Raw genomic sequence first — 72,089 nt, 5'->3', positions numbered from 1 at the left:
AGAAGATTGTATCCATAAGCTACAAATTTGTCATATTTAAGGCGCACAAATATCGTCAATGAAAGAATGTCCAATGGTACGGAATAGCTTTAATGTAGCATGAAAACATGAAATATAAAAAAAAATACCACTATGTATTTTAGTTGAACAGTATTTAAAATGGCTTCCGTTGCTACTGAACTCTTTGCTGTTTATTTGAAAATCTATTTTTTATCTCAAGGATGATGTTTTCCTCCTGAAAGCTACATTTACACACATGTTCCCAGCAGACCCAATTAGAACGGACTGTGGAGGTCCGGTATTTACTTTTTTTGGTAGAAAATTTTGCAAGGTTTTTTTGGACATTGCCGTGGAAGCTGAATCGTGAAGGACCGACATTTTTTGTGTGGTTTTCCAAGCGTCAAATCAGATTGTGGTTGAGAATAAGTCAAAATAAACAAGCTAGGCTACAAATAAGCTAGCTTGAAACGAGTCGTACTAGGCTAATCTAGGATTTTGACGTAAAATAAGCGTCTTTCTAGATCGCATTAGGAGTTGATTTGTTACCTACACTGTGACACCATGACTTTTATTTTGTATTTATACTTTTTTAAAAAACTTTAAACATCTCCTTGAACACGCAATCGATCTCAACAATCTGCAAAGTTTGTCTATTTCGATACAATGACACCATTGCTGGAACACTGTAAATGTAGCATGAGAGGAAAGGAGCCTAACTGTACACAAATATATTTTTGTCAACTGGATCAAATGTTTGTTTTATTGATATAAAATGTTGGTTTCCACTGGTTGGCTCTTTTGGTCTTCCACAACCACACATCAACAGTTTAGAATGACTTTAATATCTATTTCAGAAGACAATATAAAAGCCTTTTGCGGGCAGAATAGCCACAAAATACTGTATTTTCATGACTTTAAGGCGCACCCTCAATAAGGCGCACTTAAAAGTCTTACATTTTCTCCAAAATAGATAGTGCGCCTTATAATCCAGTGCGCCTTATATATGGAAAAAAACAGAAAACCAAAAACGAAAAACCACAACTGTCGGATATTAAAAAAACACAAACGCCTGAATTGAATACTCAATCCTGTTAAATATGCAGATGCCATCTTAGTTTTTCCAAAATCTTCCATCATATAGCTCCTCCCCCAATGCAAGATTTGATACAAAAAAAATCCAAAACATCAACAATGGCTGGCTCTAGAGGTGACTGTGTAGTACCTGGAAGTCAATAGCAATTACCGTATTTTCACCACTATAAGGCGCACTTAAAAGTCTTAAATTTTCTCCAAAATAGACAGAGCGCCTTATAATCCAGTGTGCCTTATATATGGAAAAAAACTTAAATTGTCATTCATTGAAGGTGCGCCTTATAATGCAGTGTGCCTTATAGTCGTGAAAATACGGTAGTTTATTTCTAAGGGGAATAATTTAATTTGAGATACTAGTACTGTATTTTCACGACTATAAGGCGCACTTGAAAGTCTTACATTTTCTCCAAAATAGACAGTGCGCCTTACAATACAATGCACCTTATATATGGGAAAAATGTAATTCATTGAGGGTGCGCCTTATAATGCGGTGCGCCTTATAGTCGTGAAAATACGGTAGTTCATTTCTAAGGGGAATAATTTAATTTGAGATACTAGTACCGTATTTTCACCACAATAAGGCGCACTTGAAAGTTTGAAATTTTCTCCAAAATAGACAGTGCGCCTTATAATACAGTGCGCCTTATAATGCGATGCACCTTATAGTCGTGAAAATACGGTACTGTATCAATGTAAATTCGATTGACTTTCAAAGTGTGTGTGTGTGCTTTTGTGTGTGTGTGTTTGATGATGTTAGCGCCTGGTTACAGTCCCCCCGACTATAATGGTGATTGAGGTCTGATTCCCGTTGAGTCTTACAGGAACAAGCAATGGATTATTCATGTTATTGCCTGCACCACTTGCCCTCTCTATTGCTCAATAACGATTTTTAAAGCAAGGGCATAAATTAAAACATTCCCGAAGCAGACAGTGAACGTAAAAAAAAACCCTGCAAAGTTAGGAATAGCCAATGAGAAGGCGGCCTGAATGGGGGTAGACAAAGTCATCAATGGCGGCTTAGTCTAGTCCCTCTTAAGCTATTAAATGAAAATGCTAAATCACATGTTGAATTAAAATTGCTAGGGGATAAAATATAGTATCGACATATTTAGAATACAATAAACTGTAAAGCTACCCGAGCCTTTTCTTGACTCGGGTGAGCTATTCATTTGTTTTAATCGTTTTTTTTTCGAATGCTAGCATGAGTTTTAAAATAAACGTAAAGCTAATAACACTGGACTTGACGCCATTTGTGGAAATTGCACTTAAATGGAAGTTGTACTGTTTAAATTAATTATATTTGTAGGAATGTGTCACATTATACTACAGGTTGTCTACAATGTCTAGGTCATAAGTGGGAAAACTACGGCCCGCGGGCCACTAGCGGCCCGTTAGGTTTTTTAATCCGGCCCGCCGGCGTTGTTCAAATATTTTTTTCCCAAAGATGGCGCCGTCAGGCAGAAGAGAGTTTCAGTAGTTCTGTCCATCTTATTTGTTTTTGGTGTTTTACAGCCCTTCTATCTTTTTTAAAATGACAATATTTCTTAATACATTCCCTTTTACTTGATTTTGTACTTTATACTTTTGACTTTAATGATGATTGAAGAGTATGTTAATACTTTAGTCATTTTTTTCTGTTTATATTTCATATGTACTATTAACGGATGCACTTTTTTACATGTATCCTATCTTCTGCTAACCCGCTGCCCATCTGTCACATTTTTAAAGGTAATTTTAAGGGTACGGCTTATACGCGGAGGCGGCTTATATATGAGTAAATAGGGTAAGTACATATATGGAGCAACTGTGAGAAAATAAGGTATTTATTGATTATTTATCAATTTATTTATTGTTGTTATTTGTGCACTTCCCTACTTTCTGCGGTTTACTACTTTATTTATTTATGGATAATTTATTCACTAGTCATTATTTAGGGTTTGTTTATTTTTATGGGTGTTTATTGTTGTTATTGTGTACTTTTTCTTAAGATTTTCCCTTCAAAATAAGACATTAGTACTATCTTGTGCTGACCCCGCCCACCTGTCACATTTTTAAAGTCAATGTGGCCCCACTTGGGAGAAGAAAGATATCAAAATTTTTAAAAAATTGAGTTTAGTGTAAGGTTAGATTAAACTTATTTTTAAGTGTCTGCATCATAATCCAAATTCATTTAAATTTCTTAATGTTATGTTACGAGCACGTTGCCATGCAAAATTTTAATCAAGTAAATCAACATACGAGCTCAGTCCTGGATATAATTTAAGCTCGTATCTCAAGGTACCACTGTACATACCCAATATGTCGAATAATCAAACTTTACCCCCTAAAAACACATTTTTAAACTGATAAACCGTTTTCATTACAATAGCCAGGCAGGCAGTAAACTGCCTTATTTCCATTTTGTTGTTGCCTTCTATAATTTAGCACATATTGCATATTATCTTTATGATTCATATAGAAAGCTCCAAGTCACCACGGGGTAATTTGGAGCTAAAAAAAATATTTATGAGTCCAAGTTCATTACTTGCAAAATCCGCCCTAGTGGGTCTTATTATAACGTTAGCTTGTAGCTAATATTTATGTCGCATTGTTGTTGTTGTTGACAAAGCTGTGGGGATTCCAAAACAAGGATATTTAACTTAATATTTCATCCAAAAACACATTTTAAAACCCGGTAGGTGTGCGATATAAACCATAACAAATATCCTTAGCATTTTAATAACCTTTTAATGCCATTAGCTTATTTAAATACATGCTAACGAGACAGTGACGAATAGTAAACAAGTGTTAAATCCACTTTGTCCTTGGCCATATTATACGGCCCACTTTTTATAGCGTGGTGATCATTTTGATCAACATTACATTTTTTAATTGCGCCCCAACGTCAGCCCCGAAAGCAATTGGCGTAATTTAACGCCGCCAGGCCTGACCAGTCGAGACCGGATCCCTTCTGCGCCGTGCTGATAAAAGGGAATTTCTCACCGTAAGCCGAAACGTGGAAATATATATGAATATGCAAATATAAAAGCGTGGGTGGATGTCAATATCATCTCGTTGGTTGACAATGTCAGCCATTGTCAATGTTTAATCTTTTGTGATGACAGAATGCGGTTAGCTATACTTAAGCTAATGTCTTTCGAGTTATTTTTTTTTTTTTTATAAATGGATTAAACGAACTGGATTAAAAGTTCTGAATATTCAGGTTTTTATAGATGGAAAAGAATGTTTATTTTAGATTTTTTTTAATATGTTTTTAGATTTTACAAAATTATTTTTGAACTGAAAATACTGAAAAAAAATGATTTAAAAATGGTTATTATTGATTTAAAAGGGGGGAAATCAGGGAATTTAATCTACATCTAAACTCTATTTTATTTTGATCCTAAAACAGAAAGTCAACTCGATTTCACGTGGGTCGTACAATTTTAGATATCATATTTTTATTATTATTTTTATAAATGGATTAAAAAAACTGGATTAAAAACCCTGACTATTTTGCTTTTTATATGTCTAAAACAATGTTTATTTGAGCTTTTTTTTAAATTTATTTTTAGATTTTACAAAATTATTTTTGAACTAAAAACACTGAAAAAAATTTATTAAAAAATGACAATGATTGATTTAAAAGAGTGGAAATCAGGGAATTTAATATACATCATATTTAGATATTTTTTTCTAAATGGATTAAACAAACTGGATTAAAAACCCTGAATATTCTGTTTTTTAAAGATCAAAACAATGTTTATTTTAGATTTTTTTGTATATTTTTAGATTTTACAAAATGATTTTTTGACTAAAAACACAGAAAAAAATGATTAAAAAATTTGCAATGATTGATTTAAAAGGGCGTAAATAAGGAAATATAATATACATCTATATCAGGGTTGGGCAAATCTTTGGACCCGGGGGCCACATTGACTTTAAAAAAGTGAAAGATGGGCGGGGGTCAGCACAAGATAGGATACATATAAAAAAGTGCAACCGTTAACAGTACATATGAAACGTAAACAGAAAAAAAGGACTCAAGTATTTACATACTCATCACTCATCATTCAAGTCAAAAGTATAAAGTACAAAGTCAAGTAAGTAAAGGAATGTATTAAGAAATATGAAAATGTCATTTAAAAAAAGAATAGAGGAGCTACAACTTGCTTAATTTGTTAGCTGAACTATCCTGTCCACTTGTTTTGACCACCCAAGATGTTTGAATGACTTTGTAATTGCCGCCAAGTTGGCCAACTTTGTCAGTTGTTGAGTTTTCTTGTCGGCGTCTCCAGCGAGTCCTCAACCCCGGAGGTCATTTAATCGTCTTCCGCACGCATCCCTCCTCGGCTGGCATTTCCTAATGAATCTATCGCGGTCAGACACGCGCACCCCCGCGAGCGTGCGCACACACCAAAGCAGCAGCAGCAGTTTGCTTCATTGACTATCGGCGCCGAGCGAGCGAGCGAGCGACCTGCGCCAGGAGCTTTTAATTGTTTTTCTCCCTCAAGCCCGACAGCCCACGACACATGATGGATTTGCCTTAATGTTTATCGGTGACACACAAAAAGGGGCAATCTCCCCCAAAAACCTTGAAAAACATTCACGGTCAAACCAGAACTTCTACCAAAACACTTTAGCTTAGCCTAGGGTGCGGCTAACTCGACAATTTGAAAACAATTCATTCTCTCACCGGTCCGTGACCGGACGTTTGGTCGCCGGTCTTTTGGTGACAGAGAGTTTACTGTTGAAATCATTTTATACATTTTAATATCTGAGTACTGTTTAATATCCGAGTACTGTTTAATATCTAAGTACTGTTGAAACCAGCTCTCAAAATTATATTCATGAGATAGATTTTAATATCCAAGAGAGAAGTTTAATATCCGAAAGAGAAGTTTAATATCTAAGTAATTCTTTAATATCTAAGTACTGTTTAATATCAAAGTACTGTTTAATATCTAAATACTGTTTAATATCTAAGTACTGTTTAATATCTAAGTAAGGTTTAATATTAAAGTACTGTTTAATGTCGAAGTACTGTTTAATATCGAAGTACTGTTTAATACCCAAGTACTGTTTAATATCTAAGTACTACTTAATATCTAAGTACTTTTAATATCTACGTATTATTTAATATCTAAGTAATATTTAATCGCTAAGTACTATTTAATATCTAAGTACTGTTTAATATTAAGTACTGTTTAAGTACTTTTGAAACCAGCTCTCAAAATTATATTCATGAGAAAGAGTTTAATATCTAAGTACTGTTTTCAACAGTACTTAGATATTAAACAGTACTTAGATATTAAACAGTACTTAGATATTAAACAGTACTTAGATATTAAACAGTACTTAGATATTAAACAGTACTTAGATATTAAACAGTATTTAGATATTAAACAGTACTTAGATATTAAACTCATGAATATAATTTTGAGAGCTGGTTTCAACAGTACTTTGATATTAAACACTACTTAGATATCAAACAGTACTGAGATATTAAACAGTACTTAGATATTAAACACTCTCTCTCTCTCTGATGAATATAATTTTGAGAGCTGCTTTCAACAGTAAACTCTCTCTCTCACCCAAAGACCGAGCACCCTCTCGGCCTAGTAAACTTTTGGCTGAAACGTGGGAAAATGATTGGGGCCGAATGCAAATCCGTGGCCCTGGTGCGAAACTTATTATAAAAACCTCATCTGTAGAATTAATTCACCCGTTTGGAGGGCACCGGTCGTCCTGGGCGAGGTCGATTAATCAGACGGCGTTGTAGTCGCAACAGAGTAGCGTGAGGGTAGATTTGCACAATGGGCCGCAGAATTTGCTACAAATGGTTCCTAGAAAGTCATTTTTCAAGACCCCTTCATTACTACCAAAGGCACTTTGACCTAAATGGATCCTCATCAAAGTCATTAGCATAATTTATGCATTCCTCGAGTATTAAAGGTCCCTTTTTTAGGAGAGACCATTTGTAGGAAGGTTTTTATCAAATATTTCTTCCAAGCGGTCAAAACAAGGACCCAGAATGCCTTGCAGTGCTTCGTCGATTGCTAATGTTGTTATACTATCGGGATTATATGCGCCTTCCGCCATTTTCACTATTTAAATATAGCGCGTCAGCAAGCAATGTAGCCTGATAGTCAAGCTGGAATCTAAAGAATCTTGTTAGGGCCACTTTGGTTAAAATCTTGACTTTTAAGTGTGCCCTAAGTGAGTTTTTTAATTACTTCATAAGAAGAATTGCAAACATACGGGAAGCGATTGGCCGAGGTTTTATCACGATTTTTTTTATCAGTTTATCGATAATATCACGATTTATTTGCCAAAATTTTAATAAGAAAAGATATTACAAATTGTCCTTCAATGTGGACATTGGGTAAATGACATTTTCAATAAGGATACTATTTGCATAGGTATAAGGCATTAAAAATAAAAAATAAAAAAATGCATGGGAAAAATACATATACTTTTACTTTTACTACATAATACGTTTTAATGGGTCGGCTCGTTGTTTTCCTGCATCTCATAATTGCATATTTTGTCCATGTTATTGTCCTTTTGGCTTGATGCATTGAGTTAGCCTCTATTGGTAACATGCTAAAAACAAGTTTTCTCATCATTCCCTTCTTAACCGAGCATTCGTTCATTTTGCAACAGCGCCCCCATTCTCCGTGGTGGCCAAGTCATGTAATTGCATCTTACATTATCAAATTTTTAGCATTTTTTAAAAACTATTTATCTAAAAATTATTTCAATTATCCTTTTATCACCTAACTTTACTTCCGACTAAAATCCAGAAGTCCGTCTTTCCCTTTTATTATCTACGTAAACTCAAAAATGTCTACTAACCAAACCTGACTGTCATTTTCAGCAGATGCACATAAACAAGTTAATAATCATAAATCGCCTTTACGTCCAGATTGTGTCGCTTTAAGACAAGCTAGTTAGATGATTACACGCTACCGCCCACGTACCGCAAGCTGATCCTAGAAATCACGTAAAGTGCTCGCCGGCGGCCTGGATTTTAACTCCGCAAAGTCCAATTATTTCGCAAAAAACTGCCATTGCCAGAAGGAGCCATTGCCATTGAGCTTTTTTTTTGCGGCTTAAATCTTTTGCCCACGGCCAATCACAGTCTCGCTGGCGATTGAAACTTGTACGACATGACGTACAATCTCCAAGCGAAATGACTTCCCGTCCATAAAAGCGGAAATCATCAATGGCGGATGACTCCATGAAGGAGCAGCTGTCATGGTGTCACAACAGAAGGACATTAACCAGTACACGGATGGCCTTTGTCTGGGAACTTGGTTGGAGAATAGCTTGATTTCAATTAAAAGAAGGAGAAAATTCATTTACAGTCACGGGGACAATAGAGAGTAGCGCTTTTGTTGCCCCGGGCTGTCAGCGACTTGGCGCTTTCATTATGGGTCTAACGCATGAACGGATATGGCTATACCTTGGCGCCCCGCGGCTTTTCCACGTTTTGCATTCTCGGAGGTTTCGGAAGTAACCAAAAGTTTTGGATGTGGAAAATAAAAGCAAACTTTCTCGTAGTTTTTGGATTGTGTGATCATGCAATACCAGGGGTGGGCAAACTATGGCCCATGGGCCACGTTAGGCATTTCATCCCGACATTGTCCCAATTTTTTTTCTTCCCCAAGATGGCGCCGTCACGCGGAAGCTAGTGGCAGTAGCTGTGTCCACTCTTATTTACTCTTATATACTTTATACTTGACTTGACTTTGTACTTTATACTTTTGACTTGACTTTGTACTTTATACTTTGTATTTTATATTTTTGACTTGAATTTGTACTTTATACTTTGTACTTTACTTTGCACTTTATACTTTTGACTTGAATAATGAGTATGGCAATACTTTAGTATTTTTTTCTGTTTATGTTTCATATGTACTGTTAACGGATGCACTTTTTTACATGTTTCGTATCTTGTGCTGACTCCGCCCATCTGTCAATTTTTTTAAAGGCAACTTCAGGGGTACGGCTTATACGCAGAGACGGCTTATATGCAAGTAAATACGGTAAGTGCAAATATGGAGTTACTGTGAGAAAATATGGTATTTATTGATTATTTATCAATTTGTTTATTGTTGTTATTTGTGCACTTCCCTACTTTCTGCTGTTTACTACTCTACTTATTTATTTATGGATAATTTATTTACTAGTTATTATTTAGGTTTTGTTTATTTTTATGGGTGTTTATTGTTGTTATTGTGTACTTTTTCTTAAGATTTTCCCTTCAAAATAAGACATTAGTACTCCTTATTAAAACAATAAATATGTAAGTGAAAATCGTGAATCTAGATGCGGCTTATACTCGAGAAATTGTCAAATTCAACCATTTTAAGACAATTTTAAGGCTACAGCTTATACGCGTAGGTTGCTAATTTCCACAAAAATCCGTTAGTTGCTTCAACTACACACTTTACGATAATTCCCTTAATATATTAGAATTCCCAAGGAAAAATACTCCATTTCCTACCATAATAAATGCACGCCCTTTTTTGCCTGAGCCTTCCTCACCCTTAGCTATTTTCTTCATCAAGCTTCACAGGTATTCAAAAGCCCAGATAAGAAAAAATCAGTGTGCAATTGCCCGCTAGCCATATCATCTTAAAAACACAATACTACAAAATAAAAGAGGAATACATTAGGGACATTGAAGCCCGGATCGAAACTGCGACTAAAAACACACAAATAAGGAACAAATGATGTTAATCTTGACCCCCAACGGGGACATATTTCACAAAAAAAAAACGATAGGCTAATTGTCAACGTTAGCTTAGATACACATTGACGAAAGCTGGAGTGCAAACGGCCAATCAATTTGCTCCGTATTGTGAACACTAATTGCCGTCTTCTTCCTGCGATCCCCTTTGGGTGACCCCAGAGAGTTTCACTTGATTTGACATGCAACAGTTTCAGAGGTCGCCCCCAGGTCGCGCCATCATTGATTGGAAACACAATAGAGTGAAATTAGCTTGGGCGCCAGAGTAGCTTAAGCAACAAAAAGCAAATTCATTTACACGGAAGCAATAAATCAAAGAGTGGACAAGAGCGGATAGTAATTAAAAACCATTGCGCTCAACGCCTTAGAAGACAAAAACAAATACGTTCTACACTAGGCTACAACTTAAGCCATCCTCAACTAGCCCAGGGGTAGGGAACCTATGGCTTGAGAGCCACATGTGGCTCTTATGATGGGTGCAAATGGCTAAAATATGGAAACCAGTGGTGAGAGTCCTAAATCTACCAATAGGAATGTCTCATCATTGATTTCATTGATAGACATTGAACTTATTGGTATTCATTGATTAGCATTAGCGTAACAACGTTGTCAAAGGAATTCAGAGACTTTTTGGACTTTAAAAGTGATCAAATGACTGCAAAATTTCATGTATTTTGACTTTTAAGTAGTGAGTACTAAGTTTTAAGTAGTGAGTACTAATTTAGCATTATTTTTAAAGGGAACTACAGTCACCTCTAGAGCCAGCCATTGTTTATGCTTGGAATTTTTTGGTGCAAAATCTTGCAATTGAGGAAATTTGTTACGGAAGATTCGGTAAACTAAGGTTGCATTTGCATATTTAACATTGTTGCTAAAAGGTGCTTTGGCTAATTTAGCATTCTTTTTGAAGAGAACTACACAGTCACCTCTAGAGCCAGCCATTGTTGATGTTTTGGAATTTTTTTGGTGCAAAATCTTGCAATTGAGGAGCTTTGTTATGGAAGATTTTGTAAATTAGGATGGCATTTGCATATTTAACATAACTGCTAAAAGGTGCTTTGGCTAATTTAGCATTGTTTTTGAAGGGAACTACACAGTCACCTCTAGAGCCAGCCATTGTTGACATATTGGAATTTTTTGGTGCAAAATCTTGCAGTGGAGGAGGAGCTTTGTAATGGAACATTTTGGAAACTAAGGTAGCATTAGCATATTTAACATTATTGCTCAAAGGTCCTTTGGCTAATTTAGCACTCTTTTTTAAGGGAACTACACAGTCACCTCTAGAGCCAGCCATTGTTGACATATTGGATTTTTTTGTACACAATCTTGCAGTGGAGGAGGAGCTTTGTAAACTAAGGTAGCATTTGCATGTTTAACAGTATTTTTCCAGAAACTGAGAAAAACTAGAAGATTAAGAACAGAGCTCCATAGAAAATGTTCAATTACCTTGTCGTCATCGTCGGGACATCTTTTGTCACATGACAAGGTCCAGGAGTTATTGTCAGAGGACAAAATCGGATCATTCCGGACTGGATACATGGCCGATGAGCACGTCCATCCATGTTAGGCTAATTAGCACCCTTGGCACTGAAAAGCAGCTCTCATCATTGAACAAAGAAAGGCCCAAAGAAAGCCGTATTACCCCCCCCAAAAAAATTCTTCATTTGCATTTAGATTGTGTTTTCATAATAAAGCCCACGGATGAGTTTGTGGGAAAAACAGATAATGAAACCTTTGAGCATGGCTGAGTCTCACGGAGAAGAACCTCAAGCTGGGAAGATGGATGGAGCAGGTCTAAAGTTAGAGGGAGTGGATTTGCACTCTTAGTTCATGGCGTCCTGGTTAAGGTTAAATGTTTATCAACTTGTGAAATGTGGTTTACTATTTATTGAAGATCTGAGATGTCTATCCGTGAGCAAAGAGTTTTAGTTGAGTTTTCCGAAACCTGCCGGTATGTTTTTGGGTTTTGACAGATCCTAGATCAGGGCTACCCAACTCTGGTCCTCGAAGGTTCCCCATATTTTCCTCCTCCTAACACAGCTGAATCAAATGATCAATTCATCAGAATGCTGTCTGGAAGTTTGATACTGTTCCTGATGATTTGATTCAGGTGTGTTAATGGAGGGAGACCAGGAAAATAAGACTGGATGGGGGGCCCTCGAGGACTCTTTTAGATCAGTTCAATATTGCTTCCTGAAAACAGCAAAATATGACACGTCTTACCAGCATTTCCCAAAATGATACTGTAATAATAACAGCCAAGACAAACAAATCTAACAAGTACTATCACTTACTGCTGAACACTTTTGTCTTGTTGTACCTTCTTATTTAGTGAGCACTTATTCTAGTTGACTACTCATCTATGTTGACTACAACTTATCTATTATGTTGACTACTTAATTATTAATATTGACTACTTATGTTGACTACTTACTTATTAATATTGACTACTTATGTCGACTACTTAATTATTAAGGTCGACTACTTAATTATTAAGGTCGACTACTTAATTATTAAGGTTGACTATTTAATTATTAAGGTGGAATACTTCCATATTAAGGTGGACTACTTATATATTAAGGTGGACTACTTATATATTAGGGTGGACTACTTAATTATTAAGGTTGACTATTTAATTATTAAGGTTGACTACTTATATATTATGTTGACTAATTCTATATTATAATGACTACTTATTTATTATGTTGACTAATTATTTATTATGTTGACTACTTATTTATTATTATGACTACTTACTTATTATTATGACTACTTATTTATTATTTTGACTACTTATTTATTATTTTGACTACTTATTAATTGATTATCTGTCAATGTATTTGTTGTTATTGTGCACTTCCCTACATATTTAAATTTCAATATACTTGTATAATGAACTATAGAAGCATTCAATACAATTCAATTGAATTCAAAATGACAAAAACTTACTTTGGAGCACAGGTGGGCAAACTATTCCACTTTGGGCCGCATTGCTTCCAGGTTTTCATTCCCAATCACCAATCCGGCGTCCAATCAGTGGTTTTAAGTCATGTGCTCCTTGTTTCCTACAAAAAAAAATCACATTGCTGGATCATTTGCAACAAAAACTTGCACCCAAGCGGCCCTCAAAAACGACTTTTTCCAAACCTTAAGCTTTCAAACAGTTAAAATCCCAGTAAAACCGGAACAAGTTCGATAAAATACCTGGAATAACGCATGTGTGCTGATTCCACTTGGCCTATTCTTTCCTCAAAGTGGAAATATTTCTCCCGGGATTCCTTGTCCTCCAAACGATCTCCGTGTGATGTAAACACACCCGAAGCGTTATTGCCCGCCGTCTCATTTCGTGGCGATATTGGAGTAATATTTGGTCAAATCATAATCAAATCCCACCCACAATGCCTTTGTCTACCCCCCCTCCCCGCCTACACGTGTCCCGCCGCTATTTATACCGCCGAATATGTGAATATGAATAGACAGGTTGAATGAAATGATCATATCTACGCTCACACGGCGATACGAGACATTCCCAACGTATGAGCCATCAAAGAGGTTCATTATTCCCCGCCATTTGTGCGCCTTCATTATTTGTTCTGCTCTTTTTCATGTGGCCGCCTTCGATCTTTTCAAAACAGCGGCAGATATATTCAGCGCACCTCTTAATAACTCGCTTTCATTCGCCGACATTTCCGAGACACGCTAATGGGGTAATGGCGGCGGAATAACGCACTCGGCGCCATCCACGGGTCATTCTCATAGTTTGGAGATCTTCTGTGAAGTACATGTTATGGAGAGCATCCACCATAGGGGGCGCTGTTCTTAAAATTAGCCTTGCGGAGTGCAAATAAGTCATTTTCTGAACCATTTTATCCTCACAAGGCTCACAGGGGGTGCTGGAGCCTATCCCTGCTGACTTCAGGCAAGAGATACGGAGCTACCCTGAAATTAGTGGCCGGCCAATCACAGGGCAAGAGGAGAAAAATAGCCAATTACTCATAACAATAAACAATTTAACATCCTGTTAGCCTAGCATGATGTTTTTGGGTTATGAATAGAAACCAGAGTACCCTGTGAAAACCCATGCAGACCCAAGGGAAAACATGCAAATTCCACAAAGGTAGCCCAACCTGGATTTGAACCCAGAACCCCAAAACTGCGAGCCCGACACACTATCCACTTGGACACCTATCCGTCCCCGAATAAGTCCAAATTGCAAAAGTTGGTTAGTTAAAAGACAAAAGAGGAAATTTGACAATCTGTTATAAATTCAAACGCGGTGGAAAAGTGGTTAGTTCTTCCGCCTCACATTTCCATGGTCGTGGGTTCGATCCCAGGTCGGTCCTCAAGAAAGGACAATCAATTTATCCATTATAGACTTTTTCTGGGTAGTCCGCTTTCCTCCCACATCCCAAAATAAGCATGCTAAGCTAATGAAATGCTAAATTGCTAACCCCAATGTAGCCTCTATTTCTCATTAAACTGATCCCTAACTTTCTTGACAAACTCTACCCTCATTTTAACCCCATCATTTTCCACATGCTCCCGTATCCATCTTTAATCAGACACGGCACGGGGGGGTGCCGTGTCATGGATTCAATAATTAATGGCAAGACAACACAGTGCACGTCTTTGTTTGGAGACGCCAATTATTTCCTCTAATGAGCACTACAATCAGAAAAAACAACAACAAAGCCACTCTTCAAACTTACCCGCATAAGTGCAGCTCGGCGGTCCAGTGGTTGGCGACTCGGTATCACGATTCCTGGGAATCGGGGTTTGATCCCTGGTATGTCCTTTTTATGTGGAATTTGGATTTTCTCCCGGGCTTTTGTGGGTTTTCTCCGGGTAACTTGTTTTTCTACAACATCCCAAAAACATGCTAAGCTAATTGTAGGGTAACTAACTATTATGGGTTGCCCTTTGTCTCATCATACTCTGTGATTAGCTCACTGATTCAGGGTGTCTCCTGCCTGGTGCCTGTGGTTAGCTCCAGCACCCCCCGCGACCCTTGCTTGATATTTTTGGGGTTTTTTTTAAATTTTGTATTTTTTTTTGTCTTCTTTATTCTGGACCTGAAAAACTGAAAATTTAGTGGTTAAAAATGTGTTTTCAGAATTTATTTGTGAAAATGTACGGCATTCAAAGAGATAAATGTTTTTTTTTAAACATTTTTTTATATAGGAACGTATTGAGTACTTCATCTTGGAAGTATTGTGTAAGCACAGCATTTCCAAATAAAATAGGTCATGATAGACTTTGACTAATGTCCTTGTCAAGGTAACTGGCCTACTTGTAATAGTCATTGGCAAATAGAGCAGGATGATGTTGACAAATGGAACAAATACCTTTGTAAAAATAGATGCTATGAATATTAATAACATTCGAACAGACACATTTCAAACTGTTCTTGTTTCTGTCAGATAAATCAGGACTATTAGGATTATTTTAATGGTGTAAAGTTATCAAAATGATTCTAGTACACCCTATTTTAGCATTAAAGATAGAACAATCTGTATAATTTTTCATTAAATTGAATTATGACAGTATTTTTCACAGTAAAACCGGTACTCTTAGTCTCAATTGGCCATAATAAAACGTTTTACCAATTACTATTGACATATTCTTACAACATGCTAGCATCCTTCCCATAAAATCGCAATCTCATTCAAAAATAACAGCTATATTCCATTAGCATTACATTATAAAATCCTGTCATTTTACTGACATTAACTTTTGCGACATTCTTGTAAAATGCCTAAATACTATTTTTTTTCTGATAAAATCTTGACTATATACTTTTATGAGTCCACCTTTTGTCTTCCAACATTACAATAAAGCAATTTAACTCATTCTAATATAACATTTTGCACTACAATATGCCTTTTAACCTTTTTAATCCTGCTTTAAACTTGCTAAATGCTATTCGGAAAGGTCTGGATTTTATAAAAGAAGGTAAATTAACGCCATCTGGTGGCCAAAGCCATGTTTTACATCTCCCATTATACATAACAACCAGGATCCATGCATAACGCTTCAATTTTTTAGCACAAAAACACATTTTTTTTTACATTTTATACCCAAATAAATCAGTCACATACACAAGGCGAACCCTTGACTTCCTGCCCCAGTTTCCTCTCCTCCCCCCCCCGATAAAAAAAACCCACATAAAAGACACAAAACCACACCAAAAAAATCAAACGGCAAGGGGGTGAGGGGGGTACCCGGCTAGGCACGAGTCTGTGATGTCACATTAAAGCTGCAGAACGAGGCGGGGGAATCTCGAGGAGTGCCAAGTAGGACGCCCAACCAGGGGGTTAAAAAATAAAAAAATCAGCTTATAGTATTGCCTCATGGGGGGGGGGGGGGGGTTGAGAAGGTATATCTTCAAACAAACAGATGCCACACACACACACACACATGAAGATATGTTGACGCAAGGTAAGCCATTAGTGCAATGATAAGGATTCAGATGGCGTGTTTTCTGACAGGATCACATGACTTTTCGTTAAGGGGAGGAGGGGGGGGGGCATGGCGCATTGTCTTGATATGAAAAAAACAAGTAAATAATGACAAGTGTTGGCGGAGGATGTCATTTTTGGCTTGGTATGTAGCGACAATGCTAATAGAAGAAATGCATTAAAGGCACTGCAATGGCGACAAGTAACTGTGATAAAGACAGTCAAATGCAAGGGTGGCAGACTTGGGTTGGTTGCTGGGTCTATTTTAGATAGAATATTTAGATTTTTTTTCTATTTATAAATGGATTCAAAGCCCTGAATTTTCCGTTTTTTAGATAGATCTAAAACAATGTTTATTTTAGCTTTTTTAAAATATATTTTTAGATTTTACAAAATTATTTTTGAACTAAAAACACAGAAAAAAATGATTAAAAAGTTACAATTATTGATTTAAAAGGGCGAAAATTGGAAATTTAATATAGCTTTATACCAAGGGTGTCAGACTCGGGTTGGTTGGCGGGCCGCTTTAACGTCAACTTGATTTTATGTGGGTTGGACTATTTTAGTTTTAATATTTGATTTTTTTTTTTATAAATGGATTAAAAGAACTGGATTAAAAGCCCAGAATATTCAATTTTTTTTTGTAGATCTAAAACAATGTTTATTTGAGCTATTTTTTCTTAGTAAGGGAAAATTAAATCATTTGTTTTTCCTTGCGAAAGGAAACCATTTTTGCCTTGTTAGAGTGGAAAATAATTGTTTTAAATATATTTTTAGTGTTTACAAAATGATTTTTGAACTAAAAACAGAGCCCTGAATATTCCATTTTTTTTGTAGATCTAAAACAATGTTTATTTTTGCTTTTTTAAAATATATTTTTAGATTTTACAAAATATTTTTTGAACTAAAAACAGAGCCCTGAATATACCGTTTTTTGTAGATCTAAAACAATGTTTATTTTAGCTTTTTTTAAAATATATTTTTAGATTTTACTAAATTATTTTTGAACTAAAAACAGAGCCCTGAATATTCCGTTTTTTATAGATCTAAAACAATGTTTATTTTAGCTTTTTTTTAAATATATTTTGAGAGTTTACAAAATGATAAACAGAGCCCTGAATATTCCGTTTTTTGTGGATCTAAAACAATGTTTATTTTAGCTTTTTTTTAAATCATATTTTTAGATTTTACAAAATGATTTTTGAACTAAAAACAGAGCCCTGAATATTCCGTTTTTAATAGATCTAAAACAATGTTTATTCTAGCTTTTTTAAAATATATTTTTATTTTTTCTTTGTTATGTTACGAGCTCGCTGCCATGCAAAATACGCCACCCTCTTCTTCTCCCTTTAACGCTCACTTTACTCACTATTTTTTAAACCTATCTTCACTACACCCTCACAAAATACTTAAAAATTCTAAACTCTTTCCCAAATTCTGCTCTTAATTTTTTTTACATTCCCTATTCTTGAGATACATTTTTTTGTCTATCTAAGGGCTAATTAATTATTCGCATATTATTATTGCCTGCAGTTATGCCACCATCCATGTACACTCTGGGGGCGCCTATCTTTTATTTTGGAGGGGGTTTTGCGATGTCAAATGGCTGTAGGTTATATTCGAAGATATGTTTCTATACATGTTACATTATTTAGAGTAGATAACATGTTTCTATTCATCTTAGATTGCCCATGAAAAGAAAAACCTTGAAACCCTAGCGAAGATAAGTCCAATCCCCCTAAAGCAAGCTTGTACATTAATTTTCCACAAGAATGCTATCATATTTTAGCGCCTTTTATTCTGCTGCTTATCTCCCCTCTCACATACGTACTGTTAAATATCTATTTTTTACATATAAAAGGTTTTGTAGCTACTTGCTAAATTGGATTTTGTTTAACGGGGCTAAGATGAGTCGCCATTTTAATATTTTCTTGGGATGATGGGGAACAGAAGGAGTAGATAGTCGTCTTTGTGTGGGTATTCATATTAACGCTGACTGGGTTTTTCTCATCGCCATATTTCATTTCCCGTTTGTGATGAGAATCAAATAAAGTCAATCTAGTGGGATTTTTTTTAGCATAATGACGTCTGGTTACAAGGTTCAGCCGTCAGGGTCTTTTTGTAGATCTGAACCTGGGTTTAAAAAAAAAATTGGGATTGGGTTAGAAGGACTCGGGACAGTAGGAATTGTCTTTCTAATTTGGGCTACTAAGACATGGAATGCAATTAAAGCAGCAGAAATGATGGAGATGGAGACAAACAACAACCCTAAATAGGCAGTGACGGGGACTCCTTCATTTTGCATAATAGGGTGTTATTTGAAAACAATGGATTGGCAGGACAAAACAGGACAGGATTGTCAAGGTTTTCAGGACAAGACAGGACAGGATTGTCAGCATTTTTAGGACAAAACAGGACAGGATTGTCAAGATTGTCAGGACAAGACAGGACAGGATTGTCAGGACAGGAGTGTCAGGACAGGACAGGATTGCCAAGATTGTCAGGACAGGATGGTCAGGGCAGGAGTGTCAGGACAGGACAGGATTGCCAAGATTGTCAGGACTTGACAGGACAGGATTGTCAGGACAGGATGGTCAGGACAGGAGTGTCAGGACAGGACAGGATTGTCAGGACAAGACAGGATAGGATTGTCAGGACCGGAAAGGACAGGATTGTCAGGACAGGATTGCCAAGATTTTCAGGACAGGTAAGGACAGGATTGTCAGGACAGAACAGGATTGTCAGGACAGGATTGCCAAGATTTTCAGGACAGGAAAGGACAGGATTGCCAAGACAGAACAGGATTGTCAGTATTGTTAGGACAAGACAGGACAGGATTGTCAGTACCGTTAGGACAGGATTGTCAAGATAAGGACAGGATTGTCAGGACAGGATTAGCTGAAAATACGGTACTCATATTAGCGAACAAGCTCCGCCATTCCCACTGACTAACTCGGAAAAAAACACTGAAAAAAATGCTCATATATCAAAATTTGCCTCATATCTCAAGATAAATACCTACTCACAATTCTACTCTTATCCCAAATCGCTCATACATCAAGACACTCGAAGTCAAAGCACCACTGTATAACTTTTAAAACAGCCTTAAGGGATCTAACTAACGCCTCTCAGTTCCGTATTAAAAACGATGAGTCGGCACAGAATCAGCGTCACAGTTAATTTAATGGCTTCTTAGTTTGACAAATGACAGGCGGAATATCACAGTCGCTGACTTATCTGTTGATAGGACGCACGAGTAATAGATGTTTCCTCTAAATGCTGGCCTAAACAAAATTGTACGGCGCCACCGTCAAGATAATTACAATTCTACGTCCCGTAATGGCTTCCAGCAGCGATCTGCTTAAAGACATGACTAATAGACCACGAGTAATGGATGCTAGTAAAGAAGGGAGGAGCAAATTAGCGTTGTTCTCCAGGGTGGTAACGCCGCCAGAAGCCCAAGAAGGTTCATTATTTCCAAAATAAGAGCGTAAAGGAAGAAAAGTCCAAATCCCAAGGTACTCCCATGCCAGAAAATTGCTCGGAAGGCATTCATCATAATGGACCGAAAAGTACTAATAAGTTAGCTGCTGCGGAATGTAGCAAAGTTTTGATGTAAGAGGGTCCTAATGTATGAGAGGTTTGAGATATGAGGGACGTTCTGAGGGAATTTTTGTCCTGAGACAAGGGTTGGTTGGTGGGTTGTTTTAAAGTCAACTTGATTTTATGTGGGCCATTTTTGATAGAATATTTAGATTTTTTTTTTTAAATGGATTAAAAGAATTGGATTATAAGCCGTGAATATAAATAAATAAATAAATATGGGAAAATTGATTTGAGATACGAGTGAATTAACATACAAGGGTAGTGAGGGGAAAAAGCAGGTGGTTAATTAGAACAATTAAAACATTTTTTTTCATTTTAATATCCTATTTTTAGTTGGGTTTTTTTTAAACTGATTCATTTCTATTTAGTTATTATCTATGGAAAAATTTGATTTAAGATACGAGTAAATTGGCATACGAGCTCGGTCCCAGAACACATTAAGCTCTTATCTCAGAGTATTGCTGTACTACAAAGTACTCGGTACTGAAGCTCAAGTAAATTGACATACAAGCTTTGTCCCGGAACGCATTAAGCTCGTATCTCAAGGTACTTCTTGTACTATGGAACTTTCTTTGGACTCGGGGACTGAACCTCAAAAGTAGAAATGGTATTTGGAATTTTTTTTTTCGGTACAGGAACACATTAAGCTTTTATCTCTAGGTACTTGCTGTACTACGGAACTTTCTTTGTACTCAGTACTGAAGCTCAAGTAAATTGACATACAAGCTTTGTCCTGAAACGCATTAAGCTCGTATCTCAAGGTACTCACTGTACTACGGAACTATTCTTTGTACTCGGTACTGAATCTCAAAAGTAAAAACTGTATATGGAACTTTTTTTAAGTCTTCTATCCAAACTTTAAAGGGCACCATCCGGGTGGCTAGACTTTTCCGAACTTTTCGATAAATATGGGAAAATGTGATTTGAGATACGAGTGAATTAACATACAATGAAGGGCAGTAAGGAAAAAAAGCAGTTGGTTAATTAGAACAATTAAAAACATTTTTTTTCATTGTCATATCCTTTTTTTTTTTCCCGAAGCTTGATTAATTTCAATTTAGTTATTATATATGGGAAAATTTGATTTGAGTTACAAGTAAATTGGAAAACGAGCTTTGTCCCGAAACGCATTAAGCTCTTATCTCAAAGTATTGCTGTACTACGGAACTTTCTTTGTACTCAGTACTGAAGCTCAAGTAAATTGACATACAAGCTTTGTCCTGGAACGCATTAAGCTCATATCTCAAGGTACCAGGAAACTCTACTTTGTACTCTGTACTGAATCTCAAAAGTAAAAACTGTATTTGGAACGTTTTTTTAGTCTTCTATCCGAACTTTAAAGGGCACCGTCCGGGTGGCTAGACTTTTCCGTACTTTTCGATAAATAGAAGTTGGGATAAAAGGACATCAAATTGTTGGTGCACTACCCCGGGAAATTCTGAAAGGTCAAGAACAAACAAAACACAACGGTGAAGGTACTGTACGTTGGAGGACTGATATCCAGTCGACATTTGAGCTAGCGCCGCTGTTTAAAATTGCGCACAGCGCCGCCAAATGCCACCGCTGTCACCTTCCCCCTTTTTAATTACACCTGATGGAGTCCGTTAGGGGTCCGTTAGATGGACTTAATTAGCCGCCGAGCACTCCAGTGACTTCTCGATAGCCGGAATCACCACTACGCCATTCGACCTTTGCAATATGGCGTCGCTCAGGCGTACTTCCGCTGAGCGACCCGTGATTGCGCTACTTGTAAACAAAACCTTTGTGTCCTCTGATGAGAAAGACAAGATGGGTTGGGTAGTGGTTACCGCGCCATTGAGGAAATGGAGGTCTGGATTCTGGGCTGTACCTCTGTTCGTTCATTTTCTGAATCGTTCATACTAACAAGGTTCGTTAGGGGGGGGGGGGTATTGGGGTCTATCCCAGCTGACTTTAGGTGTGGACATCTGAATTTGGTGGCCAGCCAATCACAGTTTATGAGGAGACAGAGGACAACCAATCACAGCTAGAGGTAAGCAATTTATAGTGTTTGACAAGCTAGCATAGCATGCAGGTTTTTGTGGTGGGTAGGTAGAGTACTTGGAGAAAATCCACGCAACCCTGTGGAGAACATGCCAAACAGTGAAGAGCTACCCGGGATTGAACCGACAACCCAAGACCCGCGATGGGAACGCACTAACCACTAGTAGAAAAACAGCCAACTATAGCTAAGGGCAGTTTAGACTGTTCAATCAGCTAGCCTAGCATGCATTTTTTTAGGCTTTGGGAGGAAACTGGGGTACCCAGAGGGAACCTACATGAGCCCAGGGAGAACATGCCAACTCCACACAATGAGAACCAACTGGAATTGAACCCAGAAACCCCAGAACGGTAAGGTTGACGCTCTAACCCAGGCATGGGCAAACTACGGCCCGCGGGCCACATCCAGCCCCTTTTACAGCCCCTCTATCTTTTTTTAAATGACATTTTAATATTACTTCCTACATTCCTTTTGACTTGACTTTGTACTTTATACTTGACTTTGTACTTTTGACTTGACTTTGTATTTTATATTTCGCACTTTACTTTGTACTTTATACTTTTGACTTGGCTTTGCACTTTATATTTCGTACTTTACTTTGTACTTTATACTTTTGACTTGACTTTGTACTTTATACTTTTGACTTGACTTTGTACTTTATATTTCATACTTTACTTTGTACTTTATATTTCGTACTTTACTTTGTACTTTATACTTTTGACTTGACTTTATACTTTTGACTTGACTTTGCACTTTATATTTCGTACTTTACTTTGTACTTTATACTTTTGACTTGACTTTGTACTTTATATTTTATACTTTACTTTGTACTTTATACTTTTGACTTGACTTTGTACTTTATATTTCGTAATTTACTTTGTACTTTATACTTTTGACTTGACTTTGTACTTTTCCTATAATAATGAGTGACGAGTATGTTAATACTTGAGTCCTTATTTCCTCTTTATGTTTCATATGTGCTGTTAACGGATGCACTTTTTTAGATGTATCCTATCTTCTGTTCTAACCCTGCCCATCTATCACATTCTTAAAGTCAATATGGCCCCCGGGCCCAAAAATTTGCCCACCCCTGACCCCTAACCACTCACCCTCTGTCTGTATTCCCTTCAAATAATCAGCACAAACCCAAATAGCAGACATTTTTCAGTCATTTTCTCAGCACGCTGGTAAAAACCAAAGACCAAACCGACCCTTTGCAACCCGCATTAAAAATTCAAGCGAGGAGGCCACGGAGATGATGAAGCGAACTCTCCCTCCAAATGACCATTAAGCCACCCGAGCGGAAGAAGTTTTTAATTGAAATCTCTGCCTCAACGGTCCGCCATCTTGGTAATTCGCTCTCCACACAAATACCTTTGACAAATCAATGTTAACTTTAATCTTTTTGTATCTTTATCTTTGTGGCAGATACTCCAATTGGTCCATTCAATTTCCATATTTCAGCTGACTGGTTAGCGGAGAGCCACACATGGCTCCCGAGCCATAGATCGCCTGGATTTATTTGTTATCTTGAAAGCAAAACAAAAATGGTAAGATTTATTGTCATTTTATTTCGCAAAGAGCACCATCACATTTTTTTTTAACTCCCGACGGGCTACACATTCGTTGACGGGAAAACGTGGCACACGGAATCGAACCCGGACCAAGGGATCCGTCGGTCCGTTGGTTCGTCTCCGTGCGAGAAATTTACAATTTTTTTTTTTCGTTTTCAGAAATTCACCTGGAAATAAAAGGACATTTTCCATTTTGATTTTGGGGAATAAGACGTCGTCCAATCAGCTGAGGCCTGCTCAGTGGCAAACTATACATTTCAGGTAAGTCAAATTAAAACAAAAAATATTTGAAAGAATGCAACATAAGTTTAAATTCAATATCAACTTTTGTGTGTTGATTTTTAACTGATAAAATAACATTATTGCAAAAGTTTGTAGACACTCATTAGACACTAAATTAGGTACAACTACAAAACTAGTTCGATAATAATGCTTAGTTTTACTTCAAAAATATACTTTTTTTAACCATTTATATTTACCATATAGCAGTACATGTAAATTATAGTAAGATTATTAATGTATATAATGACCAGTCTTCAAAAATATACTTTTTTAACCCTTAATATTGACCTTATAGCAGTGCATGTAAACTATAGTAAGATTATAAATGTATATAATGACCAGTCTTCAATTTAGATAGCTATAAATACCAGTTATTTTTGGATATTTTGTATTTTTTCCTTGAGCTGTTCCTAATGGAGTGTCCATTGAGTGTCTGTGCAGATGTATTTAGATATCTTGCTCAGAAAACAATTACTTGTAGTAGTTTTATTGGAAAATGAAACTGAATGCATAGGGGTTTACTCGCCTGATTTACTGTATTTTCTCGCATACAAGCTGTATTTGTAAGGGGGAAAAAATCAAGGGATTGGACGGCTTATATGTGCACAAGACTTATAGCGTTTATATACTCTTTCACCAGTAGATGTCAGTAAATTAATGTTTACTATTTGTTGGTTATTTTCAGTTTTGCAGTAAGAAAACTTTTAAACATAACTGGATGAATTACTAACTTACTTATGATATTGACCCTATTAATGTACTTTTGATCGATAGAGTATCTTAGAAATAGCATGTGTGGTGATTTTTATTAAGATTTTTCCTTCAAAGTAACACATTTGTACTCCCTATTGAAGCCATAAATATAGTGGTAAAATGTTGAATTAGGGAGCGGCTTATACGCGAGAAATAGTAGAATTCAACCATTTTAAGGCAATTTTAAGGATGCGGCTTATATGCGAGAAAATACAGTGTGGGTAGCACAGGGTTGATTGGTGTAACTCTGAAAATTGATGATTGTGTTTGTCCTAGGTTTGGATGTCCTTGACGGAAATGAAAATGAAAAATGGTGAGTAAATCTTCATGATACAAAAATTTCACTTTGAATCCAACTCCTAAAATGCATTAACTTCGTCCAAATATTGCATTTTATAGTTGTTAAATTGTAAAAATACAAAGGGTATCTGACAAATAGTGTGTACTGCAGGGGTCACCAACACACTGGCCTGAAGGAATAAGACGCAATTTTTAAGAGATGTTGTGGGAACCAATAGATTTACAGTATTTTCACGACTATAAGGCGTACTGCTTTATAAGGCGCACCCTCAACGAATGACACATGTTAATTTTTTCCATATATAAGGCGCACTGGATTATAAGGCGCCCTGTCTATTTTGGAGAAAATTTAAGACTTTTAAGTGCGCCTTATAGTCGTGAAAATACGGTTTATCAATACTGTTGCAAGTTTCTTAATTTAGATTGTTATTTATAAATATCCTTGATGACCGAAAAGGTTTTTTTTTCGTATTACCGTTTAGAACTCATGACTGAAAAGTATTTTTTTGCGTAACCCAAAGAACTCATGACCAAAAAGTATACATTTCCCATGATTCCATTCAATTTGGCATTTCAGAAATGCGTAATTTAGCTAGTAGCCCTTCATATTATGACTGCTACCTCATAGATACGAAATAGTTGGTGACCCCTGAAATCGCGACAATCTAGTTTGCCGTCCGACGTAGCCAACGCGGTTAGCGGCATCATTAATCGCTAGAAAAAATGTCCAATGCGATGCCATGCCGCCATGGATAAACTCTTTACAAAATGCTATCTGGGTGTACAAAGCGTGAAAAATAGTCCTCTTGTCCTCATAAAAATGCCACATTCAACGAGGCCATTGGGATTCGTACCCCCGACGGGTAAGAAAGTGTTTATCTACACGGTGGTGACCGACAAGAAGGCGTTGTGTACCTGCGCCCCCTCGGCGGCCTTGGTCCCGTGGCTCATCAGTTCTTGAATGGTCATCCAGTTGTCCAGAATCTTCTTATTCCGCTTCTTCATCATCTTCTTGTGGCTTAGCTCGATGATGCTAACTTCACCGCCACTGCTACTCTGCGGATGTTCCTTTAAACTCTCCAACCGACTTCTCTGCATAAATTCACGGCGTTGCCGTTGCTCCTTAGCACGCAGGAGGTGCCGTTTCCTCTCCTCTTTACTCCAGTATCGACCCATCTTCATCTCGCTCATAGCATCGTCATCCGTAGTCATGCCGCCGCTACGTTCCTCCTTGATTTTCAACGCTCGTTCCCTTAGGATTTTATCTCGTACCGGACGTTTGGTGACGTAACGAGTCCCATCGCCACGGATTTTAACCTTCCACTCCATTTTGGGTTGATCCAAAAGAAGGGATGGCGATGGCGCCGGAGGGTCTTGGTTACAGACGCTGAGAAGGCTTAGCTGGCTTTGGGCGAACTCTACAGCTGAGCGTTGTTGGATTAGCTGCATGTAGCTCTGGTAGTGGCGAGCATGGGCCGGTAGCTCACCCGGACGATGGTGGGAACCGTGAGACGGCGAGAAGTAAGGAATCCTCGCCATTTGTCTTCCGTCTTCGGGTCGAAGCATCTGATCCGACTCGGATCGGTCGCTAGGTTCCGGGCTGCTACTCTTACCCGGCACCAGGACCGGACTAGGGCTAAGCGAGGGTCCGGCAGCTAGCCCGCCGCGGAGGTTCCGCCGGTTGGTAAGGCTAACCATCCTCTGGAGGGAGTGTTCAGGGGAGCGATCCATAGCTAAGGGGGTACTACGGGAACTCTCGGCTGTGTTGTAGGCACTGGAACTGTCCTTGTCTGACTTTTCGGGTCTCCCGTTGACGTCAATGGGTTCGCCTTTAGACGGTGGCGCCCCCCGATGGGGGGTTAACGAAGCCTGGTTGTGCCGGAGTTTGTGCGCCTGCATGATGTTTTGGCATTCCAACTCGATGCTACGTAGTTCTTCGTTGAGGAGGCGTAGTTCGTGCTGGACGCCACCGGGTTCGCCAACGCTACACTCGATGGTGCTACGCCGGCTGTAGAAGAGGTCGTACTCGCCGCTGTTACGGATCTGGCATTTGAGTTCTAAGAGTTGCTGGAAACGGTCGCCGGCTAATGCTGTGGCGGAGTCATGGTGGTCTTTGTTGTCGTCCTCGTCTTTGTCTTTGAGGCACTGTGAAAGGCGTCTTTGGATCTGCGCCAGGACGTTGTGTTCGGGATTTGTTACTACGTCTTTTGGGTTGAAACCTTGTTGCGGAGGTTGGGGGAGGGTGGAGCAGGTGGGCTCAACGTTGTCGTCTTCCCGCTGAAAATAACAATAAATAGTTAGCTTTCTAGCGCTTTATGTTCGACTCATTGTCATCGTTTTCCAGGGACTTTAATTTGTTTATTCGATGACATTGTAACATTCATTACATTTCTATAGCGCTTATCATTAAGGTTGGAAGAGGGTGATGGAGCCTATCTGGGCACGACTTTTGGGGGTCTGAATCGGTGGCCTGCCAATCGCAAGACACTAGGAGACAAAGGACAAGCAATCATAGCTAGGGTGAGGCAATTTAGTATACAATTAGCCTAGCATGCATGTTTTTGGGATGAAACTGGAGTACCTGGAGAAAACCCACGCAAGCCCAAAAAGAACATGCAAACTCCACACAGTGAGGAGCCACCCAGGATCGAACCCTCGTCCCTAAAACTGCACACCAACCACTCTGTGAAGGACAACCAATCCTAGCTAGGGACAATGTAGCATCTAATTAGCCTAGCATGCATGTTTTTAGGATGTGGGAGGAAACCAGAGTACTCCACAGAGTGATGAGCAACTTGGGATCGAACCCTCGTCCCTAAAACTGCGCCCCAACCACTCTTCCACCCTATACTTTTAAAACACTTTGTTAAGAACAACCAATCACGGCTAGGGACCATTTCGTGTTGACCTAGGTAGCTTAGCATGCATGTTTTTGGCATGTGGGAGGAAACCAGAGTACCCAAATAAAACCCACGAAAGCCTGGGGCGAAAATGCAAACTCCACACAGTGAGGAGCAACCCGGGATCGAACCTAGGACCTGAAAACCGTCAATCCAACGCACTAAAAACTCACCCACCAGGGCTAAATAAGGATTTTAAATGGGCGTTCCTAATATTATGGCCGCCAAGTGTGCATTTGAACTTGGCGAACTCCAAAGTACGTCAATCAAGGTCACATTTGAAGCGTTTTAACATGAAGTCACATTGGCTGCAAGACGTTTCAACGCCAGGTCACATTTGATGCCAAACCGTAAAAGAAAACAGTCAAAAGCATTCATTCATGCGTTCAACCCGGGCGGCCATGACGGACCGACCTGTTCGCTCTCTTGCTCTTCCTGGAAGGCGGCCAATTCCATCTCCTCACGCTGTTGTTCTTCCAGCATTTCCATCTTGAGCTGCTCCAGGAACTCGCTGTGTTCGTCATCCAGCCAGGCTTCCTCCAGCTGTAGACCCAGGAAATTCTTATTTACACACCCATGTCAAAAAACACAAACAATTTGCCCATTCCGCCGAGATTAGCCGCCATTACGAGCTAGCATTTGTCCGTCTCTGGAGTTTTCCTGCTAGATTTTAATCATCCATGTCCAAAGACTTGTCAAATTTATGACGGCCATGTTTTTTTTTTAATTTACAAAAGGCAGAGGGCTTAACTGCAGTCCTTCCGTCCGTCCAGCGGTCTGAAACTGCTGCGCATTAGCATGTGATTAGCTTTTATGGCGTCACGCTAGAAGTCAATTACAGTGGCACTACATTAAAAAAGACATCATGGAGGTCTTTGCTGGTGGCTTGGCTTGAAAAATAGGCAAAAAAGGGGGTTAAAAAAACAAAAATGGTGTTTTTATAATAGATTTTTGTGCTAGAGCAGTCTTTTGCTAGCATGCTAGCTACTTTTTACAGTGCTACATAAAAGATTGAATTAAATGTCTATACAAAAGTTTTTAATTCCAATACAGCACTTGAATTAAGTACATTTTCAAAAGTAAACAACAAAACATTGTTTTTTTTTTCAAATATGCGCCATTTAACGCAAATATATTTATATACTTTATATAGTTTATCTATTAATATTTATCATGACAATCTATTGATTATCTATGTGTTTTTTGTGTCCATAGAGTTCCAACTTGGCACTAAAGGTCTGCAAAACCATGGAACTAAACCATCCTGGACTTTGGACTAAACAACGCCGCAATGCTAAGCTAATTTCGCTTAAACTACTTATTTGTTTGCTAATTTACTGATTATGTATTTGTCTGTTTGTTGTTGTTAGTGTGCACTATGTAGTGACATTTTTACATCTAATTCTAATCTATAATCCTTAAAAAACCTGATTTATGGGTGTGTGAGTGTGTATGTTAAGATTTTCTCGCTACCTTTGTCCAAACCGTGCAATGTAGAGAGTTGAATTTTTTTATGGTGGTCAGAAACAGCTGTCAGATCCTAATAGACGAGTTATTGCATTTCTCTAAATGCCTGATTTATGGATGTGTGTTTGTATGTTAAGATTCTCTCGCTACGCTTGTCCAAACCGTGCAATATAGAGAGTTGAATTTTTTATGGTGGTCAATAACAGCTGTCAGATCCTAATAAACTAATTAATTAAATTTCTTCACCTTCTCTAAGTGTATAAATTTAACTTTTATTTGTTACCGCAGAAAGCAAAGTTTATGTATGAATCTTTTTAACTATTCAATTCATTTGAACTTTTTTCAATAAATGCTGGACGTCCAATCAATTTTCAGTGGTGGTGTCGCTGTATTCTATGAGTAAAATGTCAGAAAACCACTAGATGGCGCCATGGTTCAACAATTTACAACAATTAGAGACTGATAAATTGGAATCGTCACTTTTTTGTACATTGTAAATAAAATAAGGTTCGATTCCGACCTGCATTTCGGGCCTGGCGACCAGCAACAGAATACTCCGACATTCTTCGTTGGACAGGGCGGCCATGGCTTCCTCGCGGTCCTGCACGTCCTGGCCATTAATCTGAAGAGGACACCCAAACTGGATTAGCACGTGTAGCGCAAAGTAGTTAGACACGCAAAAGGACATCAGCGCATACGCCATAAAAAAGCCGCCAGTGCAACAATGGCGGTTATTATGAATGGGACGCCGCGTTCCGCCGGGCCGACGCCGCGTTCCTACAATTAACTGGCCGCTGACAGCTAGCGTCCATCTTTTGCCTCGCTTGACTAATGGCGCCGTCAACGGCCGATAATGGCGCCGCTACTAGACGTGTAAACAACCCCCAACGACCCCACTGTTGTGAATCAGATCACTCATGTAAAGACTGTGACATGATTTGAGGTCGGACGATGTACACAAATGCGAGAAGACATTTTGGGGGAGGAGTCTGTTTTGTAAACAAAAAGCAGTTAAATAATGAAAAAGTGGAATTGTTAAGTCGTCGACCAAAAATGAATCGTCACGCTAATGCAAATGCTAAAAGCTAGTGCTGCACTGATGTAGATGCTAAGTCACTGGTGTCAAAGTGGCGGCCCGGGGGCCAAATTTGGCCCTCTGCATCATTTTGTGCGGACCGGGAAAGTCAATAATTAATGGCGGCTTTCTGTTTTAGGATCAAATTCAAATGAAGAGTAGAGATGGATATTATATTTACAGATTTTCCCACTTTTAAATCAATTATTGTCATTTTTTAATATTTTTTTGTGTTTTTAGGTCAAGAATAATTTCGTAAAATCTAAAAATATATTTTTAAAAAAAGCTAAAACAAACATTGTTTTAGATCTATAAAAAAACTGAATATTCAGGGATTTTAATCAAGTTCTTTTAATTAATTTATAAAAAATAACTAAATATTATATCTAAATTGTTAAATTTCCAGATTTTCCCTCTTTTAAATCAATCATTGTAATTTTTTGTCAATTTTTTTCTGTGTTTTTAGTTCAAAAATTATTTTGTAAAATCTAAAGATATATTTTAAAAAAACAAAATAAACATTGTTTTAGAAATATAAAAAAACTTAATATTCAGGGCTTTTAATCCAGTTCATTTAATCCATTTATAAAAATAAAAACCAAAATATTATATCTAAAATGGTCCGGCCCACATAAAATCGAGTTGACGTTAACGAGGCGCGCCAACCAACCCGAGTCCGACACCCTTGCATTAAGCGCCAACGGAAATTGTCAACATTAAATATTGTTAGTGTGTACAAATGAATTTGTATCTTACCTGCAATATGCGATCCCCCTCTCGAATGCGGCCATCTTTGGCGGCGATGCTGTTGGGACAGATCTGCAAAAAAGACGCCACAACGTTAGCATATCATGTAGCAATGGAGGCTAATGCAAGTGTAACGAACACGTGGCTCTCGAGCCATATGCCGTTCCCGACCAAAATTAGCTTCTTATCCTATTTTTTATATACTAGCGCTTAAAGTTTCTCTTATTTTGATGCTTTTCTTAAAAAACACTCAAATTCATCTGGGCCCATTCGAAACAAATAATAATTATAATAATAATAATAATAATAATAATTATATGGATAATTTGTCAGATTTAATTTTTTAGGCTCTTAACTCTTTTTACATATTGTCACATTTTAATGTGAAATTTAGACCCTGCCATTACATTTATTGTGGCTCTTAATCTTACATCACCGGACGTTTGGTCGCCCGGACGTTTGCTCGCCCAGACATTTGGTCACCCGGACGTTTGGTGGCCCGGAGGTTTAGTCGCCCGGACGTTTGGTCGCCCGGACATTTGGTCGCCCGGACGTTTGGTCGCCAGGGCGTTTGGTCGCCCGGACGTTTGGTCGCCGGACGTTTGGTGACAGAGCGTTTACAGTACTTAGATATTAAACTATGAATCATTTTGTGGTTTCATGTGATTCCTGCTCATAAAACTTTGTTGACAACTCTTGATAATATAGGAAACAGTTTTAAATCAAAACATTTTCAGACTGAGATTTTTTTCAAAGCAAAAAAGGTGCCACAGCTCAAGAAGTGTTGCTCTACATATCCCACATTTTTCTTAGGCAGCACTTTCAATTGGTTTTAAATTGCCTTTTTTCTTAGATGTCTGTTTTTATTCTTCATTTAAAATGGTACTAAAACCTGTAAACCCCCCCCCCCCTCCCCCGAAAAGCCCCTCCCCCTCCCAGCCAATCCTTCTTGGAACAATAATCCAATTTTCTTGGTGACAACATCATAATTGATGTAGTTTTCGCCAAATCTTCGTATCCAACCTCTACCTTCAATTGCCTTTGTTGGCTCAGGTCTTAGCCCCGCCCCCCACCCCGCCCCCCTACCGGTCCCGTCTCGAGCCACCTCCCCGTTTAATGAGTGTTGCCCCCCGAATAGCAGCGTTGATGAAGATAAAGTGCCGCCTTGTTGTCTGAGACAATAAAAAAAATGGCCACATACACAAGCCCCGCCCCCTTTGTTGTCTTGCATTATCCTCAGGGTTGGCAAACAAGTGACATCACACAAAGAGACGAAATATGTAGAGTTTTGGCAGGTTTTAATGTCATGAAAACCATAATTTTGATCGATTTTTTAAGTTTAACTTTTTTTAAAAATCATGAAAATTAAGACAATGTCCCTAGAATTAAAAAAAAATGTAATTTGATTGATTACTGCAGGTTGAAAGAGATTTTTTTTAGAAAAAAAATGTTAATATCATTTCTAAAGTTTCAAATTAGTCAATTTTAGACTGAAAGCTTTTTTAAAACTAAAAGTTACGAGTCACACAACCTTATTTGCTCTTAACTCTCCAAAAAAGACGAACATTAAAGAAGATAAAAGGTAAACGTTATAAAAGTCTCACCAAAGTGCGCCATTAAAAACACTCTTTGATCTTTTCTTTTTCTAAACGGCTCACAATCTCCAATCGGGAATAAAAAAAATAAAAAAATATGAACAGCCTAAATTATTGAGTTGCTATGAGCTGTGTTTTATTTTTTAGGGGTGTTCATTTTTTAGATGAATAACTCGTTAACCAATGAATCATTTAGCCGAGTCAGAATTACAGCCAAATGACCTTCTTTCTATTAAAATAATAATTTTTAAAAAATGTTTTTACGACACTACTTATCTAAAGTTGTTGTTTTTCTCGGTGTGGGGGTGCCGGTGACTCACCTCGCTGACGTAGATGGCGACGTCATCTTCTTCGTCGGTTCTGTAGCAAAGAGTCAAACCCAGTTTTTCTTGGCTGCTGAGTCGGCATAATTCCACTTCCTATAGAGCAAAAGGGGGGGATAAATGAATTTTATTTTATTTTATTTTTTTAAAGTTGCCTGAAGTGTTTTTCAGATGAAAGAAATTGTTTGCGTAGTAGTTTTTTTTAAGGTAAAAGTTGTTCCAAATACTTCTTTAATATTCATTTCTATGGTTTAAAAACGTTCAACTCGAGGTATCAAACTGTTTTTTTTGTTGCGTTGTCAAAGATCTTTTGTGTTAGATTAGATTAGATTAAGGTAAGAATAAAATTAGAATCAGATTAGCTTAGATTAAGGTAAGAATAAAGTTAGAATAAAATTAGATTAGAATGAAGTTAGATTAGAATTAAAATAGATTAGAATAAAATTATATCAGAATAAAATTAGATTAGCATAAATTTAGAATAAAATTAGATTAGAATAAAACTAGAATAAGATTAGATTAGAATAAAATTAGTTTAGAATACAATTATATTAAGATTAGAGTAGAATAAAATTAGATTAGAATAAAGTTAGAATAAGATTAGATTAGAATAAAAATAGATTAGAATAAGATTATATCAGAATAAAATTAGATTAGCATAAATTTAGAATAAAATTAGATTATCATAAATTTAGAATAAAATTAGATTAGAATAAAACTAGAATAAGATTAGATTAGAATAAAATTAGATTAGAATAAAAATATATTAGAATAAAATTAGATTAGAATAAAATTAGATTAGAATAACAATATATTAGAATAAAATTAGATTAGAATGAAATTAGATTAGAATGAAATTAGATTAGAATAAAATTAGATTAGAATAAAATTAGATTAAGATTAGATTAGATTAGATTAAAATTACATTAGCATAAAATTAGATTAGAATAAAATTACATTAAGATTATATTAGAATAAAATTGGATAGGAATAAAATTAGATTAGAATATTCTGAGATTAAAGTAAAATTAGATTAAAATAAGATAAGAATCAAATTAGATTAGAATAAAACTAGAATAAGATTAGATTAGAATAAGATTAGAATAAAATTAGAATAGGATTAGAATAAAATTAGATTAGAATAAAATTAGAATAAGATTAGAATAATATTAGAATAAAATTAAAATAAAATTAGATTAGGATTAGGATTAGGAGAAGTTAGATTGGTCTATATTAGACTAGAATAACTTGATTCATTCCATATTTGGGAAATTTCCCTGTCACCGTAGCAAAAGGGTGAGAATACAGACACAGAAAAAGACATTTTAGACCTAAATAAACAGGTCATAAATAATGACTATTCCTACTATAATAAATAACGACAAAAGTGGACTCCCCCGGGGTGGTAGGCCAAGAACTTCATGGGAATTGGACTACTTCAGTGACTCAGTGTCTTTTTGCTGCCGCAATAGAAATGGAATAAAATAGCTGGATTTCAATCCTGCAGTTCAAACACGAGAAATCCCAGAAAAACTTTGAAGACACCACAAACCCAAGCAATCGGCAGCCTTTTGATCATCACACACGTTCCCTTGCGTTGGGAATCAAACCCTCACGGGAGATCAAGTGTTTTCCCCGGGTCGGGCCAAATATAGACTCCCACAATCCCCCAAAATATGGAATTATGCTAATGTGAGCTAGTACGTACCATACACGGCGTATGAAAGAATTCCTGGGCTCCCCCTTGAGGATACGACAACATTTGCATGAAGTTTTGGCAAGAAAAAACTGCCACAAATGGAGTGGCAAGTTTGTCAACAAAAACTAATTTGGTAACGTATTTTCACGACTATAAGGTGCACTTAAAAGTCTTAAATTTTCTCCAAAATAGACATTGCGCCTTAAAATCCAGTGCGCCTTATATATGGAAAAAAACAGAAAACCACCACTGTCGGATATTAAAAAAAAACACAAACGCCTGAACTGAATACTCAATACTGTTAAATATGCAGATGCCATCTTAGTTTACAAAATCTCCCATCATATAGCTCCTCCCCCAATGCAAGATTTTATACCAAAAAAGATCCAAAACATCAACAATGGCTGGCTCTAGAGGTGACTGTAAAGTAGTGAGTGCTTCATACCGGAAAGTCAATAGCAATTACCGTATTTTCACCACTATAAGGCGCACTTAAAAGTCTTACATTTTCTCCAAAATAGACAGTAAACCTTATAATACAGTGCGCCCTATATATGGAAAAAAAAATGTCATTCATTGAGGGTGCGCCTTATAATGCGGTGCACCTTATAGTCGTGAAAATACGATCATTTTCCTCCGTTTTGACCCAAAAAATATTTTGGAAGTCACCATTTAATGCGCTAAAACGTTCCCCGAGTTGTTTGCTAACGCGAAGACTCCATCAAGCGTAAATGAAGCGGTACAACCATCAATTATTGCTGTAGTTTATTGCCACTCGGTGATTAATTACTAACAGCAGTCTGTGATCACTTTGCAATTTGAACAGGAGTAAATAAGTGAGTGACTCAGAGAGCTATTTGTTTTACGCTTTATCATTTATTAGCGAACTTGTTGCGCGATAATAAAGTTTTTGGAATATTCCCACTCAAATTTGGGAAATGATAATAGTTTTCTTATTGTTGAACGATTGTTGTCGACAATATCAATGAAAATGATTGACAGCTAACGCTGATCATGTGAAAGTGGAAATTAAATTAGAGAGTTATATGTATATATGTATATTTATATATATGTATTTTTTAAATATCTTTAAACAAAAACTAATTTAACACTGGGTAAAATATTTTCAGCAATCTAATTCACCTAAAGATAAATAATATATTTAAAATTGCCATTTTTAATGGAACAACCAATTCTCTAAATAAATATTAAAAATAAATTAATGCAATATTAAATGAATTATGAAACAAAGGCTTGAATTTTGACCAATTCTCTAAATAAATATTAAAAATAAATTAATGCAATATTAAATGAATTATGAAACAAAGGCCTGAATTTTGACCAATTCTCTAAATAAATATTAAAAATAAATTAATTTAATATTAAATGAATTATGAAACAAAGGCCTGAATTTTGACAAATTATTGAGATTTTTAAAGAGAATCTTAGCCAAATTTGAACAATATCATATATATCAATATTCATATTACCTAATAGGGAACAACTAAGATAACATATTTCAACAACACTTATTTATATATTTATTAATTAATTTATTTATATATGTATGTATTTATTAACTTATTAATTACTTATTTATTTATGTCTGAAATGTATTTTTCTGTGTCTTTATTCTCACCCTGACAATGAAAGTTATCTAATCTAATCGAATCTAATCTAAATTAATCTAATCTAATAAAAATGCTACTTTTCCTTCATGTGCTCTATTTCTATCATCACCAATTAAAGACAAACTAGTGAATCCATTTTTTTTCATTTTCTGAACCTCATAATCCTCACTAGGCTTTTGAAGGGTGCCGGAGCCTACCCCATCTGATATCAGTCACGGACACTCGCAACCATTCACACTCACACTCATACCTACTAGCAATTTAGAATGCTAAAATAGCCTAGCATACATTTTTGGGGGAATATGGGAGCCAACCGGAATACCCGAATAAAACCCACACCGGCCTGGGCAAAACATGCAAACTCCACACAGATAAACTGACCTGTATTTGAACCCAGGAGCCTCATACTGTGAGGCTGACGCAATAACCACTTGGCCTCCAGGCTGGCATTTGAAATGCAAATTTTTGCTCATAATAATTAGCAAAAATGTATTTTTTTTTTTACCTCATATTCCAAATCTTCCGTCCTATCGGCATCTGCCGGAAGTGGCGAGAGGTAGTCGGTTCCTTCGTAGAAATCCTGCTCCACCGTGTGAAGCGAGTGACAGCTGTCAGGGGTGGGATGGAAACACAAAGGGGGCGGGACATAAGTTGCGTCTTTTACCAAAGTTGAGTGACAGGTTTTTTACGCCGCCGCAAAATGGCGAATAAAGACGCCATGGTGGTGGTGGCCTTTGACTGCAGCCGCCAGAAAAGAAAAGTCGCCGGTTGCTAATAAGCACTCATTCCCTCCAATTGCCCGTCATTCTTGAGTGACGGGCTGCCAAAGCCCCGCCCATTCTGACGCACTCGGTGTGTGGCAGCAGCCAATTATCATTCCGTCAAATAACGTGGAGGACTGCACAAGAAATCAAAACTTTTAAACACGCGGGATGGAAAATGGGACACAGAAAGACTCTGAAAGGTTTTTATAAATTGGGCAAGTTGATTGGTTGTCACCAATTCAGGGTGTCCCTCCCCCACCTTGTGCCCGTAGTGGGATGGGATAGGCTCCAGCACCCCTGTTACTCTGAAGCGGTTGAGGAAAATGGATGAATGAATACTACATCGAGAATATGAAAATGTTTATGTCTACCTATGTCTATGTCACCTATGTCTATGTCAACTGTTTATGTCAACTGTTTATGTCAACTATGTCTGTCTATGTCTGTCTATGTCTGTCTATGTCTTTCTATGTCTATCTATGTCTATCTATGTCTATCTATGTCTATCTTTGTCTATCTTTGTCTATCTTTGTCTATCTTTGTCTATCTTTGTCTATCTTTGTCTATCTTTGTCTATCTTTGTCTATATTTGTCTATCTTTGTCTATCTTTGTCTATCTTTGTCTATCTTTGTCTATCTTTGTCTATCTTTGTCTATCTTTGTCTATCTTTGTCTATCTTTGTCTATCTATGTATATCTTTGTCTATCTATGTATATCTATGTCTATGTATATCTTTGTCTATCTATGTCTGTCTATGTATGTCTATATATGTCTATATCTATATATGTCTATATCTATGTATGTCTATATCTATGTATGTCTATGTCTATGTATGTCTATGTCTATGTATGTCTATGTCTATGTATGTCTATGTATGTATATGTCTATGTATGTCTATGTCTATGTATGTCTATGTCTATGTATGTCTATGTATGTATATGTCTATGTATGTCTATGTCTATGTATGTCTATGTCTATGTATGTCTATGTCTATGTATGTCTATGTATGTATATGTCTATGTATGTATATGTCTATGTATGTATATGTATATGTATGTCTATGTGTGTGTATGTCCATGTATGTCTATGTATGTCTATGTATGTCTGTGTATGTCTATGTTTGTCTATGTATGTCTATTTATGTCTATGTATGTCAATGTATGTCAATGTATGTCTATGTATGTCTATGTATGTCTATGTATATGTCTATGTATATGTCTATGTATATGTCTATGTATATGTATGCCTATGTCTATGTATGTCTATGTCTATCTATATCAATGTCTATGTCAACTATGTCTATGTCTATGACTATGTCAACTATGTCTATGTCAACTATGTCTATGTCAACTATGTCTATGTCAACTATGTCTATGTCAACTATGTCTATGTCAACTATGTCTATGTCTTTGTCTATCTATGTATATGTCTATCTATGTCTAGCTATCTATATGTCTATGTCTATCTATGTCTATCTATGTCTACGCTACACGCAGGGTTTTAGTGAGCGACTGGTTCAGCAAATGTCTTGAGATGACATGAAATCCGGGCGAGGATTTGTCCCAAAGCCTCCCCGTGACAAACATAAGTAAACCTGGCAGGAGGTGCGAAGAACATAATCACGCGTGACAAAACATTTGTCATCTCTATGAAATCTGCGCCGTATTCAATAGTGCACCCGATGGTGGCCATGACAAGGAGGAAAATGAGAACTTTATGGGGCGCATTGATTACATCTGGGCCTCCAGCCACTTGCTTGCCTTAAACGCATCGCACACTTTTGCCCGATATTTGGTTTGTTAACGGCCTGATTTGCTTTAATCGCCTAGTAAACTTTCATCCAGTCCATAACTGCCAAATAAGTCCCACGGGAACGGGGGTGCCGGCTCTTATTCGCGTATTGAATGCATTTAATGTCAATATACAAGTATGATGAAATTCAAAGCCTCACCACAAGGGGCACAATATTAACAACAAACAGACAAATATAAATAATCCGCAAATAATAATAACTAGTAAATAAATAATCAATACATCTCTATTAGATAATAAATTAGTCAACAATAAAATAACAACTATAAACAAATCGATAAATACCATATTTTCTCTGCGTATAAGCTGTACTCTTAAAATCGCCCTAAAAATGGTCGAATTTGACAATTTCCCTCGTATAAGCCGCCCCCTGATTCACAATTTTCACCTTCATATTTATGGTTTTAATAGGGAGTACAAATGTGTTACTTTGAAGGGGAAAATCTGAAGAAAAATTGCCTTAAAATCGTTTAATTTGACAATTTCCCTTGTATAAGCCGCCCTCTGATCCAAAATATTCCTGGTTTTAATAGGGAGTACAAATGTCTTACTTTGAAGGGAAAATCTCAAGAAAAATTGCCTTAAAATGGTTGAATTTGACAATTTCCCTCGTATTAGCCGCCCCCTGATTGAAAATTTTCACCTCCATATTCATGGTTTTATTAGGGAGTACAAATGTCTTACTTTGAAGAGAAAATATATATTTTTTAAATCATCCCATGTGGTATTTCAAGTCATTGGTACGAAGCACTAACATCAAAGCCACCCACCTGTCGCTGAGTAAGAAGGGGCAGACGTCGGGTACGGGTGGCGTGGTGGGCCGCAGTTTGGCCAACGCCACAATGTGTTCGAAGGTGATGTCGGTTTGAGTGCACACGTCCACCAAATGCAATTCCCGAGCTGGGCCGCGGGGTCGGACGCTGGGGGTCCGCCGGATGACTTGAACCACCACGGGGTCCATGGCGGGGAGGAAACTCTCCAGCGTCTCCTCATGGCTGGACTTGGACAGCTCTTTGCCACCAACCTAAAAAATAAAACAGAGACAAATACGTCAAAAATGTATGACAATGTATAATGAAAGATTCACAACTATACTGACTTTTCCCGATTAAATCCGGATTAAAAAAAACTATTATGACATTTCCATTAAAACAAAAAACTCTGCGATGTCATGAAGCCACGATAGTTGAAGCCACAAAATTTGAGGGATTACTGTACTTCTAAAAGGACAATAAAAACATTCAAATCAAAACAGATGATAACAGCTCACCAAGTGGTACTTTGATCAAATACTCCAAATGTTCGCAACTATTATGGCATTTCCAGAAAAAAAAGCCACGATGTCATGAAGCCGTGATAGTAGAAACCACAAAATTCGGAGGATTACTGTACTTTTATAATGACAACAAACACATTCAATTCAATTCAAAACCGATGACAACAGCTCATCAAGTGGTACTTTAATCAAATACTTCAAATTTTGAAAAGATTCGCAACTATTATGACATTTTCATTAAAAAAAAATCAGCGATGTCGTGAAACCGCGATAGTAGAAACCACAAAATTTGAGGGATTACTGTACTTTTATAATGACAATAAACACATTCAATTCAAAACAGATGACAACAGCTCACCAAGTGGTACTTTGATCAAATACTCCTAAGTTTGAAAATATTTGCAACTATTATAACATTTCCAGACAAAAAAATCTGCGATTTCGTTAAGCCACGATATTTAAAGCCGCAAAATTCGAGGCATTACTGTCAACAAAACCATTCAATTCAATTCAAAACAGTGGTACTTTAATCAAATACTCCAAAGTTTGAAAAAATTTGCAACTATTCCCGATCAAATCCAGATCCAAAAAACCCTAACCTCAACATCCACACACCTTTCAATACACTATCTAATAAAACCCTGTCAAAACCAACATCTCCCTACAAGAATAATGACCACCTATCTGCATATTTAGCACGCAATGCCCCGAAACAACCCCCAGGGGGCAACGCACATGCAACAACTCCCTCCACACGGGTGCTCCGGCCGGCCCTGACCTTTGTTTTGCAACCATACCGCATTAATCACCTGAACAGTAGGTAAAATGGGTCACCCACTTCAGAAAATAGCGTTAGCATTGTGCCACTCAGCATTTATTAAGAATGCAACATGTCGTCCTTTTTAAGCAAAGCGTAATTAGCCGATACGGTCCACATCCCCCTCTTTCTGGCTTTCAGACTAATCCGGGATTTTTCTGGGGGGCAACAAAGGAGAAGACAAACGAGCCAGCCTATGGCGGATGACAGTTGTGCAGAAAAATGATCCCGTTGCTCAGCTCCCCCCCCCCCCCCCCCCCACGAGAGCCCCATTTCAGCTCCTAGCTAGCCGACATCCAAAAAAAACCTGATGTCAGCCGCTACATTTTCTTTTTAAATCAAGCTAGCTAGCTAAACGGGAGAATAATTTCGGATCAAAACATGAACAAAAGAGGCCTTAAGTAACTACATGAGGCGGAAAATCTATAATTTTCTTCTATTTATAGTATATTCTCGCATATAAGTCGCATCTGCGTATAAGGCGCACCCTTAAAATTGTTTTAAATCGTTGAATTTGACAATTTCTCGAGTATAAGCCGCCCTCTGATTCAAAATTTTCACCAGCATGTTCATGGTTTTAATAGGGAGTACAAATGTGTTACTTTGAAGGGAAAATCTGAAGAAAAATTGCCTTAAAAATCGTTGAATTTGACAATTTTTCACGTATAAGCCGCCCCCTGATTGACAATTTTCACCACCACATTCATGATTTTAATAGGGAGTACAAATGTGTTATTTTGAAGGTAAAACAGAAGAAAAATTGCCTTAAAATGGTTGAATTTTACAATTTCTCGCGTATGAGTCGCCCCCTGATTCAAAATTTTCATCCCCATATTCATGGTTTTAATAGAGAGTACAAATGTCTTACTTTGAAGGGAAAATATATATATTTTTTAAATTCACCATACATGGTATTTCTGAGATACTGAATAAATTAATAACTGGAATGCACATTATGAAAGGGTGGAGTAGACAAATTCAAAAAGGAAGTCATGTGACGAGTACAACCAGGAAGCATGTACTTAGCTGTCTAGTTTTTCATCCCTAGGGAAGATGGCGGCGCCCTGAGTGGAAAATGATAGGCACAATTAAGTAAATTTTTCACGTTTTATGCAAGATACGGCTTATATAAGGCGCACTTAAAAGTCTTACATTTTCTCCAAAATAGACAGTGCGCCTTATAATACAGTGCGCCTTATATATATAGAACAAATGCCATTCATTGAGGGTGCGCCTTATAACACGATGCGCCTTATAGTCGTGAAAATACGGCACTACTTGCCTTTCTTTTGAACAAAGTCAATGAATGACATGCAGGATTATGCTAGTCATGCTAGCTCTCATCCCCGTTTTGGTTTACTACCTCGTCAACATATCTCCTGCCTTCCCGGAGTCATAATCTCGGGTAATAAACCAGCTGTTGAGTTGATGGAGTACCGACGCTTAAATGGCATAAAAAGTATTCCGCATATGGGGTCAACTTATCCAATTGGTCCGGAATCAAGACATTATTCATGAGAAGTCATTTGGCTACACGGGAAGCTAACGGATGTTTACATGAGGATATTCAGGCAGCTAGCGAAAGCTACGCTAAGGTAATCGCAGGGAAAGTAACTTTATCTTAGGAGAGAAAATCCCTCGTCTACAAACAAAAGCTCGTATAAAGTGTGATTTTGGCAAGTGTTGCGCCACCTAAAGCTCTTTTGTGAGGGTGTTTATCTTTTTGGTTGACTTATTTCTGCAGTTTGGGCTTTTAATGCTTCCATTTCTCAACGTTTCTAGCGGATTGTTATGAGCTTTTTTCTTAGCGGGACGTGGCTAGACGCTAAAAGTCTTCAGTATACTGAGATTTTTTAAAGAACGAGTTAGTGTTCAGTGCACGGAAAACATGTTTTATGACGTAAAGATTTGCAATGATGAAGCAAGATGAGGATAAACTTTTGTCTGGAAACAGAGGGAAGAATAACTAGGTTTTTTTGGGGTAACATACCTATGAAGTATTTTATTTCATTCATAATGTGAAGGTATGTCATGATACATTTGTATTATGTAATGAGAGTAGTTAGCATGTACTTCTAGATCTTTTCTGATCATTTGTGGACTCTTCTTATATAAAACTCTGCTTAAGAAACGATTTAGAGATCAATTTCAGTAAAATATTTCGGGAAAATGTCACTAAAGGACCACAGAGTTGAAATTCAAAAAACACAACAGGAAATAAGCAATATAATTATAATATAAAATCGTAATATAATATATAATATATTGTTGTTTTCCCAAGTGGTACATCATTCTGATGGTGCTTGGACGTTGAAACAGCTCTCAAAATTATATTCATGAGAGTTTAATATCTAAATATCTACTATTTTGAACAGTACTTAAATATTAAACAGTACTTAGATATAAAACTCTCCCTCTTAGTTATTAAACACATGAATATAATTCTGAGAGCTGATTTCAACAGTAAACTTTGATATCTAAGAAAGAGAGTTTAATATCTAAGAGAGAGTTTAATATCTAAGTATAGTTTAATATCTAAGTATAGTTTAATATCTAAGTATAGTTTAATATCTAAGTATAGTTTAATATCTAAGTATAGTTTAATATCTAAGTATAGTTTAATATCTAAGTATAGTTTAATATCTAAGTATAGTTTAATATCTAAGTATAGTTTAATATCTAAGTATATTTGACCGGCGACCAAACGTCCGGCGACCAAACCTCCGGAGACCAAACGTCCGATCACAAATCCAATTTTCTTGTATCTAGCATGTGTTCAAATCCCACCAATTGAATCTCTTAGCAAATACTTGTCTATCTTTGCATCTGCCTTGCAAATAACTGGCAACCAGACATTGGATCTAGTCATCAGGGATAGGCTCCGCCTCCCCACAACTTTAAATAGAATAACCAATACAGAACACTTGCCACAAATACAACATATCGTGCTAGAACAAACTCAAATCAGAGGGAAGACCGTCATGCCAGAGCCAATCAAATGTCTCCGGTTGAGATGTCAAAGACAAACCACGTCAAGAGTCCACCGGGGGCGCCGTTCCCTCATCAAAACACGCCGCCACAGCCATCAAGAAGTGACTGACGGTCTCAGTAGCCCTTTAGCGACTCCATTAGCATTTAACGCTACCCAATTAACTGCCTATATTACTTTATAGCTTTGAATACTAATTAATTGTTTTTATTTTCAAGGTGGAGCAACTGGAACCAATCCCGGAAGGTCATCGTCACACTCCCAAACCAAACCAGGGTAGAAAAGACGCCATCTTGAAGTTCTTTTTAGCCCAAAAAAACCTGACCTTGGCATAGACTTTAGATATCTTCGGTCTAGCGCTACCTGCTGGGTGAGTGGCGGCCCGCGGCGTGCTAAGTGAACGCTAACAGATGGAGGAAGTCTAACATGTAAGGTCATCCTTACTAGCGGCCATTATATGCCACAGTTCTTCCTCCTTTTTAAGAGGAAGATGAGGAAAATTAAAGTCCAATAAGGACCATTCGGTGAAGTGGAGACAGATGGTTCAGGGACGCCATGACGCTACAGGCTAGTGGTCGTGTTTGCTAACCAACTGGTGTGCCGTAAGGTTTTACAAGGATTCGTAAATGATGATATTTCGAGAGAGAAAAGTCTGAGTGTTGTGAGATTAAAATTGAATGAGTATGATATTAAAATTGGAATAGGATGAACATTAAATCATAGATTGCAGGTGGCAAAGTTGAGGTCCAGGGGCTAAATCTGGTCCGTCGGATCGTTTTTTGTGGCCCGGGAAGACAATAATGAGTGGCGATTTTGTGTTTTAGGTGAAAATTCAAATGAAGAGTAGAGATGGATATTACATTTCCAGATTTTTTTGCCTTTTAAATCAATTATTGTCATTTTTTAATCCATTTTTGATTCCTGTTGATTAAACTTTGTTGAGAACAACTTTATATTGTTAATATAAGCAATGTGTTATTAAATTTTGAGATTAAAAACGTTACATTTTTACATTAGTTGAACTGCAAGAATTTTGGGGTCCATCGAAATCGACTTTTGGTGATATTAGGTCAATTTTGGAAGATTTTGGAATCGTTTTTTGGGGTTTATCCAATTCCTGTTGATAAAACTTTGTTGAAAACTACTTTACATTGTTAATATAAGCAATATGTCATTAAAAAAGTTAAATTTTTACATTATGTGAACCAGAAGTTCTGTAAACATCAACTTTGGGTGACATTAGGTCAATTTTGGAAGATTTTGGAAGATGTTGGAATTGTTTTTGGGGATTATTTGATTCCTATTGATCACACTTTATCAAAAACAACTTCATATTGCTAATATTAGCGATATAGTTTCAAGATTTCCAGCCAAAACTCAAAACTTTTCCACACAAGGCATAATTGACCAAAAAATATCTCTCCCAATGTAACTTTTGTTTCAACAACCACAGTCAACATCAACTTTTGGTGACATTAGGTCAATTTTGGAAGATTTTGGAAGATTTTGGAAGATTTTGGAAGATTTTGGAAGATTTTGGAAGATTTTGGAAGATTTTGGAAGATTTTGGAAGATTTTGGAAGATTTTGGAAGATTTTGGAAGATTTTGGAAGATTTTGGAATTGTTTATAAGGATTATTTGATTCCAAATGATAAAACTTAATCAAAAACAACTTCATACTGCTAATAAAAGCGATATAGCTTTAAGATTTTCAGCCAAAACTCATACTTTTTCACCCAAGGCACAATTGACCAAAAAACATCTCTCCCAACGTATCATTTCTTCCAACAACCACATTCAATTACCTTAAAAAAACATCTTAATAAAGAATTACCCCTCTCTAAATCACCATCATTTACCCCATTCCGACCGTTTAATTCAATAAAACCATCCACAAGAAAAATCAGCAATAAACTCTAAGTAGCATCCCATCACAACCAAATAATGTAGTATCGTTAAAAGCCTAGCATCGACCCCCCACAGAGCGTGTGCAGATGTTTTTGTTTAGCTCCGCTTCATTTGTTTCAATATTTGGTGGCATTTCAGTTGGGAAATGGCGGCAGTATAGATAAGAGCCAATGAGAGGAGAGAGATAACGTAGTACAAAAGCTAGCGGTGGGTTTTTATTCACATGGTGAGAGCTTCCAAGCTCTTGGGAAAGCTTTCGGGAATATCCAGCCGTCTCCGACGTGGGCCCGCTGCCACTCACGTAGGCGGAGTCTAGAATAAACAAGACTAATACTTTAGGGACTCGGGTAGAGGGGAAACAAAATAAGCATTCCAATTTGGTCTGTCGTTGTTGTTGTTGCGTTTCCCAGCTGAGACGAAGCAACAATGGAGGATAGAAAGAGTGGAAAAGAACAGTTGTGTGCTGTCTTACTTCCCGCAAGCACCTGAAGAAGAAGAAGAAGCCCGCCTATTCTTGTCAAAAGAATCCAAAGCTATTTCCTATTCCGAACTTGAAGGTGACATTGATGGTTCATTAAAAAAATGGAAGTAAGTTCTTTCCACTAGTTCAAATTGTAGTGGAGTTTGAGGGTTGTAAGCAAGGTAAAAAAATGGGGAATATGTAAGACTGAAGCTGTGGGTTTAATTTTCATTTTTAGTTTTTTGGGTAGTTACAAGATAAATGATTCATATTGATTTAAAAGATGTGACGGATGGGCAGGTGAGGACAAGATAGGATACATATAAAAAAGTGCATCTGTTAAGAGTGCATATGAAACATGAACGGAAAAAAGGACTTAAGTGTTAATATATTTTTCACTCATCATTAGAGTCAAAAGTATAAAGTACAAAGTCAAGTCAAAAGTAGAAAGTAGAAGGTAAAGTAAAAAGTATAAAGTACAAAGTAAAGTAAAAAGTATAAGGTAGTGTTAAAAGTAGAAAGTAGAAAGTAAAGTCAAAAGTATAAAGTAGAAAGTCAAGTAAAAAGTATAAAGTAGAAAGTAAAGTAAAAAGTATAAAGTAGAAAGTAAAGTCAAAAGTATAAAGTACCAAGTAAAGTCAAAAGTATAAAACACAAAGTGAAGTCAAAAGTATAAAGTACAAAGTCTAGTCCAAAAGAATGTATTAAGAAATATTAAAATGTAATTTAAAATATGATAGAAGGGCTGTAAAACATGAAAAACAAATAAGTGGACACAGCTACTGCCAATGGCTTACGTCAAATGGCGCCATCTTGGGGAAAAATATATATTTATATTTGGACAACGTTGCCGGGCCGGATTAAATAGCCTAAAGGGCCCGTATGTGGCCCACAGGCCGTAGTTTGCCTATGGTGGCGTACAATGCTTTAATCTTTATTATACAAGTAAAATCATACCTGTCAACGTATACATTTTTCTTGGATTTCATATGTTTTTTGATCATTTCATATCGTGTTTACTGTAAGACAATTTCTGTCTTGGATGAAACCGTTTTCCTTGGACCCATTTTGGCTCTAATCCGGGTCAAAACATCATCATTGTTAATATTGTCATGCTTTAACCAACATACGTTGGAATAAGGACTCCCCAATGGAGGTCAACATTGAAGAAAAGAAACCACTTTCCTGCTCTCTCTCTCATCAACCCTCCCTTGCTTTGTTTCCTCTTCACACTGAAATGTCTCATTTTAATAATAGGTGTCAGGATGAAGCACGGGCCGCTCGCTCTTATGACTGCATAAATCACTCTTACAGCGTCAGCGTTACTGTCGGAGAAACGTTACGGCGACGCCAAAGCGAGGGGGAGAGTGCGAGGCAACACGCTGACAAACCCCCGCCACGTCTCTACACCAGGCAATATATGGGCCCCACTTGAACCCCTCCAACCACATAAAACACGCTCCCACAGGGCGCCCGGGTTATTTTCACATTTAAGGGCCGCCGCCGCCGCCGCCGCCGTTTTACACCAGCGGATTTGATGAATTCCGCCAATTTTCTTCCCGGAACACCAATCTCGTGTATGGAGCGCGCCGCCCCTTTAAAAGCGAAGTACCTTTAGCTAGCCGCCAACACGCTATGTTGCTTTTTTACTACCCAATCGCTCGGTGCAAGGACGGCTGTTGTAAAAAAAAAAAATGGATGTTTATTTTTTTGTACGGAATGTGCAGAGTGGTTTGTTGATTTTTTTTGTGTGAAGATGGTACCGATTGGTCGGATTTTTTAGGGTTTGATTGTGAGTGTTTAGCTAGGTTTTTCAGTTCGAGTTGAATAATTTAAGTTTTGAAAAAGGTTTTACTGTATTTTTGTGCATTTATGGTGTATTGGTCGCAAAAAAATGATGACTGAATTGAGGGTACGGCTTATATGCGCATAAATTAGGACTTGATATGCATTTAGTTCAAAATTGAGAAAATGTTAACAGGTAAAATGCTTAAAAACATTTATTTTGATGTTAATTAATGAAATTTAAGTAAAAAGATGAGACGTGTCTGGTATAAAACGTGAAAAAACTCACTCAGGGTGTCGCCATCTTACCTAGGGATGACAAACTAGACCGCTATGGACACACTTCCTGGTTGTACTGCTCACATGACTTCCTTTTTGAAATTGTCTACGTACAGGCTATATCAGACGATGTTTTTGATTCATACAGAATCTTAAGAAAAACGAATTTTCTTAAGATTTTGCGTTCAAAGTAACACATTTGTACTTCATATTAAAACTATGAATATGGAAGTGAAAATTGGGAATCAGAGGGCGGCTTATACGAGGGAAATTGTAAAATTCAAAGATTTTAAGGCAATTTTTAAGGTAATTTTTCGTCAGATTTTCCCTTCAAAGTAACACATTTGTACTTCCTATTAAAATGATAAATATGGAGGTGAACGTTGTGGATCAGGGGGCGGCTTATACGAGGGAAATTGTCAAATTTAACGATTTTAAGGCAATTTTTCTTCAGATTTTCCTTCAAAGTAACACATTTATACTCCCTATCAAAATCATGAATATGGAGGGGAAAATTGTCAATCAGGGGCGGCTTATACGAGGGAAATTGTCAAATTCATTGATTTTAAGGCCATTTTATAAGTACGGCTTACACGTGGAGGCGGCTTATATGCAAAAAAAATCAGTAGTTAACCAAAAAACAGTTACGACCAATCATCCAATCACATCATACATTTTCCTATGCAGATTCAACACTCATTTCCCACATAGAATGGGGAAAAACTGCCAGGAAGGCCAGGTTTGACGACGAGGACGAGGACATCCAAAGTAGAGACATTTGTAAGCAAATCTATTCACGAGTGTCTGGCCGCCAACAACGTTCCAATCGGTCGTCACGAATAGCTTATTGCTCAATGAAGGAGAATTGTCGGATTGGGAAATCTTATACTAGCGGATATCAACTAGTGGGGGAGTGCCAAGTTAATAAGCTTGCTCAAGGTTAATGGCACAAGCGGGACACATTTGTTGGGGAAATTTCCACATCCTTCTTTAATCTCTACACTTTAACTAGAAAAGATCTCGGCTGCCATTTTGCATCGGCTTTTAATGTGGAACGCAGGAAGGAAATCTAATTAGTGGCAAAAAAGTGGCGGCCATTTCTTTCTTAATTACAGTCACACCTTGACATACGAGTGTCCCAACACAATTTGAGATACGAGGACAATTTCGGGGAACTATTTGACTTGAGATAAGAGATAAATTTTGATATACGAGCATCTAATTTTAGTACTACTAAACACATTTTAGTACTGTTAAACACATTTTAGTACCATTAAACACAATTGAGTACTATTAAACACATTTAAGTATTATTAAACTCATGAGTACTAGTAAACAAATTTGAGTACTATTAAACACAATTTAGTACTATTAAACACAATTTAGTTCTATTAAACACAATTTAGTACTATTAAACACAATTTAGTACTATTAAACACAATTTAGTACTATTAAACCACTAGTTATTTGTTACTTTGTTAATAGATGGCGATTCTATTTTTTGAACAAATTAATTTGTTTTGAGTTCATTCTTATGGGAAACCTTAATTTGAGTTACAAGTAAATCGACATACGAGCTCAGTTCCACGACAAATTAAGCTCGTATCTCAAGATTCCGCTGTATTTAGTTCATTTCTATGGAAAAAAAGATTTGAGATACAAGTAAATTCACATACAAGCTCGATACCAGACTACATGATGCTCATATCTCAAGGTATGACTGTACTGCTAATTAGCAAAAAAAGGGGCGTCGGTGCTGATGTACTTATCCAGATTGTAAAATCTAAATGTGCCACACAAGCTCTTAAAATTCCCAGTACACAAGATATGCAAAAGTTCTTTGTTAATCCCACCATCTTTAAAAAATCCCACGAGGTTGACGAGCCAATACGGCAGATGGCGAATGAGTCGCCGCCAACGTCATTTGGGGACGGTGGCCTGCCTGGCAGTGGCCCGAGCGAGTGCAGACTTGGGGAAATCAGCGGATGATCCCCTTTTATTGCTTTACGCTGATACTGGCAGATGAGGCAATTAAAAGCGGATAAGCACTGTTTACACACGTGCCTATGAATTGCTGAAACACAACAAAGACAAGTTTGCCCAATACGGCGTCCTTCCAACGGCGAATCATCAAAACGTAAACGCAAAAGTTTTTTTTAAAGATTCGCAGAATTAAATACCTATCAATTGTTCCCTTATTAATGATTGCAATTCCCATTATTAAGCTATGAATAATAATTAATTTAATGAACCAATGAACATATGTGACCAAACGTCCGGGCGACCAAACGTCCGGGCGACCAAACGTCCGGCGACCTAACGTCCGGCGACCAAACGTCCGGCGACCAAACGTCCGGCGACCAAACGTCCGGCGACCAAACGTCCGGCGACCAAACGTCCGGCGACCAAACGTCCGGCGACCAAACGTCCGGCGACCAAACGTCCGGCGACCAAACGTCCGGCGACCAAACGTCCGGCGACCAAACGTCCGGCGACCAAACGTCCGGCGACCAAACGTCCGGCGACCAAACGTCCGGCGACCAAACGTCCGGCGACCAAACGTCCGGCGACCAAACGTCCGGCGACCAAACGTCCGGCGACCAAACGTCCGGCGACCAAACGTCCGGCGACCAAACGTCCGGCGACCAAACAGCCGGGCGACCAAACGTCCGGCGACCAAACGTCCGGGCGACCAAACGTCCGGGCGACCAAACGTCCGGGCGACCAAACGTCCGGGCGACCAAACGTCCGGGCGACCAAACGTCCGGCGACCAAACATCCGGATGACCAAACATCCGGTCGACCAAATGTCCGAGCGACCAAATGTCCGAGCGACCAAACCTCCACACGACCAAATGTCCGGGCGGCCAAACGTCCGGGCGACCAAACATCCGAGCACCAAAAAAAAAAAAAAAAAACGAAGCGCTAAGTGTTTTCAAATATCCAAACTTCGCACAAGTAGACATTGACGAAGCGCCTGTCCTCGATCTGGTCCCCGGTAACAAGCAGTGCTACAATGCGCCATTAAAAAAGAAGGACGTTATCTTCCGAGAGTGATCACCGGCGTAATCAATCAGCTCCAGGCACCCCGTTGGGTTCCTCGGGGGGGCGCAACGGCGGTCTTGTTTCCTCGCGCTCGACACGCTACAAATTTCAGGCGGGTCGCGCAGTCGATAAACAAAAGGCAAGTGGGACGGAAATTGGCGGTTTCGTGCTGTGTCCTGATTACGCTTTCGGAACAGAGGATGATGAGGAGGAGGAGGAGGAGGAAGATGAGGATGAGAAGAAACCCTTTATTTATTTATTAGACAGAAAGTGATTACATCAGAAGCGCTTTGATTGGGCAACTCAAGTCAACAATCTTGAAAAGCGCCAGGATATTTATTTATTTTTATTTGATGAAATCGCTCGGAAAGTTAAAATTTTTGGACAAATTGACGACAGATGGATTTTTTCTTCATAATTAACAAAAAATAATAACTATAGATGCATTCACATCTGTAGAAAATGTCTGCCAAATTGTGTCTTCAATATGAAACATTCATAGCCGTACAGAATAGCTAATTTATTAGCATCCTGTAGCAAGATGGCATGCCGAAAAGCACAAAAACTCCCTTTCAACCTTTTAATTGGCGACTTAGTCGAGCGTATCATCCTAAAGGGTAAAAAGCTCTTAATTTCCTGGCACTGACAAGAAAATCTGCTAAAAAATGGACGCGTTACGATAGATCGATTCTCCGAAAATGCATTCATGAACATATTGTGCTAATAGACGCAAAACTGCATTTTGATATGATTTCAACAAGTATACAGACAACAGTCTGGCCTCTAGCAGGCGCTACAGGACCATCACAGCCAAGACAAACAGACTCAAAGACAGTTTCTTCCTAAGAGTTGTCACCATACTCCACTCGAGTTCTTGTTTATTGATTTTTACTCAACTTGAGTTCTGATTTATTGATAATTTGTCAGTTTGTTTGTTGTTATTATTGGTGTACTTTAAATATCATTACAGTAATCCCTCGTTTATCGCGGCTTACTGTATCGTGTATTTTTTCTGGGGGAATTCAACAATTACAAGACATTGCAAAAATGATTACCCTAGGACTCTTAAAAATTAAAAAAAAGACCGTCAAAAGGTTTTCAGTCAAAATGTGGAAAGAGTTTTTGTTTCAAAAAGCCCACAGAAAGAAAACAATGATACTCGCCAACACACAACAAGATGAAGTTTCCATTAGTAAGTTTACAGCCACTTTAAAGTTTACAGGTTTTCCTCACTGTGGTCATATATTCCATTGTAATGGACTACAGCGATCAATACAATCAATCCTTATGCTCTTATACCATTGACTTTACAACGAGATTGTAGATCTGGAGGACTCTCGTAAATACCTCCATCCATCTATCCACTACGACTCACTTTCAAGACTCTAAAAGTTTTGCTTTTCCATTTCAACGCCATGACAACACCGAGAAGAATACATCTTTTAAAGATCTGGCAACCCGCTAAGCTTGAATCCTTCCACTGTTTTTTGGGGGGAAAATAACTAGACTAGAAGCTGCCAGTTGGAGGAAGGTCGGCATGAGGGCTCACGGCGGGGTAAGGCAAAAAGTGCAAGTCGGGCTTTTGTTACGGGGATATTTTTGGCAAGTTTTTGAGAGTTGTGGTGGTCGCTTGGCAGGGATGATTGCTAGCTCCATGTGGATTTGAAGAAATGCTAGAATCAGACACTAGGGTGTCGGAATCACGTTGGTTTGCGGGGTGCTTTAACGTCAACTTGATTTCATCTTGGCAGGACCATTTTAGATAGAATATTTTGATTTTTTTTTAATAAATGGATTAAAAGAACTGGATTAAAAGACTTGAATATTCAGTTTTTTATAGATCTAAAACAATGTTTATTTGAGATTTTTTTTATATATATTTTTAGATTTTGCAAAATTATTTTTGAACTAAAAACAGAAAAAATGGGTTAAAAAATGACAATGATTGATTTAAAAAGGGGGAAATCAGGAAATTTAACCATTTTAGATGTACTATTTAGATACTTTTTTTAAATAAATGGATTAAAAGAACTGGATTAAAATCCCTGAATATTCAGTTATTTTTTATAGATCTAAAACAATGTTTATTTTAGCTTTTTTAAAATATATCTTTAGTTTATACAGAATGATTTTTGAACTAAAAACAGAAAAAAACGATTAAAACATGACAATGATTGATTTAAAAAGGGGAAAATCGGGAAATTTAAGCATTTCGGATATAATATTTAGATTTTATTTTTAATAAATGGATTAAAAGAACTGTATTAAAAACCCTGTATATTATATAAGGGGGGAAATCAGGATATATATATATATATATATATATATATATATATATATATATATATATATATATATATATATATATATATATATATATATATATATATATATATATATATATATATATATATATATATATATATATATATATATATGTATATGTATATATCTATCATTTTAATTTCATCCTAAAACAGAAAGTCGGCACTCATCATTGACTTTCCCGGGCCGCACAAAATGATGCGGCGGGCCACATTTGGGCCCCGGGCCGCTACTTTGACACCAGTTTTTAGCCTATCGTGTCCTTAAAGATTGCAACACAGCTGCCCAGTTGTTTTGAAAAGCAAGTCACACATCGCAGGACTAAATTACCACGACTGGATAAATCTACATGTATTAAAAATTCACAGCCATGCTAATGAATTTGTGCAGCGGACAATTGACGCTCTGTTTTTAGCAAGTAAACGCCGCTTGATGGAGGTCTCGCTGGACGTCCTTTTCCATCGATTGCGACGTCCTCCCACAGAAAAACGAGGACTGGAGAATGACAAGACGGGATAATGTTAGGGGAGTCTCGAGTGTTAGTCTATTAATGTCACTAGCACGTCAACTAGTTTGACCGTGAGTGGTCGCCACGTCAATCCCGCTGACCTCCGCCGATTTATGTGGCTTTTTTTGCGATTAGCTGCGATAAATGGACGGCTATTGACCGCCGAGCTGACACCGGCTCGATTCAGCCGCATATGTTCTCCTTGGAGGCGTCTTTGGTCTACAACAAGGGTGTCAAACTCGGGTTGGCTCGCGGGCCGCATTCAAACTCCATTTCATGTGGGCCGGACTATTTTAGATAGAATATTTAGGTTGTTTTTTTTTTATAAATGGAGTAAAAGAACTGGATTAAAAACCCTTGATATTCTGTTTTTTTTTTTTAGATCTAAAACAATGTTTATTTGAGCTTTTTTTATACATATATTTAGATTTGACTAAAGGATTTTTTTTAGCTAAAAACAAAAAAAATGGATTAAAAATGACAAAAATTTATTTAAAAGGGGGAAAATCAGGAACTTTTATATACATTGGACTATTTTAGATATATATTTTTTATAAATGGATTCAAAGAACTAGATTAAAAACCCTAAATATTCAATTTTTTACATATTTTTTTTCTTAAGAGAAAATAATTTATTTAATAATTTGTTTTTCACTTCAAAAGGAAACCATCTTTTAAATTATGTTCCATATTAAAGTGGAAAACAGATCATATTTTTAGATTTTACGAAATAATTTTTGAACTAAAAACTAAAAAAATGATTAAAAAATGACATTTATTAATTTAAAAGGGTGAAAATCAAGAAATGTAATCTACATCTATCATTTAATTTGATCCTAAAACAGAAAGTCAGCACTCATCATTGATTTTCTCAGACCGCACAAAATGTTGCAGCGGGCCAAATGTGGCCCCCGGGCCGCCACTTTGACACATGTGGTCTAAGGAAAGCAGTAGCACAGACGCAATCAATCACACAACTCCCATTTTTATACACTGACTATTTCAAACCGTCTTAATCAATAGCGGAATATGTTTGGGGCAAAAAAATGTGAGAAGCTAAGTTTTAGTACGCCTTCCTTCTCTGGCGAACTGAGATCTTTTGGGGCGCTGACACAACACCAAAGATCCTATTTGACACGTTGTTGTTGTTGTTGTTGGCTTTGTGTCTGGGACGGTGTCCAAGTGTGGCTCCTGTGTTCCTTTGCCAAGATGCCAAAACACCTTTTATAGCCCCGCTACGTTTCCATCGCTCTTGAGCAAAGACTTACAGACAGTGTGGAAATAACCTCGCTCCTTGGGGAACATCCTTCACACTCACACTTCCTCAGTGCTGGAATGAATCTTGGGGGGTGGGGGGTTCTGTTCTGTACTGCAGTCCGTCTACAAAATGTACCGCTATCGTATTTACTTGCCGTAATTGTCGCTAAAAAAGATGATAACTGAGATTTTGATTTTAAGGCGATTTTAAGGGTGCGGCTTATATGCGCATAAATTAAACTTAACATGCACAAAACGCCATAGCGCCGACACACTAATTTATTTCAAAACATAGAAAAAATATACAATGTATCTTGCATGAAATGTGAAAAAAACTCAAAATTGTGAAGTTGTAAATTTCAACTTTGATTTTAAGGCGATTTTAAGGGTGCGGCTTATATGCGCATAAATTTAAAAAAGCACGAAACACCATAATGCAAGACAATGTATTTCAATATAGAGAAAAAATTATAGCCTATATTGCATTAAACGCAAAAAGACTCAAAATTATAAATCAGGGAAATTATAAAATTCAACATAGATTTCAAAAGCAAATTTAAAGGTGGCAAATACGCGAAAAAATACGGCATTTTTTTTTTACTTATGAAACTTCGCACAATAAAATCTGTTATGGAGAATTATTGACAATAACCACAGGCTGTTGCATCGCTACGCTAAGTACGCACCCCTTGACAAAAATGCCCAGAATTGTTTGGGATATTGACATAACCGTTCACACGCGAGCTACTACACTGCGCTACCCTCAAATTCCTCCAGGCTTAGGTCTGGGTCAACTTTATTTCATCAATTTACACTCTAAGGAAGTATGTTCAGGGGGTCTATGTACTACAGTTTTAAGCCAAAGAGCGGGAAGGAACTTTGGCTATTTTTTTTCTGATATTCAACCCTATTTTCTATATTTCTGTTTGTAGTAAGCTAAGGCTTGAATGTTCCATCTTGTGTTCCAATTTTCTTTTTTTTTTTGCAATTTCTCTTGTATAGCCGCCTCCTGATTCACAATTTTTAACCTCCATATTCATGGTTTTGATAGGGAGTACATTTACATTTTTTTTTTCATTTTATAAATGGATTAAAAGAACTGGATTAGAAGCCCTGAATATTCAGTTTTTTATAGATCTAAGACAGTATTTATTTTAGCTTTTTTTTAAATATCTTTTTAGATTTTACAAGATAATTTTTGAACTAAAAACTGAAAAAAATGGATTAAAAAATGACAATGATTGATTTAAAAGGGTAAAATCAGGAAATTTATATATCATATTTAGATTTTATTTTAATAAATGGATTTAAAAAACTGGATTAAAAGCCCTGAATATTATGTTTTTTTATAGATCTAAAACAATGTTTATTTGAGATTTTTTTAAAATATATTTTTCGATTTTACAAAATGATTTTTGAACTAAAAATGCAGAAAAATGTTTTAAAAAACTACAATTATTGAATTAAAAGGGGGAAAATCCGGAAATGTATTATACATCAATATACATCATTGGAATTTGATCCTAAAACAGAAAATCGCCACTCATTGTCATGATTGACTTTCCCGGGCCACACAAAATGATCCGACGGACCACATTTGGCCCGCGGGCCGCCACTTTGACACACATGCCCTACAATGACTAAAGTCTTCGTCCTTGATGGACTCCCTCATCCCACAAGTGTGTCTTTCCACCACTGTGCAAAAAGCTTAACAACATCCCCAAACTCATCATAGCGCATCCATAAGGACCACCCCCCTCCCCTCAAGCCCCGCCCACTGAGCTGTCATGCTTCAATGCTAAATGTAGCCATTTGGCAGAGAATTAAATGTGCAAAACCGTCAGTGAGGAAAATCGGCATACCAGATGTGAGCGGGGTTTTTTAACAGGTTGCCCCGTCGCTGTTAGGGACCAATTAGCGTTTGTCACGATACATTTCGGCGAGCGTTTGGATTTTTTTGAACACGGCTTCATTTTCGCACGCAATATGGTTGGTATTTTATTAGTCCGGCTAATTGTTTCTGTTCACAGGCTGTTTCCGAATGGCAAAATTGTTAGACGCACTGTTGCCAAGCAATTGAGCTCGCAAAATTATGGAGAAAAACCTAAACAGATGCCCTCCACCCATGTCGCAGTCTGCCTTACTCTTTGCCTTCCAGTTTTCAAAGCTGTAGGCTACAGGTGGCAAAGTGGCGGCCCGGGGGCCAAATCTGGCACGCTGTATCATTTTGTCTGGCCCGGGAAAGTCAATCATGAGTGCCGACTTTAGGTTTTAGGGTGTCAGACTCGGGTTGGTTGGCGGGCCGCTTTAACGTCAACTTGATTTTATGTAGGTTGGACCATTTTAGATAAAATATTTAGATTTTTTTTTTATAAATGGACTAAAAGAATTGGATTAAAAGCCCTGAATATTACGTTTTTTATAGATCTAAAACAATATTTATTTTAGCTTTTTTTAAATATATTTTCAGATTTTACAAAATGATTCTTGAACTAAAAAATGAAAAAAACGATTAAAAAATGACAATTATTAATCCAAAAGGGGGAAATCATGACATTTAATATACATCTATACTCTTCATTTTGATCCTAAAACAGAAAGTCACTCATGTTTTACTTTCCCGGGCCATACAAAATGATGCGGCGGGCCAGATTTGGCCCCCGGGCCGCCACTTTGACATCTATGTTCTAGCCGGAGTACCTGGAGAAAACCCTCCACAAGCCCTGGGAGAACATGCAAACTCCAAATAGTGAAGACCAACCTAGGATCGAACCCTCGACTGTAAAACTGTGAGGCCGACACACTGACCACTCCTTCACTTGACCGCCTACATGGCACAATGAAGATCTTAAATTGGCGTTCCTAATATTATGGCCCTGGAATGTAGACCCATACCTAACAACAGACAATTTTAGCATCCGATTAGCTTAGCATGCATGTTTTTTTACTCCTAATAGGGAAAAATACCGTATTTTCACGACTATAAGGCGCACCGCATTACAAGGCGCTCTCTCAATGAATGCTTTTTTCCCCATATATAAGGCGCACTGTATTATAAGGCGCACTGTCCATTTTGGAGACAATTTCAGACTTTTAAGTGCGCCTTATAGTGGTGAAAATACGGTCATTGCTATTGACTTCCAGGTATGAATCACTCACTACTTTACAGTCACCTCTAGAGCCAGCCATTGTTGATGTTTTGGATAAAATCGTGCAGTGGGGGAGGAGCTATATGATGGAAGATTTTGTAAACTAAGATGGCATCTGCATATTTAACAGTAGTAGTAGTTCAGTTCAGGCGTTTGTGTTTTTTTAATATCCGACAGGGGTGGTTTTTCGTTTTTAGTTTTCTGTTTTCTTCCATATATAAGGCGCACTGGATTATAAGGCGCACTGTCTATTTTGGAGAAAATTTAAAACTTTTAAGTGCGCCTTATAGTCGTGAAAATACGGTAAGTTAATTTTAGTGTCCGCTCTGCTATCGCTCTACCAGCTTGACTCAGTGGGAGAATCTGGCTGGCGTGGGAGGTGGCGGGTTTGACTACGGCGCCGCGGGGGTGAGAAAACACAAATCGTCATTCCGACCTTTGGTTAAATTGCATCCGTTTCCCATTGCGAACTTCTGCGTGCCACTGTATCACAACACGCTGTCGAGGTGTAAAAAAAATCGTCCAATCACAACTCGGGGTGTAATGTTGAAGGTGTCACCTTGCTTGTGCTTCTAATCAAAGCGACATTTACGAGACGGAGCGTTTCAATAGACGAGACCGCAAATCAATTAACGTCCAGACGCCGACGTTATCGGTAGCGGAATTGATCTCAAGTGACAATGGCTGTTTTCGGGTAGCCATTGTGAGGCTCTCGGTGGAAATGCGGCTCATTAAAAGCGCAACAACTGTAGTCCATGACGTTCATCCACCCACCCACCGTGTACGTTGAACTTTGACCTTTAGCTTTGTGTGCGGGTATAATTGGCAAGGCAGCCAGGCTAAACACAAATGGTTTGATTCATTTGTTGTTGTTGTTTTTTTTTCAGGGTTTTGTAGCTTTGATGGGTTTCACTATGGGACATTTACTGTTTAAGGAGACTCAAATTGAAAGGCGAATTTGGGATTTAGAAGGAAATTGGTAAGTGTGTTAGGTAAGAGAGAAGAATTATAACGCATTGAGGGGGATTGTTGTCATTCGATGGTCACACTGTGTTGCTTGGACATTTGGTCGCCCGGACGTTTGGTCGCCGATCTTTTGGTCGCCCGGTCTTAATGTGACAAAGTGTTTACTGTTGAAACCAGCTCTCAAAATTATATTCATGAGAGAGAGTTTAGTATCTAAGAGGGAGAGTTTAATATCTAAGTCTGTTAGGTCTCAACAAGATATTAAACAGTACTTAGATATTAAACAGTACTTAGATATTAAACAGTACTTAGATATTAAACAGTACTTAGATATTAAACAGTACTTAGATATTAAACTCTGTCGAAAATCGACAGTAGATATTTAGATATTAAACTCTTGTGAATATAATTTTGAGAGCTGGTTTCAACAGTACTTAGATATTAAACAGTACTTAGATATTAACCTCTCTCTCATGAATGAGCACTAGATATTTAGATATTAAACTCTTGTTGAGAGCTAGTTCCAAATACAGTAAACTCTCTGTCACCATTTGACTGGCGTACAAAAGACCGGGGACCAAACGTCCGGTGATCAAACGTCGGGCGACCAAACGTCCGGGTGACCAAACGTCCACGCGACCAAACGTCCCCGGCCGACCAAACGTCCGGTCGACCAAACGTCTGGGTGACCAAACCTCCACGCGACCAAACGTACCCGGGTGACCAAACGTCCAGGCGACCAAACATTTGACTACCATGACAATTATTCTCTTGTTGTTGATGATGATGACAAAGCTTGTATCCGATTATTATTATTATACTCATTATTTTGAATAGGATATGTTCATTAATTGGTGCTATCCCTTAATAAATAAACCAAACTCAAGTTAACTCTAAGACAAGTACATGTGGGCCTTCTCATCAAATTTCTGTCAGGTTGAGACGATAACACGAGTTTCAGGGGAAGGTTGCCGACCTGCAGAGTGACACCCGGCACCCCGCCACCTCTGGCATGACACCTGGTTCACCCGCAACGCACACTTTGACAGCTAGGTGGAATAAAAGTAAAAGCCATGGAAGAAGAGAAAGAGTGTGGCCGCCACGCTCAGCCGTGCACTCTTTATCTCTTTATCGAGCGTATATCACGCTAGCGCCACCTTGCCTGACGCCGCCCTATTTCTCTAAATGTCAGCGCAGATGTTGAAGCTGATATCTTACACCTTTGGGGGGGGGGGGGGGTGAGAGGTAGTGGAGGAGGGGGGGGGGGGGTCGCCACAGTATATGGAAGCAAAATATATATATATATCGCCAGTTGCAGATATGTCGACAAGAAAGATGGTTATTTATTCGGAAAGAAGAAAAACACTTATGGTGGTCTGAACACATCGAGATCTAAAACAATGTTTATTTTAGCTTTTTTTATATATGTTTTTAGATTTTACAAAATTATTTTTGAACTAAAAACACAGAAAAAATGATTAAAAATGATAATTGTTGATTTAAAAGGGGGAATATCAGGAAATTTAATATAAATCGGACTATGTTAGATATAATATTAAGATTTTTTTTTAATAAATGGATTAAATACCCTGAATATTGTAATAATGTTTATTTTGGCTTTTTTTGAAATATTTTTTTAGATTTTACAAAATTATTTTTAAACTAAAAACACAGAAAAATGGATTGAAAAATGATGATTGTTGATTTAAAAGGGGGAAAATATGGAAATTGAATATACATCGGATTATTTTAGATATGTTTTTTTTTTTTATAAATGGATTAAAAGAACTGGATTAAAAACCCTGAATATTCAGTTTTTTAAAGATCTAAAACAATGTAAATTTTAGCTTTTTTTAAAATATATTTTTAGAACACGATTTTTGAACTAAAACACAGAAAAAAATGACTAAAAAATGACAATTATTGATTTAAAAGGGGGAAATTAGAAAATTTAATATCCATCTATACTCTTCATTTTAATTTAAACCTAAAACAGAAAGTCGCCACTCATAATTGACTTTCCCGGGCCACACAAAATGATGCGGCGGACCAGATTTGGCCCCCAGGCCGCCACTTGGACACCTGTGGCATAAGGAATAGGGAAAGATCGGGGAAAAATGTATAAAAACATAAGTTGACAGGTATGCTAACCCAAGTAGCGGAGGCATGAAAGAATATAGCTTGGGAAAAATGGCCGATAGACTTGACGAGTGTCTGAAAAGGTCAGTCGGGTTTCATTGAGATAAGAAAAGGATGAAAGGGAAAAGGTCAATTCATCATTAGCTCTCCTCTTCAATCCCCTCGGCGCTAAGATTTAGTGGGCCTGCTGATAAAAAAATAATAATAATCATAAAAAAATATTGACTTCTGGGCTTTCTGGTTTCGGTTCGAGTTTCCGTCTGCTGCATTTTAGTTTGCTTTTCAATTCTAGGGACGATTAGACTATGAAATATGTAATGACGTTAGCGGGGAGACTTGGAATTGACGTGGTCAAATACGGCACCCTCGTCAAGCGTAGCTTACTCATCGTAAATCGGTTTGTTTGAGCTGACCGCCGTCTATTTTACGACATTTACTCCGACGAAGCCTTTTTGCTGAACAATTAGAACCGCGGATCAATGTTTACTACTTAAGTTCGAATATATCATAATTTATTCGGTGCTCGGACGTTTGGTCGCCGGTCTTTTGGTCACTTTTGGTTGGCGGTCATATGTACTTAGATATTAAACATTACTTAGATATTAAACTCTCAATAATGAATATAATTTTGAGAGCTGGTTTCAACAGTAAACTCTCTGTCACTATTTGACCGGCGACCAAAAACCGGCGACCAAAAACCGGGGACCAAACGTCCGGGCGACCAAACGCCCGGAGAGCAAACGTCCGGCGACCAAACGTCCGGCGACCAACCGTCCGGGCGACCAAACGTCCGGGCGACCAAACGTCCGGGCGACCAAACGTCCGGAGAGCAAACGCCCGGCGACCAAACGTCTGGGCGACCAACCGTCCGGGCGACCAAACGTCCGGGCGACCAAACGCCCGGCGACCAAACTTCCGGCGACCAAACGTCCGGGCGACCACACGTCCGGGCGACCAAACGTCCGGGCGACCAACCGTCCGGGCGACCAAACGCCCGGCGACCAACCGTCCGGCGACCAAACGTCCGGGCGACCAAACGTCCGGCGACCATACGCCCGGTGACCAAACGTCCGGGCAACCACACACACATACAGATATATATACACATATATATACAGATACATATATACACATTTATATACAGATACATATTTTTTTCAGGGCTGCTGTCAATCATGAGTTTGTTACTTAAAACAAAGCCAAAACATAACAAATCCCACCACTACTAACGAGCACATTACCGGGTTTGTAATATTCATATTTTCCTCTGAGGCCATCTTTAAAGATGACAAACAGAAAAAAAAACTGCTATTCTCCCGCATGTGAAGGCCACCTTAAACGACGACAGTCGGGTTTCGCCTCTGAATCTTTTAGCCAATGTCGGCCTATCCATTACAGCACAAACATGGCCACCACCAGCGGTGACATCTGAGCAAACAGCAGGTTCGCACAATCCCCGTCGGACCTTTTGGCGTCTGTCGCAACTTCGGAGAAAACAATCATCTTGACTCTCACGCACAGATGCACCATTCACATTTTTTTCCCGACATACGAAAAAAGCCAGTCGCGCTTGGTTTTCGTTTCTGTCACTAAACGTTTTAAACAAAATCCTTTCATAGCTTTTGGGTATGTTTACAATGACAACTATTCATATAGGCAATAAACATTCATTTTCCAAAGGACTTATTCTCACAGGGGTCGCGGGGGTGCTGGAGTATATCCCAGGGAACTATAGGAGACACCCTGAATGGGTGGCTAGCCAATCACAGGGCACAAGGAGACAAAAGACAACCAATCATAGCTAGGGTTGGGCAAATTAGAGTATTTAACCAGCTAGCTTAGCATATATGTTTTGGGTTGTAGGAGGAAACCAACACAAGCCCAGGGAGAAGATGCAAACCGACCTGGGATCGAACCCACAACCCTAGAACTGCAATGCCGTCATTAGTGGTCAGCCAATCGCAGAATCGAACATACAACCCTAGAACTGTGAGGCCAACATTAGTGGTCAGCCAATCACAGGCCATGACAATCCAAGGGACAACCAATCATAGCTAGCTAGCTTTAAGCAATTTAGCATGTTTAACTAGCTAGCCTACCATGCATGTTTTTATAATATGTGAGGAAACCAGAGTCCCCAGAGAAAACCCACACAACCCCAGAGAGACCATGCAAACTCCACACCATTAGGACTGACCCGAGATCAAACCCACGACCCCACCACCGTCAGGCCAAACATGCGAACCACTTAACCACTCGCCCAAGCAACAACAAAAATGCCTGAGCCTTAGGCAATTTAGCCTCTTCAACCAGCTAGCTTAGCATAGATGTTTCTGTAATATATGAAGAAACCAGAGTACCCAGAGAAACCCCACAAAACCCCAGGTAGACCATGCAAACCCCACACGATTAGACCCAACCCGGGATCAAACCCACGACCCACCACCGTCAGGCCGAACATGCTAACCACTTCAGCACTGGCCCAAGCAAAAAAAGCATAGATGTTTAAGTAATATGTGAGGAAACCAGAGTACCCAGAGACCCAGAATCAAACCCACGACCCACCACCGTCAGTCCAAAAATGCTAACCACTTCTCCACTGTCCCAAACAACCCAAAAAAAACATGAAAAGTCCTTTTTTTCCACAGTTAATTGCTTTTCTGAAATTAATTTCCATAGAATATCCATCCGCGGGTGTCTCATTCACACGCAGTGGTTGTTACACCTCATGGAGTCACGAATCCGCCTCTCATTTATTTCCACAACGCATACGAGGGGTGCTCTGCTTGACTAATAAGACTTCTAACAACCAGCAATGCAAAAATGCAAAACGGCTAGCGAGTCAAAAATATAAATGACCCCTCACGTATACTTAAGTTCCGAGAGCACAAAAAAATTCTGACGGAAGCAACTTTTACGATAAAAAAGACATTGCGGGTCATCAAACGTGATGAAAATTAGCATTTTGCATCTCTTACCAACATCTGGCAACCTGCTAATTAGGACCCAAAACGACACACACTCTGGATATGGGGGTGCTTGAACACACACCAAAAAAAAACACTGTGTGTGTGATAAAGCCATTCAGGAGTAGACAGTGAATCTGCTAGGCACTTTGTTAGCTAACGTGACAGCGAAAATAAAGCTGTAAAAAGTCTGGCTGACCGTGTCAAGCCGTCCAAGTCGGGTCGATAATGGCAGTTCTCTTCTGTAGTAAGATGTTGTTTTTTTGTTGAAAAGTGGAAAAAAAATCAAGATGTTTTTAAGTTTTAAGTCTTTCAATAACAATGTGCGATGTCTTAGATTGTGCAATGTTTAAGAATTGAATTTTTTATATGAACTATTTATGTTTTTACTGAAAAACACTCACTTTGATTTTTTGATTGATTAGGTTGTTTTGAAGTTTTCTCATACCAATATTTTTTGTGATGATGGTATTACCGCATTGCCCGAATATAAGACGACCCCTTTTTTTCCGCAAAATCTCAAGTGTGAAAACTGACTTTTTGATTAAAAAAATCAATTTTTAACCGGTAATCTAGTTTCATTATGGTCAAGAAGGCAAAATAGTTTAATAGGTAAACAGCTTTTTAGTGTATTATATTTAATATGTAACTTTTATCAACTATTATGACGAGAGAAATATATTGAACTCGATAAAAATACTGCTAAAAACATTTTTTTGATACATCATGAAAAACTATTTTTTTACATTATCCAGCAAAATAAAAAACAATACTCTAAATTTTACTAATGCAAAACAATACTCTAAATTGTACTAATGAAAACTCTGATTTGTACTATGACAACAAATTTCTGGCACTTATTTTTTAGCAAAATCAAATAAACAAAAAGCAATAATAAATATGTCAAGAGCATTTTAGGTTGAATTTCAATACTTAGTATGGAGTTAAATATCGTATCAGGACAAGTACTGTATTTTTACTTGCTTATTAGGCTTAAAATCACCTTAAAACCATTGAATTTTTCAATTTCCCTCGTATAACCCGCCCCCTGATTCACAATTTTCCCCTCCATATTTGTATATTTAAAAAAAATGACCATATCGGCCACATTGCCTTCCAAAATGCCATTTCGTCTATGTCACCATGCAGTTTCGTGCATGTCAAGTCTAATTTATGCGCATATAAGCCTTACCCTCAAAACAGTCATCATTTTTTGAGCGACAAATACGGCCTATATGCGAGAAAATACTTTAAAATCCTAAAATACTACTGCCCTTCCTCCAAAGAACCAATCAAGTTCGCGGTGGAAAACAATCCTCAGCAAAACATAACCGTTTCTACCAAAATATGGCGACACCAAATATTTTTTTGGTTGAAATCTAGCAATCTAACAAAAACTCTGTCTTTACCGACCCCCCCACGTTCGTCCAAGCCTGACAAAACATCGCGTCTCCATCCATGTCGATGCTAGAAATCTGATCTCACACCGTAAATAAAAGATGGCCTCCCGCCGAGACGGGGATTTGGCGAAAAGGTGGATGCGGAACACCCACGTTCTTGAAAAGCCAGGGTAGACAACGGGAAAGAAGCCCGAGGGGTCATAAATCTCCCAGTGCTCGTCGGCCGTGAGGGAATGGGAAGTGTGGAGAAATAGAAAGTGGGCGGGGGCAGGAGGTGGGGGGTGCTGGAGTGGTGGGGGGTGGTGGCTCGTAAAAAATAAAAATTGTCTACAGACGGCGAGGAAGAGGAAGGATGGCGGCGGAAAAGCAAGCGGCGTGACCCAATCCGGCGCCCCAAATCAAGCGGCGCTCGGTCACGCTGATGTGACACCGGCCGGCAAAACCACATTGGCCTTATTTGTATTCAAATATTCAACTCAGTCATATGTACTTTTTTGTGTGTGTTGGTGTATAATACAGATGGGTGGATTGGTGTCAAAGTGGTGGCCCGCGGGCCAAATCGGGGCCACCAAGTCATTTTGTGTGGCCCGATAAAGGTAATCATGAGTGATGACTTTCTGTTTTTTTTTTTATCAAATTCAAATGAAGATGATGTGTGTAGGGAATAATTAATTAATTTATTTATACTGTTTTTTGATCAAATACACGATGATATATGTGTAGGGTATATTTATTGTTTTTTGATCAAATTCAAATGATGATGATACATGTGTAGGGGATAGTTACAGTTTTTTTGATCAAATTCAAATGAAGGTTATATCTATCTAGGGAATTTTTAATGTTTTTTGATCAAATTTAAATGAAGAGTATATCTATATAGGGAATATTTACAGTTTTTTTTTTTATCAAATTCAAAGTTTCCTGATTTTCCCCCTTTTAAATCAAAAATTATCCTTTTTTAATGCATTATTTTCTGTGTTTTTAGTTCAAAAATCATTTTGTGAAATCTAAAAATATACAAAAAAACGCTAAAATAAACATTGTTTTAGATCTATAAAAAAACAGAATATTCAGGGCTTTCAATCCAGTTCTTTTAATCCATTTATAAAAAAAAAAATCTAAATATTCTATCAAAAATGGTCCGGCCCTCATAAAATCGAGTTGACGTTAACGCCGTCCGCCAACCAACCCGAGTCTGACACCCTTGCTCTATGTTGTCATCAAAATAGGACAAAGGAAATGAAGGCGGGATGAATCATTGCATCCTTACGCCTTAAGGGTGTCGGGAATCCTCGACGAGGTGTGCTAGCAAGTATAGTCCTTTGTGGCGGAGCGCCAATGGGGATTAACACCGTTAGGCTGAGTAGGCAACGGATCTGGATCGGCCCGGTCGGTCTGTCCACCCGCTGATACGCTGAGCCGCATTAGACGGGAGTCACCGCGTCGGCATCTTCTCTCCCATCGCCCACTGGGAGGCCCAAAGCTGGCTCCATGCGAGGGATAAAGACTCTGATAGCAAGTGGATTTTGGAGTAAAAAAGCCTCTGCTTCGAGTTGAGGGCTGGTTTTAGAAGATGGAGTTCCTTGCTGTGGACAATTGAATCTGTTCTGAGAATGCTTGGGTTTCGAGAATCTGATTGTAAGACTCGGGGTTGGTTTGCGGGACACTTTAGACCATTTTAGATATAATATTTAGATTTTTTGTTTTATAAATGGATTAAAAGAACTGAATTAAAAGCCCTGAATATTCCGTTTTTTAGAGATCTAAAACAATGTTTATTTTAGCATTTTTTTTAAATATATTTTTAGATTTTACAAAATGATATTTGACCTAAAAAGTGAAAAAAATGGATTAAAAATGACAATTATTTATTAAAAAGGGGGAAAATCCGGAAATTTTACAATTTTAGATATAATATTTATTTTTATTTATTTTTATGAAGGGATTAAAAGAACTGGATTAAAAGCCCCGAATATTCCGTTTTTTATAGATCTAAAACAATGTTTATTTTAGCATTTTTTAAAATATATTTTTAGATTTTACAAAATTATTTTTGACCTAAAAACACAGAAAAATTTGATAAAAAATGACAATTATTGATTTAAAAGGGGAAATCAGGAAATTTAATATACTTCAGACCATTTTAGATATAATATTTAGATTTTTTTAATAAATGCATTAAAAGAACTGGATCAAAATCCCTTTACAATTCCATTTTTTAATAGATCTTTATAGAAATTTAATATACATCTACATTTATCATTTGAATTTGATCCTAAAACACAAAGTCGGCACTCATGTTTGACTTTCCCGGGCCGCACAAAATGCTCCGGTGGGCCATATTCGGCCCGCGGGCCGCATCTTTGACACACATGACAGACAAATGAAAGGTAAAAGCAAGGTGGCTCCACATTGCATTCTTCAGTGACGTTCTTTCATCATCCAAGTCAGTTCCTCTCTTTGTGAAACGCACAAAAAAAGGCTCCCAAAAAGTTCCAAGACTAGAATTACTGTATTTTCGCACATATTAGTTTAGCGCAAACTCCCAAAGTGAACAACAATAGCCGCTATTGGCCCGAGTTTGCCAGCATATCAAGTTGCAACGCAAAAAACGCACGGCAGTAGCGGTTAAGCTTTCTTTTGTTTTCCGCCTCCGCAACCACTCACGACGACGAGGCTTCACACAGGACATTTTCCAGGTCTAATTAATGCACGGGGCGGCTGTAGAAAACGGCTAATGAGAGCCGTGATCACGGCGGCGTGAAGACGGGCGTTATGAGGGGGAGTCGGCGAAGGAATGGGGCGCTTCACAGTTATTAGCCTGACACTTGAACACCGCTACTGAGAGCCGGTAGAGGTGGAGGATGCGTACTAGAATGTATACAGTGTTCCCTCGCTACTTCGTGGTTCAGCTACTGCGGACTCAGAGCTTCGTGGATTTTTTTTGGAAGAAAAAAATATATAAATATTACAATGAAACAACATATTTTACAGTTTTTTTTGTTATAATATAAATTTCACTCTCTACCCGGGACCACCCGCGATAAGTGAATTTCCGCGAAGTAGGGATTACCCTTCAAAAATGCTTAATTTGAATTTAATAAAAAAAAAAATTTGAAAAAAAATTTTTGAATTTTTTTTTACAATTTTTTATTTCATTTTTTTGACCCCCTGTATACAGTACATACGGGTAGAGAGAGTGAAATTCATGTTATAACAAAAAACTGTCAAATATGTTGTTTCAATGTTTTTTTCTCCAAAAAACAAAACTAATACAAATATTACATTGAAACAACATATTTTACAGATTTTTTTGTTATAACATGAATTTCACTCTCTTTACCCGTATTCTATATGGTGTACTGTATACAGGGGGGTAAAAAAATGTAAAAAAAAAAAAAAAAAATTTGTTTAAATTAACATTTTTTTTTAATTAAATTCAAATTAAGCATTTTTGAAGGGGAATCCCTATTTGGCGGAAATTCACTTATTGCGGGTGGTCCCGGTCCCCATTAACCGCGATAACCGAGGGAACACTGTACTAGCGGAGAGCTAATAATTAGCTAGAGAAGCTAAGTGTATGTCAAAGTATTTGTGAAATGTGACGTAAAATTTCCATTTTTGGGGGGGGTTTACGTCAAGAAATGGCGGTAGATGCTATAAAAATGTCAATTTTTTTGACGAAAAAGTTGTAAAGTTACTTATTTTTTAGCTAAATTTGTAAATTTTGAAGTTTTTGGAGTCTGAATACGCATCTTTTTCATCCGTTGGATTATGAAAGCAAATCTATTTGGGTTGTAAGTAATTAACGATGCTTAATACCCATGCGGGGAGAGAATATTCATTGATTAACTTTCGGTTAATTAAAACGGACGAACACATAAATTTAAATTGAGAGTAGCAGAGCTTCAGCGTGTTAATAATTAATAAGATATGTTGAGAAAGTTGAGTTTAAATTTTTGAACCAAAAGCCCATTGAAACTCTATATTATATATTTTTAGGGCAGCTTTTGACTAAATAAATACATCTATTATATCGGATTGGGTACACTGGATGAATAAAGTAAAAACAAATAAACAACTAACAATATTTCTGAAACTAAAAGGGTTTCATTCAAAAATCGTCAACATATGAAAATGAGTCAAGTACATTGTCAAAAAAATGGTCAATTTATCAAAATCTAGCCTTATTTTTAGCTAGATATGCTCAAGCTAAAGTATTCCCCATTCTGCAAAACAGCTAAAAATAGCTTTTAAAAAATCACAGGCTACACCATATCACGCTGAAAATAATAATAACTGAAAACTATTGATTTTCAACGTCAAAATAATTCCCTAGTGACCTTTGACCGCGCACACGGTAAAACCAAATGGGGACGCTATCCTCATCAGAAAAAGTTCGACTAGCCATGAAGACATAACAATTTCACCACCACACTCTAGGGACATGTCCATCATGGACAGCAACTCCCACCTCTTGCATGAGTCTGTGGAGTCCCTCCAAAGCTCTTTCAGCAATAGACTGCTGCACCCTAAGCAGTGCTAATGCCTGTACATATATGTGTATGGATATTTGTATATATACATTTGTGTGTGTATGTATGTATATACATATATGTATGTATATTTATATGTATGGGTATATGTGTATATGTCTATCTATGTATATGTGTATGTGTATGTATGTATATGTATGTGTTTGTGTATTTTGTGTATGTATGTATATATATATGTGTACGTGTATGTATGTATATATGTGTACGTGTATGTATGTATATATGTGTACGTGTATGTATGTATATATGTGTACGTGTATGTATGTATATGTATGTGTATTTATGTAAATGTATGTGTATACGTATATGTGTGTATGTATGTATATTAATGTGTATTTGTATGTATGTAAATGTATGTGTATACGTATATATGTGTGTATGTATGTATATTAATGTGTATTTGTATGTATGTAAATGTATGTTTATTTGTATGTATGTAAATGTATGTGTATTTGTATGTATGTAAATGTATGTGTATGTACATGTATGTGTATGTACATGTATATGTATATATATATACTTCGGCAAGACGCTTATTTATTCATGTATGTATTTATTAACTTACTTACTACCTATTTATTTATATCTAAAATATATTTTACTGTCTGTATTCTCACCCTCTTGCTACTGTCTCAACCAAATTTCCCGAATACGCGTTGAATAAAGTTATCCAATACAATCCAAATCATTGGGTGTTAGTCCATTAAAAAATAAGTAATAAAGTTGATCCTTCGGGTCGGACACAAACGAACGAACTACAACTCGACTAACGCAACTATTGCCCTGCAAAGCAAAAAAAATACTCTTTTGTTGTCATTTTTTGGGCGATTCCCATCCCATCCAATCCCGTCCCAGCAAAGAAACATCAACAGCATCTCACCTGCGCAATGTCATACAACAGCTTATAGTGTTCCTCTCGCTTCTGTAAAGTGCACAGATTGCAGCCCATTATAGTTGTGGTGAAAACGGTTGGCGTCCGATTCTCCCCGGTGACGGACACGAGGGGGGGAGAGAAAGGGGGGTGGGGGAGTCCAGGAGGGTCCGCAACGCGCCGTTTCTCATCCGTTCACTCGGCGGTCGGCATTTTCTGGGTGGTGGACTTGTGCACAGCTTCAGCATCCGCCGCCGTGTGCCGCGATGGCACGCCGGAGTTGTGGCCGAGAAACTAGACCCTCCCCCGAATAATGTAGCGGCGCGCTCGGGGGACGGTGATTGGCTGGATGTGGGAGCGGGGGCGGGGACTAGGAGGAGGGGACTTTTGTCAGAGCTGACTGACGCGCAGTTGATAGTGAGGCGTTTTTGTGAGAGGAGCTCGGTGGGGATTTCTACAGCGCGATGCTAACGGCTAACGTACGGGTTATGTGGTGGAATATTTCTGTGCTTCTATTTGAAAAGTCAAACTAGTTCATGGTGTGGATTCTATAAGT

The 72,089-nt window shown here is 37.7% G+C and overlaps 1 protein-coding gene across 1 annotated transcript; it reads right to left on the bottom strand.

Moving 5' to 3' along the window:
• Positions 1 to 25,346: 25,346 nt before the first annotated feature.
• LOC144192103 (PDZ domain-containing RING finger protein 4) lies at positions 25,347 to 71,777 on the bottom strand. Its single transcript, XM_077711147.1, has 8 exons — positions 71,543 to 71,777; positions 39,607 to 39,860; positions 36,765 to 36,867; positions 32,927 to 33,025; positions 31,021 to 31,083; positions 29,710 to 29,811; positions 28,137 to 28,265; positions 25,347 to 27,099 (listed from the first exon to the last, which is right to left on the bottom strand). Exons 1-8 carry the CDS (start codon positions 71,609 to 71,611, stop codon positions 25,702 to 25,704), a joined length of 2,217 nt encoding a protein of 738 aa, XP_077567273.1. The 5' UTR covers positions 71,612 to 71,777; the 3' UTR covers positions 25,347 to 25,701.
• Between the last annotated feature and the right edge of the window lie 312 nt (positions 71,778 to 72,089).

Source organism: Stigmatopora nigra, unplaced genomic scaffold (genome assembly GCF_051989575.1).
Source record: "Stigmatopora nigra isolate UIUO_SnigA unplaced genomic scaffold, RoL_Snig_1.1 HiC_scaffold_25, whole genome shotgun sequence".
In the NCBI taxonomy this organism is placed as follows: domain Eukaryota; kingdom Metazoa; phylum Chordata; class Actinopteri; order Syngnathiformes; family Syngnathidae; genus Stigmatopora; species Stigmatopora nigra.
This window is presented reverse-complemented; position numbering and strand designations above follow the sequence as displayed.

Excerpts from the sequence above, each read along its gene's own strand:
- LOC144192103 (XM_077711147.1), bottom strand. The coding sequence starts at position 71,611 with ATGGGCTGCAATCTGTGCACTTTACAGAAGCGAGAGGAACACTATAAG. Across the intron at positions 33,026-36,764 it reads CGGAAGATTTGGAATATGAG|GAAGTGGAATTATGCCGACT; the intron begins GTAAAAAAAAAA and ends TTTGCTCTATAG. Across the intron at positions 29,812-31,020 it reads AGGGGGATCGCATATTGCAG|ATTAATGGCCAGGACGTGCA; the intron begins GTAAGATACAAA and ends TGTCCTCTTCAG.